The sequence below is a fragment of the Antechinus flavipes genome, chromosome 4 (genome assembly GCF_016432865.1).
Source record: "Antechinus flavipes isolate AdamAnt ecotype Samford, QLD, Australia chromosome 4, AdamAnt_v2, whole genome shotgun sequence".
In the NCBI taxonomy this organism is placed as follows: domain Eukaryota; kingdom Metazoa; phylum Chordata; class Mammalia; order Dasyuromorphia; family Dasyuridae; genus Antechinus; species Antechinus flavipes.
In genome coordinates, this window is record NC_067401.1 from 442,257,220 (window position 1) to 442,329,308 (window position 72,089).

The 72,089-nt window shown below is 34.5% G+C and overlaps 1 long non-coding RNA gene across 1 annotated transcript; it reads left to right on the forward strand.

Moving 5' to 3' along the window:
- The first annotated feature begins 17,769 nt into the window (after window positions 1–17,769).
- LOC127560385 (uncharacterized) lies at window positions 17,770–33,154 on the forward strand. The gene is made up of 2 exons (XR_007953322.1): window positions 17,770–17,875; window positions 32,988–33,154. It is a non-coding gene; the product is annotated as an uncharacterized LOC127560385 (long non-coding RNA).
- Window positions 33,155–72,089: the final 38,935 nt, after the last annotated feature.

Consider the following 72,089-nt stretch of genomic DNA (forward strand, 5'->3'; position numbering starts at 1 on the left):
TTGTGGTTATCAACAGAATTTAAATACTATCATCTTAAACACAAAAAAGAAACGAAACAAAACAACAATGCTACATTTATTATGTATAAAGAAGAGGGGGAGAAAAGAGAGAAAAGAAATGTTTTGGAAAATTCCAGTCTTTAGTTGTCTTTCTGGAGTGGGTCTAAAATTTGAGTTCTAGCCATTTTCAAAGAATGTTATCATGAGGATTTACTATGACAACATGTGCATAGCATTTCATTCTTACAGAGAACATCTTTTCTAAAGAAGCATGTTTCTTGTGGTCTTTTAACATAGATTTTTGGACCACATGAAAGCAAATCAAAAGAGGAAGCAATGCTTGAAAAAACTCAAACACAAGCAATTCTAATATGAAAAACATCTTGCAGTTAATGAGTTATTGTAGTAACCAGAATCCACAGAATAAAATCCATCTTTAGCTATTTATTTCTGCAGCCAGATATTAACAAGCCATTAACCTCAAGGGCTTCAACCTGGAAAATCTGAAAATATCATGTAACAAGAACTATCTTGGTGACACAGCAGTGAATATGGCATGGAAAAGAGCCCAAAACATTTATCAACTCATGATTCTTTAGAAAACCAGATATGCCTATCACAAAACAATTACACAAATAGTATTCAATCAAGAGAATCACCATCATAACAACAATAAAAGGTGAACAAGAGTATGACATAGAAAATATTAATATATTTCTTCAAAAAAGAAGTTCAAAATTACACAATGAGACAACTACAAAATGGACATAAAACATTTTGTTTAGATTACTACATCCATGTATGGTGGTATGTGGCTATAATCCAGGTTACTGGGAGAGGCTCGAGCATGCTTCAGTGAACTGCTTGAGTCTGAGAGTTTTAAATTGTTGTAGGAATAAAGTTGATCTAAGCCACACTAAATCTGGGACCAATATAGTGACCTAGTGGAGTGATGGAGCACTACACTGCCTAGGGATAGGAGAACCAATCCATGTAGGAAACCAGATCAAAGATCAAAACTTCTGGGATAGTCAGCAGTGGGATCTTCCTGTAAGTGATTGCTGCACTTCTGGCATGTGAGATAGGGAGATTCAGCCTCAAAAACAAACAAATAAATAAAATTAATGTGAATCAAAATTTTAATAATTAAAATCAATAAATCCTTGTACCACTTTTGTTGGGGAAACATAACTGTATTGCAGAAGGAATTATAAAGTTATAAAATCTTTATGTATTTTAATCTGCAAAGTTATGATAAGAATTATATATACAAATATAAACCTATTCTGCTACTTACCTAATAATTTCACTGTGGCAAACAAAACCCAAAATTATTTATCAAAACCTTAAAAGAAACAATCTAGTCAAGAATATGTATTTTTAGAAGAATTATCCATAATGGGGGTGGGAAAAGATGAATTAGATATCAAATAAATATTCTCTAAAAGGGAAAACAGTTAAATACATGGCAGTACATTAATTCAATGGAATATTATAATTTAATTAAGATCCATAAGCATAAAGAAATTAATGAAATATGGAATGAACTTTATGAAATAATGCAAAACAAAAGCATAACTGAAGGATATCTAAGAAGCATGACAATTTAAAAGGAAAAATGAATAGGAAGGAATGCAAAAACAATTATAATGAGTCAATCAATAAGCATTTATTCAGCCCAAACTATAAGCCAGGCATTAGATTTACAAAGACTAAAGTGAGCCAGTACCTGCCATCAAGAAGCTTATATTTTAAGTGGGAAAACATGCATATATTTAAATAGGACTCTGTGTGTGTGTGTGTGTGTGTGTGTGTGTGTGTGTGTGCGTGTGTGTGTCTGTACATCAGAGAGAGGAGAAAGCCTGGGAAAATACCCAGTAGATATAAGATGTGTGATTGTATATTTGGAAAATAGTGTGTGGAGGGACTTGCATGTAAGAAGATTGGAAATGTAGGAGGCCAGATTATAAAGAATTTTAAATAGCAAGCAGTAGATTTTATGTCTGTTCCTAGATATTATAGGGAGCCACAGAAATTTGTTGAGTAGAATGTGTTTGTGTGACATGATTAGGCCTGTGCTATAGAAAAATCACCTTGGTAGTGAGGTGGTGAACATATTGGAATGGAAAGGTTAGAGACTTGTTTGATCATTTCAGTCACGTCCAATTCTTCATGACATCATTTGGGGTTTTCTTGATAAAGATACTGGCATGGGTTCCCTTTTTTTTCTCTAAGTCAGTTTTTAATGATGAGAAATTAAGACTTGATCAGAGCCATACATGTATTAATATCTATCTGGAGCCAGATTTGAACTCATATAGATGAATCTTTCTGATTCCAAGCCCAGGGCTTCATCTGCTATACCACCTAGGTACCCTGAGGTTAGATGTCAAGATACTCAATAAGGAAGCATCAAAACAGACTAAGTGAGATGGTGATGAATGCCTAGATTATGGGGGTGGCTGAGGGGTGGTGAGAAGGACACATATGCTAGAGATGATTTGGAGAGAGAAAAAAATTCTCAACTATTGGATACAATGGCTGAACCTGGGTGTCTAAAAGAAGTGTCTTCTATAGATAAAGAAAAGATCAGAAAAAGGGTACATTTGGGAGGGGAATATGAGTTTTGTCTTGGATGTGTTGAATCTGAGAAACTGATAGGACATTCAGTGCATTTTTTAATGTTGGACTGAAGCTGAATCAAGTGCTTATGGCTGGATATAAATATCGAGCAATCATGTGATCATTACTGCTGTGGTCAAGGTTCTTGGTCCTAAGACATGGAAATCCCAAACAAATTTCAGACCTCCATATTCCTGGACCAGCAGACATTTAAAAGGTGCTGATATCTTTGATTAAATTTAAAGTTTTATATGTGAATTTGAGATGGTTTGGCTATTTTAACTAATCTCAAGGTGGCACAGGCAGGTGTTTGCCTATTTTCCACAAAAACCTGATAAAAATGGGACCTCAAGATTCTGGCCCGAGGGCCTTCTTTCAACTCCATTGGATTCATGCTACCAAGTCATAGTCAAGTGGATGATTTCTCTACTTCTTTTTGCTATCATTCCCCATGCTGCTTTCTTCATTTCACTATTCCATCCTTTGTCCCTTGCCATCTGCCTCTATAAGCCTACCTAGATTTTATCACTTGTCTAAGTATTTTCTGTGCTATTTTCCCTCACACGCTTTGCAGTTCTTAAAATATGATTACCATCCTATTTCCTACTGCCAATTGTAATCTTTCTTAGAGAGTACCAAAAGAACTGGGCACGTCTACCCCAATTTCATAATTTCAAAATTAATTATCAATTTAAGGGCAGAGCCTTGAAGAACATCCATAGGCAATGGACATGACACAGATGGTGAATGTTCAGAAGAGATTGAGGAAACATCAGAGAAGTAGGAAGAGTACCAGAACAGAGCAGTGTCAAGGAAAACTTAGAACAGAGAAAGAATCCATGAGAAGATGGTGGTCAACAAAGCATAATGGAGAGAATTCTGGATCAAGAACTGCAGGAGTTGAAATTAATTCCATATCTGTGACTTAGTTTCCTCATCTATAAAATGAGGCCATTTTACTAGGTGATCCTGAGGAGTTTTCACCTATCAGCCTTGAACCTCAACTACAATGCAATGCAATGAAAAGTGCTACAAAATCACTGGTGCTTCTGCATGAATGTTTTACATTAAACTTATAATAAATTAAATTATAATATATTTATAATAAGTTTATATGAATTAAGTTTATAATCAAATAATAACATGAAAAACAAATGAAAAAAACTTTAATTTCTTTTTTCTTATTTCTGCCTCCTTGGACATTTTTCAAAGCATTGGCAACACATAGATCATTTTCCCAGATAGGCTTTTTAAATAGAGAACAGCAACCAGTCTCCTCCTCACCCTTCTGCCTCATACCCTCACTATCCTTCTTCATTTTAACATCATCTTAATTCGAACATAATTAATATTTGAGAATTGAATAGCACTCCAATGCCAATGGCTTCCTTTCCTTGGGAATATGTTTATTGTACAAAAGAAAGGGAAAAAAAGAAAATTTTCCTGAGTGCAAGCACTTTTTTTAATAAATGTTTTTGAAATACTGAAGGTCCCATACATGCCACTAAGTGAAACAAGGCTGGAGCCAAGGTTTTAGGAGAACCAAAGCTCTTTCAGTTGTGTAGCCTTGACAAGTCATTGCTGAGCCACATCACTTTTTATTGGGTTGTCGCTTTGCATCCTTTGGCTTTTCTCCTAACATGCTGCAGCCTCTCACTTCACTTTCTGGGTCTCATTACAAGATCTCCTTAAATTCTGAGTCCAAATAATCATTGAAAGAAAATGAATGTTTTTATATTTGTTTGGCTTGGTTTTGGTTGGATTTATTTTTTTCTGAAACTCAGGCATACCATGATTTGGTAAACTTAAAACTGAATTTTGGTTATAGGTTTCTAGAAATGAATTGAATCAGAAATGGCTCAGGCCTCCCAAGTTACTGAACTGCTCAGATCATACATTAGTTTCCAAAAGGAGCTTTACATCCCAGATTTTGTAATATAAGCTCTACTTCACATATGAAAACAACAACAACAACAAAAATGAAGGCAGTGAATAGGAGGACAAGGTTAAAAAGGCATGTGAAAAGTCTCTGAATATTTTATTTTCCTTCCACTGACATTTGCATTAAATGGAAACATCCAGGTGAGGTTTATAATGTTACCTACCAGCTTTTGAGGGAAAGCACAGAGTTCAGTGTGAAGTGTTCCAAATGGGGCAAGATAATTGGTTCATTGTTGTAACAAATCTAGAGCTGAAGAGCCTTGGACACTACAATCCAAACTTTGTGATACAGTTAAGAAAGCTGGGGCCCTGGAAGTAAAGTCACTTGGCCAAGGTCACATGGTTTATATGACTGTTAATTGTTTTACAGATAGTAACCTCTGCCAATACTGTCCCTGCCACTGTTCTAAACTGGTACCTCATATTGTATGTCTATACCAGTTTCATAGCTTCTTAACAAATCAATTCACTGGAAATCATGTCAATAAGAATTTCTTAAGAAAACTTCTAATATGTACTGAACTCTGTGCTAGGTCTTATCTTCACATCCTTCCTCTTCCAAACCATAAATTCATCTTCCCTATGTGTGACTCTGATCATTCTATTTCTCTTTTCAAAAATTCTTTCCTGGTTCCCAGTGATCACCAAGTAAGTTCATAGTTTTGTGGCATTCAATTATTGCTACATGAATTTGCTACCTGATTGGCTTTTTCAATTTTATCTCATACTGCACTTGCCAAGGATTCTTCATCCTTGTCATAATGAGTTACTGTCTGAACTGTGGGCCTTTCATTCCCTCTTTCCTGCTTTTTATTATGGTATTGCTTATACTGAGAATGACTTTCTACTCTACTCCCTCTATTTCATTACTGCTTCTTCTTCTTCTTCTTCTTCTTCTTCTTCTTCTTCTTCTTCTTCTTCTTCTTCTTCTTCTTCTTCTTCTTCTTCTTCTTCTTCTCTTCCACCAACACTACCATTTTATTTTATACCTATTTTAATTTTAAAAAGCACTTTACAAATATCATCCCATTTTATCCTTACAATAATCTTGGGAGGGGAGGGGAGAAGGAACAATCATTTATTAACTATCTATTATGTTTCGAGCACAATAGTGCTTAGCATTATTCTTTCTATTACATTTGATTATCATAAAAATTCTTAGATTAAATAATGATGATTGTGATAATTATAATAATAATAACTAGCATTTACATAGCATACTAAGGTATACAAAATGTTCTACAAATATGACCTCATTTTATCCTTACAACAAACCTGTATAACAGGTACTAGCATCATCATCATTCCCATTTTCTAGTTGAGGAAACTGAGGCAGATTAAATGACTTATCCAATGCCATGTTGACAGATAATTATAATAATACTTAAAATGTATTAATTATATAAAAGAGAGGCAACCTGGCAGAGGAACATAGATCTAGAGTTTAAAGGAAGCACATTAATTAAGCATCTACTTCATACCAGGAATTATGCTAAGAGTTTTACAAATATTATCACATTTAGTATTCACAATACTCTTGTGAGATGGATACTATAACTTGTCCTTATTATAAAATTGAGACAAAGAAAATTAAATGGCTTGCCCATGGTCATACAGCAAGTAAGTTTCTGTCTTTTCTAGTCCCAATGTCCTATCCACTGTGCCACCCAGCTGCCTTGATAGGCAGAGGATTTAAATTCACTTAATATAGCCCTTTGTTTTATAGATGAGGTCACTGAGTCTCAGGGAAGTAAAACAATTTTCTTAATGTGAATTAGTCAGTCAGTCAGTCAGTGGACAATCATTTAAGTATTCACCATTTGCCAGAGACATGATAAGATTATTGTAGGACTTGAAAACCCTCAGGAATCATTGGATTCTCTGAGACATAAGATTGTTGTAGGACTTAAAAACCCCCAGGAATCATTGGATTCTCTAAGACATCAGACTTGAAAGCCCTCAGGAATCATTGGATTTTCAGAGAAATGATAAGACTGTCATAGGACTTCAAAATCTGCTGGAATCATTGGATTCCCTAACACATAAAAAAGACTTTTGCAGGACTTCAAAAACTTGGGGGGATCATTGGATTCTCTGATATGTGAAGCAATGGATAATAGATTGGTTTTGGACTATCTCTTAGCTGCTGAAGAAGGCGTATGTGTGATTGCTGTTTACATACTCTCCTTCTAGGACTTCTGGCAATCTTTTACAATACCATGTTGATTTATATTGTTTGTTATACAACTACTTGTGTGTACAATTCATGTTTTTTACACCGCATCAAGCCTGCACTGACTGTGGGGAGAGTCATCACTAATAGCCTCTCCGTTATTGCTGTGTGCTTGCGTAATACCTCCCATGCTGATGGGTTTGTGCATAATAAGACCCTTCAGACCAGAGACCCGCTAGCAACCCCCACTTCCCTTTGGTGCTTTTCATCTCCCTTCCTGAGATGTCAGGGGGGTCATGATCACCTCCCCTTGGGGGCTCTGACCTCCCTGAGGAGTCAGGGATGGCATGACCACCTGTGTTCTAAAATAAAAGAAAGCGGGAGATGTAATGGGCTGAGGCTCAGGTTGATGCATTGAGGTCCCAAGCACGTGAGGCTAAATAGTAATTGGACCATACTCTATTAATATATAAACTTGGAGAAAGAATGGCCCCCACCCACTCTTTGTGCAAGTCCTGATGTGTTGTATAGTAAATGATGATTTTGGTGGGTGGAGGCAAGGAAGTGGAAAGGGAAGCGGAAAGAGAGACTGCTGGCTGGCGTCGTGTCACAGCTGTTCGCATTGCTATCACGACCGCCCTTGACCTCTGATCCCCCTCTGCTAGCTGGCTTCCTGTCACAGCTGCCCATATTGCTATCACAATCCTTCTTCACTACCCATATTGCTATCACAATCCTTCTTCACCTCTACTGAGAATAAAGATTGAAGATTTTTCTCTTAACCTGAATTCCTGACTCTGGCTGATTTTAAATATGCGGTCATCACACAAAACAATACCCTTGTCCTAAAGTAAGTAATATTTTAAGGAGGGAGACGACATTCAAACTATCATATACAAAAGAGTATATGAATCATAGGCAGGGTAGAGTGCATAGAGAGCTAGTCCCAGAATCCCAAAAGAAGAACTTCACCCCTTGGATATATATTGATTGTATGAGTATAAGGAGAAGTAGCCAGGTGGAACAGGGGCCAAGTAGAGTGCCAGGTCTGCAATCAGAATGACTTGAGTTCAAGTCATATCTAGAACACTTAATTAGATATGTAACCCTGAGCAAGTAACCTACATCTATTTTCCTCAGTTTGTTCATCTACAAAATGAATTGGAAAAGAAAATGGTAAACTACTCTGACATCTTTACCAAGAAAATCCCAATGGGGCCATGAAGAATTGCACATAATGCACATGACTGAAACAATGGAAGAAAAAAAAAAGCTATGAGGAATATATCTAGCTTCTATCCAAGGAAACCTTCACAACTATAAATTCCAAAATTACTTCTAATTGGCATCAAGATCAGGAGAATCTTCCTTACTCACCAGGAATTTTTCATACTGATAAAATCCCAAAGGCAAAACAAAAGTCAAAATAATAGCACTATTCCTTGCACTTTTTTAGGGGGAGAAGGATAAGGGAAGAAATATGGACATGTAATTTCATAGTGCAGAGAACTCCTGATAAGGAAATCCCTCCCTGTCATTGAAGATGGCCAACTGTTCTTCAGTTTATAGACTACCTCCAGGAACTACTTATTCTGAGCTACTAAGAAGTTTATTGTTTTACCCATGATCATTTAGCTTGTATAGATTAGAGGAAAGATTTGATCCCAACCTAGGCAACTGGATCTCCATGATGCTGTTAGAACCTATTAAGATATTTTTGAAATGAATCCCTTCATGTAATACAGTAATTATCCTGATAGGTTTCTAACAATTGAATGTTTTATAAGGGTTCCCCTTTATTCAAGTCACTGACATGTGTCAGCACAGGGTCATCAATAAAATATTCCATTGTATACTTGCAAAATGGATATGGAATCATTAATAACTATTCTTTAATTATATCCAGTCAATTGGTCAATTAACAATTATTTAGCTGGTTCTAAATTCATTTTTTTAATAATTTTCATGGAGGAAACATATCAACATGTTATGGAAATGAGGTTCATTCAGTATAATTAGCTTCTGATGAAGTCATGTTGAATTTCAGTATATGTGCATGTGTGTGTGTTTGCATGTGTGTGTGAAACAGAGAGAGAGATCTATATCTTTTTCTAATTGTCTATTAATCTTTTGAATAATAGTGTCTAACATTTAATCAGGAATGGAAAATCAAGCTCATATTTTGCAAATAGTGTTCTGTTAGTTAAAGACAATCAATTAATTAGCCCTTTCCTAATACTATAATGGCTAACCAATTTACCACTATCTGTCCTATTCCATGAAAGGCTATTAGCAGTCATGTTTGTTCTTTTTTTTTCTTGTTTTGTTTTCTTTCAATATTCAAAGATGTTGTTCATCTGAATCAGATAATGAATTCCTCAAGTTCATATCATTACTCTATTCCTTATTTCGTTGTTCAGTCATTTCAATCTCGTTCAACTCTTTGTTATCTCATTGAGGTTTTCTTGACAAAGATATTGGAGTGGTTTTCTATTTCCCCCTCCAGCTCATTTTAAAGATGGGGAAACTGAAGCAAACAGGGTTAAGTGACTTGTCCAAAGTCACACAGCTAATAACAATTTGAAGTCAGATTTTTAAAATAACTTTTTATTGACAGAACATATGCATGGGTAATTTTTTACAACATATCCCTTGCACTCACTTCTGTTCTGACTTTTCCCTTCCCTCCTCCTCCCCTTCCTTAGATGGCAGGCAATCTTATACATGTAAATATGTTATAGCATATCCTAGATACAATATACGTGTGCGGAACCATACAGTTCCCTTGTTGCACAAGAAGAATTGGATTCAGAAGGTAAAAATAACCTGGGAAGAAAAACCTGGGAAGTAGTCCATTTTCCAGTGTTCCTTCTCTAGGTGTAGCTGACTCTGTCTATCATTGATCAATTAAAACTGAATTAGATTGAAGTCAGATTTAAACTCAGGAGAATGAGTCTTACTGACTCTGGGCACTCTATCTTTTTTGTCATCTTACTGCCCCATTCCTCATTTACCATAGGTATGAACTCATTAGCCATTATTCTTTTATTTTTTCTTACTCCAAAAGTTATTGACACTTAAAAGACTAGAAAAAATATTGGGTTATTCTACCTTCTGTAATTTTTGAAATATCACTGTTCCCATCACCTCTAAGTTGTAATTGTGTTCCTTCTTTGGTCTTCCTCTTTTCCCAAGGATTTTGCAAAATCTGTACTCATACACATGTACATATGCATGTACACATGCATCCAAAAACTTTTTTTTCCCTATCCTTAGCTTTACTCATCAGCCTCCACTCTTTCTGAGTTCTTGAACTGAGATGATTCTTAAAAGAAGGACCAGCTTTTCTGTACAGTATAACCTTGGTAGCTGTGTTGTTTAAGGAAAAGGAACACAGGAAATTGAAATTAGTACGACCTGAATGAATATTTTAATGTTAAGTCTTTCAGGTTTGTGACCATTTACTGCATAATATATAATTTATTTCTACCTGAATAGACCCTTTTGTTCAGTATATTAAATTAGGTAATTGTCCTCTACAATATTTTGTACCTGTTTAATTAGCTGAGAAAACAAGATGGGGCAAAGGGACTACACAAAAAATTTTATTGCAAAGCCTTCAGTTGCTAATACTTAATAGGAATTGAGTGGGGTTTATTTCCCCCTGCTCAGATTGCTATATAAACTAAATACTTCTCTGAATTCAATGCACAATTAATTCACATCGATTAAAAAGAATGTAGTAAGGCTCCTACTATGTGCAGAAATGGATATGAGACATTCAGTAAGAAACTCAGATCAAGGTCTGGATTAGAGCTTGCCTCCTATACTGACTCCTTGTTGTGACCATGGCAAAGCACTTAACCAGCTTTTAGTTTCCTCCTCTTTAAAATGAAAAAAATTGAATGAATAACCAGCCTCTCTGGTTCCTTCAAAAGCTAAATGCATAATCTTTTGAACTTACCTCTTTCTCACAATAACTGTGTGACTTCAGGCAAGTTATTTCAATTCCCCACTACTCCAGGGGAGAACATTCCTCCTTTACAATTGAAGATATTGTATTTAATGACCGTGAGTTCTCTTCCCCATCAAGATCTGTTGTTCTATGATTTTTTAGGTTAGATTAAATTCATTAAATGCTTAACTTAACTCTGATAGAATGCAGAGTTCTAAATCAAGTGTCCACCAGAAGCAAAAGCTATAGGAGGATGGCACAATGGGTGGGAAAGGGCCTACACATCAGATTCTATGAGAGAACTGAATCAAACTATTGTGCATTTATATTATTTATTTTTTAAAATATGAAAAAATGATCCTTAGACTCATGGAATCTTTGGATTGGTAGGGACCTCAGAGTCCATCCAAATCATAGCTGAAAAATAGTTTCTTCTGACACTTTCTTCACAAGTAGTTCTACAATCTTTGCTTAAAGACCTATTGATCAGAAGGTCATCACCTCTTTGAAACAGTCGGTTTTGCATATCTCTCATTATCTGGAACTGTTTCATTTCACCAATCCTATATTTTTTCATTGCCAGATTTGCATAGCAGCATAACTCAATTTCTTCAAATAACATTCTCATTTTGCCCAACTCATCTGAACATATGGTTTAAAGTTCTTGGTTTGAAGAATCCTGAAGTAGAGAGACTGATGCAAAACAATAGTTTTTCATTATTTTGATGATAGAGTTTCTCCAAGTTTAGGAAAATACAATCTTATTTTTATGATTCACTGTTCTGTGCCCTAATAGTACATTTTGCAGCAGCAATAAATTACATTTAGCATACTATGTGATTTATGTGCATGCAACTGGACCCTTGGGCTAAGATGGCACAGAGAGATTATACATTAAATTCATTTAGTTTAGACAATGATCCAGATTTTAACTGAACCCAGTGAAGTAATTCAGGTCAAGATGAGATACAGCTCCACCGAACTAGCTCTAGTAATTAGTTACTTCATTTTAATCCATTAAGAGTTTAGTTTAGCTCTGATGGAATACAAAGTTCTAAATCAAATGTTAAGCAGAAAGCAAAGGCATAGAAAGAAAGCAGTCTTGATGAATAAGGACTTAGGGATCATATCATATGAAAGAATTGCTTCAAAATATTGGGATTGCTTATCCTGGAGAAGAGAATATTCAAGGACCCATTATTTTCAAATAGTTGAAGTATGATTATATGGAGGATGGATTTGAATTCTCCTTGCCATATAAGAGGAGTGATGAATATAGACAGAGGACTCAGGTTCCAATACTGCTTCTGCTGCTAACTGTATAATCTTGAGCAAATCAATTACCTTATTTAAGATTGTAGATATAGACATGCCAGGAATCTTGGAATATATCTATTTGAACCTCCTAAATTGTCTTGGACAATTTGTTATATTCTTCTAAGGTTATATATATATATATATATATATATATATATATATATATATATATATGCTTCAGATGTGGGATTTGAACTCAGGTACTGATTGAGTTTGTACTGTTTTGACATTACATTATGTTTTCTTGGTCTCAACTTCCTAATCCATAAAATAAAGTAAACATTCTGGATAACTTTGAAGATACCTTCTACCTCTAAACTCTTATATTGTAACCCTAAAATTTAACTAGGACAATACAACAATTTAGCAAGTTGCTAAGTTGCAATCCTTGGCTGTACTAAGAGATGTATGACTTGCTGGAAGAAGGTGGTCTTGGTCCATCATGTTCTGAACTGGCCCAACTATAAACAGGAACTCTGTTTAGTTCTGGGAACCACATTTTAGAAAGGCCATTGATGATCTGAAGATTTTCCTATAGAAGACTGTCCTCTAAAAGTTCTCTCCATTTGCTTTTGTTATGTTTTCAATAGACCACCCAACAAGCCCAGCCCCACCTCACTTCACCCTCATACTTCCCTCTACTCAGATTCAGTGGATTAGTCAGTCAATTAGGTTTTATTAAATAGCTATTAATGATTCTTTTTATCTTCTGTGCTAGAAATTGTATACAAGGAAAAGGCAGGAGGGAGTACCTGCTCTTAAGAAGCTCAAAATCTATGAAAACAAATACCTATCCATTAGATTGACTGGATAAATTGGATAAAATTGACTGAAAAAGAGCCTAGAATTGAGGAAGACTGGAAAATTTCATAGAAAGTAGAATATTAGATGGAATTTGAAGGAAGCTAGTAAAATTAGGAGAGTGAGATAGAGAAAAAAAGAATTCCAGATATGGAGGACAACTAGAGAAAATGGCCAGAGTTTAGAGATGGAGTATCTTGTTTTTTGGGAAATCGGAGACACAATATTACTGCATCATAGGGTACATGTAAGGGAGGAAGGTAACAGAAGAATGTTAAGGTAAGTGGGAGTTGAGTTATAAAGAGTTTCGAATGGCAAACAGAGGATTTTATAATTGATGCTAGAGATAATAAGGAGACAGTAGGATTTATTGGATAGAGTACAAAGGAGTGGTGATATAGTTAGGACAGCGTCTTTGTAATTTCAATAGGACAACTGAGTAGGAAATAGATTGGGCTAAAGAGAGGGACTTGAAACAAGAAGACCAAACAGAAGGCTAGTGCAATAGTGCAGTTTAAGGTGATAAGAGTGATAAATGAGAGGAAGCAAGCTGTCTTATTCCACACTTGTTGCATATGTCCATTCTTACGTGTTATTTATTTTAGATGAGAATATCATGGGACTATACTATAAGGTTTCAGAGAGATAGGAAGCTAGGGAAAACCTATCAGCAAAGGAGAAATTAACCCCCTTCTTAGCTCCCTGGCAGTAATGATTCTGATGGAGTTAAAGCCTTGGGCACCCCTTATATTGTAACACAACATTAACTTCCTTTTTAAAAGAATCTTGACAAATAAGAAAGTGTGTTTTGTTCTTGCTTCATTAGAGGCAGCAGTAGTTAATGTTTATAGAATATCAATAATGCACTTTGTAGTTCTGCATAATTAAAGGCACCCCTATGTTAATAAAATAACTTAAAAAGAGACTGCATGGTACAAAGCATAAATATGGTGATGCATTTGCCCTTACTTCAGACAAGCTTAATTACCAAGATGTGGCTGTATGGGCCCCCTATAAAAATATTTTTCTGACACTTAAAACTATCAAGCCTCACGCCTATTTATGATATTAACAAGAAAGACTGAGTGCCAACTTGAATCTCTCATTATTGAATAGTCATAGTTGCAATTGTCTAGACTGTATCTGCAAATAGGCACTCAAAGACTAATCTGCAATTTGAAATGTGTAAATAGACCAAGTTTTTCCTAAATCATATGTTTCCATAAAATGATAAAAGTTAGTATTAAAATCTAGTATAAAATTGCAGAGGGCAAAAAATCTAGAAGAAAATTCACCTCTAGCTGTACCTTATTATAACTAGGTGGCATAGTGGGCAGATCACTGGATCTGGAAGCAGAAAAACCTGGACTAGAATACCAATTCAGGTACTGATTAGCTGTATGTTCCTGAACATATCACTTATGTTATCTCATACTCCTGTTTCCTTATTTCACTCAGTCGTTGTGGAGATGAAATGAGACAATACATGTAAAGTTATTTGCAGAATTTAAAATGCTCTGAAAATTTGAGGTATTATTTTTATTATGAGCTCTCTGTCTTTATACATATGTGACAATATTAAGGATGTGTGTTTCAATTGGGAAAATATACATAAATAATTTGTAAAGTATATTGTTCTATAAACGTCAACTCTCATTATTTTTATTATTGCCATTGATAATAGTAGTATTGATAGTAGTATTATTGAGATGCTCAAGCAAATCTTTAAAATATAAAGTCTGAAGAAGGTGCTACTCTATAAGGGGAGAGAATATTCCTCCACGGAAAATCACTGTGTGGATTTAATCATACATCTTGTAAAGGACAAAGGAAAGAAGAAAAGATGTCTGTGTTAACATTTTATGAGCTCATTTTCTTTATTTCATATGGAGAACATGTGATACAATTAATTGTGCTCTGTCCTTTCCATCAAGAAGTCTTGAGTTCAAATTCTGGTCTCAAGACACTTATCTATGTGATCTGGGCAAGTCATTTGGTTTGCCAGGTCATAAGTCGCATGATAGCTTCAGTGTCCTCTACTGTATGATGATAATATTCCATTTTCTTAACGATGTTATGAGGATATTGATAAAAAATCTTTTCCAGTCTCAAAGCATTGTACAGATGCTTTGTATTCAATGGTCAACTGGCTATAATATCAGCCATCCTAAGGTCTTAAGTTCAGGTCTGGAAGAACTTTAGTGGACATGGAGTTCAACCCACTATTTTCACAGATGAAGAAACTGAAAAATGGAGATTTTAATTAACTTGTCCAAGGTCACAACTAGTAAATTTCTGAGGCAAAAATTGAACCTAGATGTTTCTGATTCCAAATCTAGCACCCCATCCTCTGCATCATACTGTCTCTATAGTCCTATCTGCCACAATAATTATGAGGATTACATGTGAGGATTAAATGATAGCCCTCATTATTTCATTATTAGTCACAGCTTCACATAGTATCTGGAATGCTAGATTTCAAACTGAGAAGACAAGGGTTGAAATCCTGATCTTCATCAAGTCACAAAATTTCTCAATCATGTTTTTCACAACTCTGAAATGGCAACAAATCACTCAATGGATTTCTTGCAAAAATCAAATCAGATCTCATATATGAAGTGCTTTGCAAACTTTAAGGTGGCATTTAAATTTGAAATGATAAATTATGAAATTATTAAAATTAATGAGCTTATTGTATATTGAAATATGGTAACTCTGAAATGGCTATATGCAAAGGGAATAAAAAGACTTTTCCTGCATAGCCAGTTGTTTAGGAACTGACAGAGTTCAAAATGGCCTTGGGAGTGCTAGATCATCCCAAAATTACAAGAATGGTCAAACCTATGCACACATGCATACACAAGAATACACAAATACATGCATGCATATACTTATATCTATATATTATGTCATGCATGTCATCATATAATTATGTTATTTTATATGATTATTTTATATCATACTCTATTATTATATTATGTTCTATCATATTCTATCACATTACATCATTTATCACATTATATCATAAATTTCACTCTTTCCAGAATCTCTTGCCACCTCCTCTGACACTTTGCTGTTCTCCACACCTAGACCAGCACTTCTGAATGACCTATTGAAACAATGTTCCAGTCCTGGAAAAATTAATACAATCAGCTTTGGAATATTCCTCCAAGGGTTGAGCTGACATGATTAGTTGGTGATTTTCTACTCATCTGGTCTATCGTATCTAGCTGATTTTACATAGAACTAAACTATCCACCTGGGTCATTGTGACATCTACCCTAACCTGCATTCCCCTTCTTCCCATCTGCCTTCCCTTCTTCACCCAAACTCAGAGCATGAGTCCGACCTCCAATAAATCATTCTGTAGCTCTTTACCATCACAGGGATACTCTATAGCAAAACTTACTTCCCTCATCACAACTCATTTGTATAAGAGTGTTCTCCTCTTATAGTAATGTAAGTTCCATAAGCATAAGAACTGCCCCAGTTTTGTATTTGTATTCCTTGTGCCAGTATATGTTTGCAAGAGAAGAAGACACTTAATAAATGCCCTTCCATTTATTCTAGTTCTGATATTTGCAATAATGTTTTTTTTTCTCTTCTTCCCTGTACTCAAACTCTTAGGGATAGCTTTCAGCAGATTTTCTAATGTCAAAAGACACCTAAGTCAATTTGAAAATGAATTGTTTTTCAGCTTATACTATGGATTTTTAGAGTCCCTCTTTCAGCTACTTCAATTTTGGGATTATTAGATTTCTTATGTAAAGTTGAAATTTGTTTTTCACTGTCACTTACCTGGATTACTGAGGTCTGAAAACATACACTGACTTCAATTAACCATTTTTTAGGCTATGTATATTATTCAGATAATTTATGCATAGTTACACAAACTGTGATCCCCAGTCACTAGAATTCTCTTTATAACAATAGATTTCTTTAAGGCAACAATTTTCAGAAGAGAGGAAAAGGAATTACATTGGTTTATCTATGTCTGAAGCAACATAATGCCTCATTCAATTGTATGGAGACATTACTAAGTGTTTCTTTTCTTTTTTTTTTTTTTAACAGAACAGTTTGGTTCTATTGATTCATTTTACAAAAGAGATTGCTATCAAATATATTATAATTTGAAAAATCTCTATAATGACTACTTTAAATATTTTTCCCAAATAAGTATTTACATGATGATTTTCCCTTGAAGCTGTTAGTGTCTACTAATTAGCACCTGTCTAAATAGTGTATGATAAGCAGCTCTGTGCCTAGTGCTAAGTATTATGAAAATAGGACATATGTTCTGTGTCTTGGAATTCTTGATATCTTCTCCTCCTTTTAGTACTGTTCTGATTGTGATCTTTCTTAAGATATAGCATCATTTCCTAAAGAATATATATTCATATATATGCACACAGAACAAAAAATGCCACTAGGTATTAGTATGAAAAAACATGCATTAATGCCAGCCTCTCTCTCTTTGTCTCTCTCTCTCTCCCCATCTCTCTTTCTCTTTTCCTTTCTTCTCCCTCCCTCCGCTTTCTCTCTTTTTCTGTCTTTCTATCTATCTCCATATCTCTATCTCTCATATATTCATATATATATACATATACATAAAACTATATATACATAGATATATAGGTATATGTGTGTGTGTTGATGATATGTATATAGACATATATAGATAGATAAGCTGATACTCTAATTATAGGGCATGCATATTTTTATCAAGAAATAGTGAGCCAAAAAATGAAATAAAAATAGCTCAAGTCTCAAAAATGGTTTATCAATTACCAGAAACACCAACAGGCAATTGAGTTTAACATATTTTTTTAAATTTTTATTTAATAATTACTTTATATTGACAGAATCCATGCCAGGGTAATTTTTTTTACAACATTATCCCTTGCACTCATTTCTGTTCTGATTTTTCCCCTTCCTCCCTCCACCCTCTCCCCTAGATGGCAAGCAGTCCTATATATGTTGGATATGTTGCAGTATATCCTAGATACAATATATGTTTGCAGAACCGAACAGTTCTCTTGTTGCATAGGGAGAATTGGATTCGGAAGGTATAAATAACCCGGGAAGAAAAACAAAAATGCAGATAGTTCACATTTGTTTCCCAGTGTTCTTTCTTTGGGTGTAGCTGCTTCTGTCCATCATTTATCAATTGAAACTCAGGTCTCTTTGTCAAAGAAATCCACTTCCATCAAAATATGTCCTCATACAATATCGTTGTTGAAGTGTATAATGATCTCCTAGTTCTGCTCATTTTACTTAGCATCAGTTCATAACATATTTTTTTTATGGCACTGTTGTTCTGATTGGACTGTTTGTTTCTTTCATGTGTCCTTATGTTCTTTTCCCTTGCTTTTCTAGTTTTGAACAGCCAGCAAGGAATGTCAGCAAAGGGGCCATTTAAAGATGATGGATATCATTTTATTAAATAAGACTATCCTATCTGTCTATCTCTGTCTGTCTGTCACTCTCTCTTGCTCTCTTTTTTTCTTTCTCTCCTTTCTTGTAAAAGAGAATCTCTATCAGAACTGAGTAAAAAAGCCTATCAGTTCCCATGTATCTTGCTGGGATTTGTTCTTTCTTCCCCATTAAGAGTTATGTGCTTTTTAGTCACCAATAGTACAATGTCTGGAAATCTCTCTTCATATTTATCCAGTACACAATCTTTTTCATGCCATAAACAAGAGTCTGGGACATGGAACCACACGTTCCATCATTGTTGCTATGGCATTGGTGACCTCTGTCCAGAATACTGACAACCAGGGAAGCACTGAATCAAGTGCAGTAGAGCTATATCATTTACTTCCCGCCCCCCCCCCTCGACAGAAAAGTGTTTCTTTCTAAACAACAGATTTCAGAAGATGTTTGATGTATTCCATGCAGCACTAATTTCACATGCTTTGCATCAGATTGTCTACCTGAACCCCCATTTCTTCATTCGACACAATTTTCAACTCATTTGCCCATTTACTTTTTAATTTAGTTAATGGAACTCACATTTCCCTATTTAGAGCTGCAGATGGAGTGGACGATGATTTATTTACGCCGAGATAATTTTGCACGGCAGTCGACACTGAGGAGGTTCCCTGAAGGCATAACAAGATGGACTCCATTTGCAGACTTTCATTCTTTATTCACTTACATGGAAAAACATTTGACTTCTCTTAAATCCTTTCATCTGGGGTACAGTTTTTTTTTTTTCCTGTGCCTTTATAACTAACATAGCATATGAGCACAGGAATATTGAGGGTCAAACATTAGCAATTTATATGCATTGAATGGCCAGTCTTTGCATACACATTTTAATCCCAGGAAAATGTCTATATTTCTTAGCACTTATAAAATTACAGATATCAAAATGCTCATGGAAAATATTTCTATTGCTTAGATTTATTAAAAAACAAAAGAATAGTTATTTTTTCAGGTTTGCAGTGACCATTTCAAATATCTACAGTAAAGGAATTTCACATATTACAGAGCAGCAGAGTCTTAGAATTGGCAAGGTCTTCAAAAGATATCTAATCCAGGCTGTTGTTAGGATATCTGAGATATAGTCATCCAGGCTATGCTCTAAGACATCCAAGGTGGGAAAACCTCTGCCTCTCAAGGCAGTCCATTCTGATTGAAGATAGAACTAGTTGTTAGAAAGTTTAGGCTTTGATACTAAAGTTGCATTTTTTCAACTTCTAGTCATTTCTCTTATTTCTATTTCCTGGGGCCTAGCAGAACAAGTCTAATCCCATTTCCCCATGTCAGTCTTGTAGATAGCTATTATTCCCAGTGATGAAGAGAAGTTGGCAATTGGGTGATGAAATCAATAGAGTATTGAACTCAGAATGAGGAAGACCTGAGTGCAAATCCAATCCTATTGGACCCTAAGCAAGTTTATCATTTATAAAATAGGAAAATTAATAGTTCTTCTTTCATGGGGTAGTTATGAGGATCAAGTGTGATGCTGTGAAATGTGCTTTGTAAACATTAAGGGACAAATCAATGTTAGTTATTGTTGGTGGTGGTTATTTGGTGAAGGGCTCTCCAAGTTCCCCTAAATTCATTTTGTGAAGGTAGCTGCTACTGTACAACACATTTTATTTAAAAAAAAAACTATCTTAGTGACAACAGAGGCACAGACACTAATGTCAAAAGAGTTGTAACAGTGTGTTATACAGCAGACATGCTCATGCTCATAAAACACCATGTGTACATCCTTGATATTTCTTCAAGGATAATGTGGTAAAGTGAATTGAGTGCTGGTATTTAAACCAGAAGACTGAGGTTCAAATCTTAGTATTTCTATTTAATATCAAAGTGACTTTACTTGAGTTCTTTCAACTTATTGAAGTAAGGGGGATAGATTTAATGAACATCACTATTCTTCCAAACTCTAAATCAATATCTCTCCATGATCACCACAATGGTTTTCCTTCCAGCAAAATAGAACACTAAGCTTTTAAAATAGTGACAGTTATCGAGAGACATCTTGCCATCCCCATACCCCAATCATCTCATAGTTCATCACCCTCATGATGATACTCTCTGAAGTTATCAAGACTTGTTTATGGACAATAGCTATTTGATCTATTGAGGACAGGGAACAAAGCCTTTTTGCACCTTATGAGAACCTTTCAACTCTTGTGTCTCAATGCTTTTCAGATTCCAGAGTGACCTTTAGATGAGGAGATATTGGAGACTTCTCTGAAAGATGCACAGATTGACTTTTTTTTTTTATAAATTGATTCCTCATTCAAATATCCTAGAGAAATTAATTATTCAAAAACAACAACAACAATGAAATGAATGACTATCTAAAGCAAAGAACTCTTCTATAAAATCAATAATGTATTTTTTTTTTCATCAGAAAGACCTAAGTTTTAGGCTTGTTCTTCATTTAACTTCTGAACAAGTAAACTTTCCTTTCTGGACTTCAGATTTCTAATTCTAAAAGGAGGCACTGTGTTATAGTGAAAGGAATATAAGGCTGGAGATTGATAAAAGGTATTTAAATGCCCTCTGCCTTTTACTGGAACCATAACCTTGAAAAACGTATTTAACTTTCCTGGGCCTCGATGTCCTCATATGCACATTTAGAGGGGTTTATTAATGATCTAGCTATCTGATAGATAATATTTCTCTATAGGATCTAAATATTTGACTGTATGACAAAGTGATTTATAAGATGTGGGCATCCAGGCTATGTTCCTAGACTTCCATTGCAGAAGAAGGCATTAATTCTCATTCTACTTTCAGATAGTGCTTATTCTTTATTTTCTTGCTTGGAGCCTAAAGTTCTCTTTTGCATCTTCACCCCACTGTTGTTACTTTTACCCTCTGAGACCCAGATCCCCCTTTTCTACCAGTGACTCTTCTTAATTTAAACTCCTAGAAATATACTACAGGATGAGCTAATCACTTGAAGTCTCATCACTATGAAAATTGATCCAGATTTTGACATTCAATACCTTCTCATTTCCCTCAGTTGTCTCCTCCCATTAATTAAAGTTTAGGAGGATAGAGCAATAAACATCTTCTAAAGCTTTTCTTTGTAAAGAACTCCTAAGTCTCTATGTGTATCATATGTACATCCTTGACATTTCTTCAAGGATAATGTGGTATAGTCAGAGGATTGAGGTTCAAATCGTAGTGCTTCTATTTAGTATCAAAGTGACTTTTTCCACCAGCAATTCGGTTTGGTTTCAACTCCATAAAATATCATGGCCCAAATCTAAGTACAACATCCCAATACTCTCCTTTTTAGTTTCCTTTTTTTGTATTATCTGTTTTTTTTTTTTGTTGTTTTTTTTTTGTATTTTGTATTATATTAGAGGGAAGGATCTGACTTTCTTTTTTCTTTTTTTTTTTCCTTTTTCTTTTGTAACCAAAGAATTCAGTGAAGTTCCTGACTCCTTCTGGGTTCTTAATAAATGCTTATTGAATTAAATTGAAGATAGATTTCTTTGTACTCTATCATTCTGATTCCATAATTGTATATTACTTTCTAAACATGAAAAATCCAAATATTTAAATGTTCAGATAGAAAGTCAATTAGGCTATCTATTAGTTTTAGAAAAAAATAAGTGTAATGTCTATAAGGACTATAATCATGGATATCAACTAAATAAAATAAAATTTTATTAAGGTTTTGATCCCTTTTGTGAAGTGGCCAACTATCCTAGGAAAATATTAGATGAGTGTTGTTCTGGGTCATAAGATACAAGTACAAGTATTGCCACAAACTAACTGTGAACTACTGCATTAGTGATTGTGAAATAGTAGTTGTAAAGTTCTCTGAAGAGAATGATTTGTCAATTGCTCTATATAAACTAAATTCAAGAGAGAGCTAGTGAACTCATTCATAGTAATTTGTAATATTATAGTAAGGGCTGTGTAGATGTAGTGAAGTTTCCTTTGAATTCTATTTTCCAGGAACTGATTTCATTGGATGCTTATAATATAGCTTTAGGGACCACATCATGGGATTAGCCAGCTGGGCTGGCATGTACCTGTGAGAAGGCATAGTGATAACTAAAACCATGGCTAAGAAAAAATAATATAAGGAAGAAAGCAATAAGAAAAAATGGTATGATCTGCTTTATTTTACTCGAAGTGGAAAGTCTCTGATTTTTTTTTTAATTTAATATCATTGCTAGTTGTATGTGGGCTCCAGAGTCTGCAGTACAGATGCCTGAATTGAAACTTCATGCAGGCCATCCTCTTCAAGCCTCCCTATTCCACAAGAGTAACTTTGATGTGAAGAATGGTAGCTTCTGATTCTTGAAGACATGAATTGCTGTATTAACATTCTGTCTCCTTTGGATTGATCCCAAGGCTGGAGCTTGACAGAACTTAAAACTTTCCATATTTTTTCCTTGATACTACAATGCTTTCTACTTTAAAAAATTATTTTTACTTTGAGAGAAGAGCATTGCTAATTTTAGTTACTCTGATACATTCATTGGGTGGAATCTCATTCAATGATAGGGATACATAGATTAAAATGAAATAGTTAAGCTCTTGAGCGTTAGTAAGATAGAGATGAAGGTATGAAACAACATTTATAAAGACATATAAAAACATATAAACACACTAACATATATACACATATATTTATATATGTATACATAAGAATATAATGTATAAGTGAATATATAAAATATGTCTATGTGGAATAACAATAGTAATATCAATAATAATTAACATTGAATGTACTATGTATCAGGTACAGTAATGAGCATTACAAATATCACATTTGTTCATAAATATATAATTATTATATTACATATTATAACATATACTTTATATATAAATGCACATTTATATGTATCTTTTGTGTGTATTTCTATATTTCTATTGTTTATTTATATTATTTCCATAGCCACATACATACACATACATATATATATATATATATATATATATATATATAATATATATATATTTATTTATTTATTTTTAAAATAGAATTTAAATTTATTTGAAAATTGAAATGCATTTAAATTTAATTCACATTTGAAATGAATATTAGCTATTATGGTGTGTCAAGACATAAACATTGAAGGGAGCTAGGAATTCCAAAAAGTATCTGTTAAGGAGGGAAAGAGCAAATCATGCTACAAATACATGACAGCTTTGGCAAACATATGCAGGAGATGGAATTAAATCTATAGGGAACAAAAAGTAGACTATCCTTACTAGAAAGTAAATGCATATGATGAGAATTAATCGGAAATCAGTCTGGCTTGTACCCTTTGTTCTCACCTCCCACATTATCCCATTTTTGGCTGGACATAAATATGGACATTTAAAACAGTATATTACTAGATTCACTCCTTCCACAAATCCATCTCCTACATTGAATAATATGCAAATTCATCTGGGAGTTTAGTAGTCCTCTAAGAAAAAAAAAAAAAATTAACTCTCATTGGCCACAACACAAATATTTTCTCAAAGAAAAGGGAGGGAAAGATGCATTCTTGATATAAAAAAATCTTGCATCTAATCCATTACAGCAAAATTGAAAAACACTTCTCTCATGCCTTAAGATTTCACAGTAATGCTTCAAAAGTCATTGAAATTATACATTTTTCTTCATGTGACACTTTTAAGGTTGTATATGGTAAGTCCATATGTTTGTAGGTACCTCTCCCCTTTTCACTTAAAAATGTTATATCCATCAATCTGTTACTTCCTTTTTCATTTCATTTCCTCAAATATTTGCCATTTTCCTTTATGCTTTGATTTTTTTTTTTTTGCAAGCAGTTCTGATCCAAGTCCCATCTCAAACCAGTAAGCTCTGATAAAGGAAGAAATTCCAATAGATTACTTGACATATTTTCTCTGGGTTGCATATGAAATCCATTGTGCAAGTCTTTAGGGGAACTGACATGAAAACCACACTTGTGTTTAGGAATTGAGCTCCCAAACATATGCTGATAAGAAGTATAAAATATGAATTGGTAGAAGAAAAAAGAGCTTTTAAGCTCCTTGCATCAAAAAAAAAAAAAATTCAAACTTTAAATCACTTGTTTTATGCCATTTGGAAATGCATACAAATGTTCCCATAGGGCACAAAGGAACTTGATGGAGACTGTGAATATGTAGTTCCCTTTCCTCTGCTACTCCCAATATGTAAGACTATTCAGTACAATAATTCAATAACAGCTTGGAAACTCAAGGCTCAAGGGAAACTTTATTCCAAATGTTCCAAGTCCCTCATGACATGGCCTTGGATGCATTTAGAAATCATCTGTGCCTCAGTTTCCTTACATATAAACTGTAGATGAGTATTTGATTCTTTTGTTTATTTAAGGAGGTGGTTGAGATGGAAAGGGAAAAGGATTATAAACATGAAAATTGAGATATAAATGCTAAGTATTATTAACCAATAATTTATATAAAATTAAATGTAACTCATGATTGAATCAAAGGCTAGAAATTATCATATGTACTGAAATCTTCCAAATAAAAGATAGTTAGAAAGTATTATTTTTAGTCCCTAGGAAAAAAAAAATTCAACAAAATGTGATAAGACAAATGTAAAGCCAGACAGGAAAGACAGCAAGAGAAGGGATGAAGAGCTGAATCTGGTGAATTGAGCTTGGAGGTTTCAAGTTGTAGGGATATCTCTAGGACGTTGGAGAGAGTATAGCCAGTGTCCCTCTGGGATAGTGAGGCCAGTTATTCTTACTTTAGGAGACATTCAAATGTGCATTGTTCTTTTCAAAAATGTGTTGCAAGTCAGATGTTGTTTAAATCCAAGTCATTTACAATCAGTGGGCAAATATTTAGTGTAATATGTCAATGTTTTCTTACTGAGCAACAATATTACAAACATCTACTTTATGAATATTGAGTTAAGGAGGTTCTGGGAGATTGGGAAAGGAGACAAAGTAGAGTTGTCTATAGATTACGCATAGTCCCTTTAGGGATGTAACTATCGGAGTGCCCAGCAAAAACACAACATATTACTAGAGCATCCAATGATCAAAAACCTCCAAAACTCAAGCCCAGTTAGCTATACAGCCAACTCCACTTTCTGGATATCTAAATAGATTTTCCTATACAGCCTGCAAAGATCAGCATTTAATCTAAACCTGTGGTTAAGGATTTCTCTTCTTCCCATGTCTTACACCATAAGAGAAATAAGGAATTCTTAGGATTAATATTGCCTCTTGGCTCAGGCAACCACCAAGACTCAAGGGAGAAGGTCAGGAAGGAGGGTAGAGCACCAGATTCCAACATTTATCCTAGTTTTCTGCAGACAGCATTTTTCCACAGTCTTCACAATGATTTAAAACTTATTGGTTTAATAATTTAAAAATTGCTCAGTATTTCTCAGGGTGTGGGTTTTGACTCCCTATGTTAATTCATAGGGAATTAAGAGAGCAAAACAGCTGTTAGGTAGCAGCAAGATCAGACAGACAGAAGAGACAGAGAGAGACAGAGAGACAGAGACAGACAGACAGAGAGAAAGACAGAGACAGTGACAGAGATAGAAAGACAGTAAGAGACAAAGACAGAGGGAGAGAAGAGAAATGGCCTTCCCAGGTCTTGCTGCCTTGCCCTTTCCTTTGACAATAGCAATTACATTTTGATTGTAAAGAAGCTAGTGACTCCTGTTTTTCAGGCTTCCTAATCTAACTTTCTCTACTAATCCCTCCTCTCAAGAGGTTAATCTTATTATTATTGTTATTGTTAATCACAATGTATGCCTTCTGTATCATATGGTAATCATAAGTATAACCACTTATTTTATAGAAAAGTAAATAGTAGTACTAGTAGTGGTAGCAGTAATAGTACTGAATAACAGTATCATTAATAATAACAGTAATAATAGTATTAGTACTGTCAGTACTTTGGGAGAGGAGGAGAAGGAGTTATGATAGTGGTGGTGGTAATGATGGTAGTAATATAGGAATTGCAATAATAGTAATAGTAGTAGTAATAGTAAAGTAACACTATCACTAGTAGTAGCAGCAATAATAGTATCAGTAGTAATTGGGAGAGGAGGAGGAGTTATGATGGTAGTAATGGTGGCAGTGGTAGTCATGGTAGTAATATAGTCATTGCAATAATAATAGTAGTAGTTGTAATAATGGTAGCAGTAATAGTACTGAATAACACTATCACCACTAATAGTAGCAATAATAGTAATAGTGGTATCAGTAGTAATCGGGAGAAGAGGAGGATGAGTTATGATGGTGGTGGTAATTGTGGTAGTGGTGGTCATGGTAGTAATATAGTAATTGCAATAATAGTAGTAGTGGTAGTGGAGGTGGTACTAATGAATGGAGTAGTGGGAATAATAGTAACAGTAGCAGTAGTAGTATTGAATAACACTACTAGTAGTAGTAGTAGTAATAATAGTAATAGTAGTAGCAGGAGTAGTAATAGTAATGGTGGTGGTAGTGATGTTGTGCACTTTATTGAATAGTCTTTATGAACTTTTTTCCCCCTTCTTTGTCTTATGCATAGGGCATGCCTTACTTCAGACACTCTTATCTTCTGATTCTTAAGTATTTTCAGCAGCTATTCCTTATGACTAGAATGGTTCTCCTCTGTTATATATCTTCATTTCCTGGCATCCCTGGCTTTCTTCTAATCTCAGATAAAATTCCACCTTCTTTAAGAAGTTTTGTTTTTTTGTTTTTTTTTTCCAAGCATCTTCCTTCTATTTCCAGCTTGCTCTTCATATATGTATCAGGTACAAAGTTAAATGTGTATTGATTAATCAATTAAAAGAGCTCAGGGGAGAAAGAGAGAAAGTTCCTGGAATATTTATTATTTTTAAAGAAATAGGCCATTATTTTATTTTATACGAATATAAGAAAAGGGAACAAACATTTATATATCACATATTATCTGGCAGGCACTATGATAAGTGCTTACAATTATTATTTCATTTGATATTCACAGCAACTCTTTGAGGTAGATACTACTATTATCCTCATTTTACAGTGGAGTAAACTGAATCACACAGAGATTAAATGATTTGCCCACAGTCACATGACGGAAATCTGGGGCCAATTTTGAACACAGGACTTTCTCACCTCAGGCCCAACATACAATTAACTGTACTTCCAACTGTCTTCAAATATATATTCTTAATAGTTTTTGTTTGTTGGCTGGTTTGTCTGGTTTTTTTTTTTTTTTTTTTTTTTGCTGAGGCAATTAGGATTAAGCAATTTGCCCAGGGTCACACAGCCAAGAAGTGTTAAGTGTCTGAGATCAAATTTCAACACAGCTCCTCCTGATTTCAGGGCTGGTGTTCTATCCACTATACCAACTAACTGCCCTTTTGATGGCTTTTTAATTCTAGAATATACTATCCTCATCCCTATCTCTCCTCCACTGGAGAAATGTGAGGTTATGACAAAGATAGTTGTCACTTATATAAGGCTTTTATATATGCAAAAATCTTTCTAAACATGTCTTTCATAATTATCTGTGAGGCATGTTTTATAAGAAGATATATTTTATAGATGAGAAAACTAGATTATCAAGATTCAGTGATTTGCCCAGTGCTGCACAGCATTTGCATTTGGGGGGCAAGATTCAGAACTATGTTGTCTAGACTCCAAATCCAATGTTCTTTCCATTGTGACTATATTGTGACTTGTCTAGGATAACACAGAAACCCAGGTCTTCCTGACTACTGCCTTGATCCAACACTGCCTGGGATTATCTTGCTGACACTGAAAATTTTGATTTCTTGCATGGACCAAAAAAGATGTGTGGTTTATCCAGAAACTCAGTAAATCACTCAAGGAAATTGGATATAGGGTGTGGTGGTATATGTCTAGTTTCAGCTGAGAAGGAGGTTGAAATTCATGGATCACTGAGCTTATATGTTCAAAATTGTAGGGCTCGAGGTCATTTAGGTGTCTGCATTATGACTGGTGAGCCATTAGGAAAAAGGAGTCACTAAGAAGCCTAATGTGAAGGGATTTGCTGGCCCACATCAAATACAAAATTTGTAAGGGTTTCTATGCAAATTAAAATCAGAATTGACATGTGAGTATTATACTTTTTATCTGGAAAAGATAGAGTGACCTAGTTACCCCCCCCAAAAAAAAAATTCAACAAAATCTGTCCTACTTTTTTGTGAACCCTGAGCCTAGAAACTAGTCAACAATAATAATAAACATAATAATAAAATAATCCATCACTTTAAACATATCAGACATGTATGTTAACTTCTGTTGAATTCAAATAGAAAAGGGGAATGATGGGGAGTTCTGGTGATTTATTGCAAGTCTCTCTTAAGATCTTTGGAGCATGGCACTGCCATCAACCCTATTTCTCACCCAGCAATTCCCTCAAATAAATGAAGAAGTTAAGTAATTTTATTGGTTTGGGATTCCCAAGAAATTCCTAAATATTTTTGCCAAAGTTGCTAATATAAAGAGGAAAAAAAAAAGAAAGAAGGAGGAATATGGGGAGAAGAAGACAGGTGAAAAGGGGAGAGATTAAAAATAGAATCATCATCACTCTAAGTAACATTCACTTCTTTAGACATACAAGATAATGGGACCAAAATGTTCCCTAAAGGGGAAAAATGCTAGTTATTTTGCATTGCTCCCAGGAGAAAGGTTTTGACATGTTGACACTACTGCTTAATAACATTCTCCTTCCTTCCAGAGATTAATGCAATGAGGATGTGCTGGTGAAAGCCCATAGGGGATCCTGGAAGTGTAGTAACATTTTAAAAATAATCTATTGTTTATGAAGACAACATTTGTTAAATATTAATTTACATTTGTTTTCCTTGGAAAGTTTTAGTTGTGGTTGTAGCAAACTCTGAAATATAAGGAATAACAACTGATTTATCTTGTATGATGACACATGGTGTATTGATCTTCCAAGTCCCCTAGCCCTGAATCCCAAAAATTTTACAGCTGGGGCCATTGAACCACCCCTGCATAGTATAGCCCTGTCCCAGGATGTGGTATATATCTGAACTAACAAAATAAGTGCCTTGTAATTGATTCTAATCTGATACTTCCTGATAGCTGGGTCTTATCATACTTCTTCCATAATGCAACCCAAAGCAGCAACTTTACTTTTCTTCAGGAACTTAATTTTCTAAGCCCTAAATTCAGCCTATCACTGTGCAAGTTTCAATGCCTACATTTTTCCTTCCCAATGTCAATCACCATATTGAAAGTCAATAAATTACCAGATCTTTCTTTATTATTCAAGACACCTGACACTTGAAACTAGATTTAATTATTTTTAATGCTTCTTTTATCTCCTGTTCATTTCCCAAAAAAAGATAGGCACCCTCATATTTGTCCTACATTAAGATTTTTTTTTAAATTCCTATCTTTCCTTTAACTTAATTCCATATTTCTTCTCATGTTTTTGCAGTAAAATTCAACACAGTTATTAGGTAAGTACTTATTGTTAAGTGATCATTATTATACGTTGTTGGTTAAAAAAGACAAAATAAAAACAAATTCTTATACTCAAGGAACTAACAATTAACTTGTGATATACGAAATTGGCATAAAAATCAACTAACAGGATCAGAATCAAGATGGCGGAACCAAGAGAGGGACTTGTTGAAGCTTTCCCAAATATCTCTCCTAAAATTTTAAAAATAACGTCCCGAAGTAATTTCTAACATAGTAGAATCCATAGAAGAGTGAGTGAAATAATTTTCCAGGCCAAGAGAATTTAGAAATTTGGCAGGAAAGGTCCTTCACACCTGGGTGAAAGTAGCATAGCTCAGTGCCCTGAAAAGACAGCAGCAAGCCTTGGGAGTTACTGAATTGGCAAGAGTGGCTCCCAGAGCTCTCAGGTCACAGATGGTAAGAGGGTTGAACAACTGGTCAGAAAGAGATTACAAGAGTCCCTTTTCTGGCAATGGGTACAGGACTCTGTTTCATTACCCATAAAAGAATCTGGGTTGCCCTTGTGGGCAACAAAATAAAGAGGAGTACTAGCACTCTAGAACTCATGATCATAGGGAAGCAACAACCCCGTTACATTCCCAGGCTGAAAAAGAGTGCATATAGCTACTCATGAATCAGAGCACAGGCCAGGAAAGCAGTGAGCACACCTCTTTTTAGATGACACCATGTTAAAAGAATTGAAAACTAAAAGCTATCCATCACACCAAGCTCTGAAAACAACACTGAAACTTAAGACAGGGTCCCCTTCACCCCAGGAATAGAGCACGATTTTAACATATAGTTAAAAGTCAACAAATGGTCTGAAAAATTGAGCAAACAATGAAAAATAACCTGGCAATAAAAAGTAACTATGGTGACAGAGAAGATCAAAATACAAATTAAAAAGAGAGAGAGAGAGAGTAAAAGAGAGAGGGGGGAGAGAGTGAGAGAGAAAGAGAGAGAGAGAGTAAAAGAGAGAGGGGGGAGAAAATGAGAGAGAGAGAGAGAAAGAAAGAGAGAGAGAGAGAGAGAGAGAGAGAGAGAGAGAGAGAGAGAACAAAGTCAAACTTCTACATCCAAAGGATGAAAAGAAAAATGTGAAATGGTCTCAGAATGAAAAAAGAGACTAGGAAGCACTCAAAAACAATTTGTAAAATCAAATAAAAGAAATAGATGAGCAAATAAGAAGAAAAATAGAGTGATACAAGAAACTCATGAAAAGGAAAGTCAATAGCTTGTTAAAAGAGGCAGAAAACATTGAGGCAAATAAGGCCCTTAAAAACAGAATTGGCCAAATGGCAAAAGAGGCACAAAAATTCATTGAAGAATTATTGAAGTAGAAAAGGAAGTACAAACATCCACTAAAGAAAGTTACAAAAGAAAACAAATCTTTCCTATAATATCAATTTGAATTACTAGAAGAAATAAAACAAAAATTTCCCTTTGAAGGCTGAATTATAAATAAAATGAAACAGATGAAGAAAATAATTTGAAAAGAAATGGCAATTGAAGAGGAGAAACAGAAAGTGAATTAACAGCTTAGTAGTTTAAGAGTATCAAAACTTCATCCAAATAACAGACTCCCTAACAATTAAAATTGTCAAAATTAGTTAATTCATTCTATGGAGATTGGGGAAAAAAAAGAAATACTAGAACAGAATTAAAAGTCTCAGTAACTGGATGATAATGTAAAGTATCTCATAAAAAAAACCATTGTCCCAGAAAACAGATCAAGGGGAACTATTTTAAGACTTACTTATTGGACTACCTGAAATTCATGACCAAAAAAAGAGCCAGGATAGAATATTTCCTGTAATATACTCTAACGTTGTTACGGGGTTCAAATGTGATAATGTAAAGGGTTTTATCAATTGTCCAACACATAAGTGGCAGTATAAATGTCTGCCCCTTTCAGACTTTGGAAAATTTTGCAAGATTTAAGGGACAAACAACAGAAACAATGAGATGAAAGGAGAAATTTCATTCAGATTACTTTTGTACCAAATAAAGTGTGAGACTTTTATATTTCAATGGATCATTTTGCATCTTATAAAGGATATGAGTAACTCATTTGCATACAAAAAGGTCAGGGAGACAGCTGCTCAATCAACAGGAATAAAATAATTTTCTCTGGAGCACAGATTTCTTCTTATCTTTTCTTTGCCTAATTGGTTAGAGCAATAGGGGCAATTTTGATTCAAAAACAAAATAACACTATGATCTCTAACTCCAATATTATTTGTGATTGCTCAATACTGATGAGCATATGAGTTTATTGTATGTTTGTGGGCTACTTTGGTGCAGAGATGATGATTTGTGAAATATGATAGATCATCATCATAAGTTAGGTAAATCTCTCATCAGAGATCTATCCAAATATCTGGAAAAAATTGTCAAAAAGATGAAATGTACTATTGACTATAGAAATACAATTTTTATAATGATAACAATAATTTATTTTTATTATTATTTACAAATGATTGTTCTTTATATATATATATATATATATATATATATATATATAAAATCTTTTTATTGACAGAACCCATGCCAGGGTAATTTTTTACAACATTATCCCCTGTACTCACTTCTGTTCCAATTTTTCCTCTCCCTCCCTTCACCCCCTCCCCTAGATGGCAAGCAGTCCTATATATGTTAAATATGTTGCAGTATATCCTAGATAAAATACATGTGTGCAGAACCAAACAGTTCTCTTGTTGCATAGGGAGAATTGGATCCAGAAGGTAAAAATAACCCGAGAAGAAAAACAAAAATGCAAATAGTTTACATTCATTTCCCAGTGTTCTTTCTTTGGGTGTAGCTGCTTCTGTTCATCATTGATCAGTTGAAACTGAGTTAGGGCTCTTTGTCAAAGAAATCCACTACCATCAGAATACATCTTCATACAGTATCATTGTTGAAGTATATAATGATATCCTGGTTCTGCTCATTTCACTTAGCATCAATTCATGTAAGTCTCTCCAAGCTTCTTTGTATTCATCCTGCTGGTCATTTCTTTTTTTTTCTTTTTTTTTAATTTTTATTTAATAATTACTTTATATTGATAGAATCCATGCCAGGGTAATTTTTTTACAACATTATCCCTTGCACTCATTTCTGTTCCGATTTTTCCCCTCCCTCCCTCCACCCCCTCCCCTAGATGGCAAGCAGTCCTATATATGTTGAATATGTTGCAGTATATCCTAGATACAATATATGTTTGCAGAACTGAACAGTTCTCTTGTTGCACAGGGAGAATTGGATTCAGAAGGTATAAATAACCCGGGAAGAAAAACAAAAATGCAGATAGTTCACATTCGTTTCCCAGTGTTCTTTCTTTGGGTGTAGCTGCTTCTGTCCGTCATTTATCAATTGAAACTCAGTTAGGTCTCTTTGTCAAAGAAATCCACTTCCATCAGAATACATCCTCATACAATATCGTTGTCGAAGTGTATAATGATCTCCTGGTTCTGCTGATTTCACTTAGCATCAGTTCATGTAAGTCTCACCAGTCCTCTCTGTATTTATCCTGCTGGTCATTTCTTACAGAACAATAATATTCCATAACATTCATATACCACAATTTACCCAGCCATTCTCCAAATGATGGGCATCCATTCATTTTCCAGTTTCTAGCCACTACAAACAGGGCTGCTACAAACATTTTGGCACATACAGGTCCTTTCCCTTCTTTAGTATATCTTTGGGATATAAGCCCAGAAGTAACACTGCTGGATCAAAGGGTATGCACTGTTTGATAACTTTTTCAGCATAGTTCCAAACTGCTCTCCAGAATGGTTGGATTCGTTCACAACTCCATCAACAATGCATCAGTGTCCCAGTTTTCCCGCATCCACTCCAACATTCATCATTATTTTTTTCTGTCATCTTAGCCAATCTGACAGGTGTGTAGTGGTATCTCAGAGTTGTCTTAATTTGCATTTCTCTGATCAATAGTGATTTGGAACACTCTTTCATATGAGTAGAAATAGTTTCAATTTCATCATCTGAAAATTGTTTGTTCATATCCTTTGACCATTTATCAATTGGAGAATGGCTTGATTTCTTATAAATTAGAGTTAATTCTCTATATATTTTGGAAATGAGGCCTTTATCAGAACCTTTAACTATGAAGATGTTTTCCCAGTTTGTTGCTTCCCTTCTAATCTTGTTTGCATTAGTTTTGTTTGTACTAAGGCTTTTTAATTTGATATAATCAAAATTTTCTATTTTGTGGTCAGTAATGGTCTCTAGTTCATCTTTGGTCACAAATTCCTTTCTCCTCCACAAGTCTAAGAGATCCTATGTTCCTCTAACTTATTTATAATCTCGTTCTTTATGCCTAAATCATAGACCCATTTTTGATTTTATCTTGGCATATGGTGTTAAATGTGTGTCCATGCTTAATTTCTGCCATATTAATTTCCAGTTATCCTAGCAGTTTTTAGCAAATAATGAATACTTATTCCAAAAGTTAGGATCTTTGGGTTTGTCAAACACTAGATTGCTATAGTTGACTATTCTATCTTGTGAACCTAACCTATTTCCACTGATCAACTAATCTATTTCTTAGTCAATATCAAATGGTTTTGGTGACTGCTGCTTTATAATATAGTTTTAGATCAGATACAGCTAGGCCAACTTCATTTGATTTTTTTTTTCATTAATTCCCTTGAGATTCTCAACCTTTTATTTTTCCATATGAATTTTGTTGTTATTTTTTTCTAGGTCATTAAAATGTTTCCTTGAAAGTCTGATTGGGGGAACTTCCGGTTAAGATAGCGGAGAGGAGGCTCACTGCTGCATAAGCTCCACGCTTTCTCTCACTATCCACTTCATTACAAGCCTCTGAATTAATGCTTGACTGAAAAAAAACCACATATAGTTACCAAGAGAAGCCATCCTTGAGATCCGCCAAGAAAGGTCTGTCTTTACTGGAGGGCTGGGACGGTTTTAGATCGGGCGCAGACTGAGGGCAGCGGCAGTGAGAGCACAGGAGGAGACTGGAGAGGAGGTGGGGAGTGATCGCAGCCGTCTCTGTGGGGAGAGCTTCGCTACAGGTTTGGATACTTTGCTCCGGCAGCAAGTCAACAGCCCAGCAGAGAAGCTAAAAACACCGGGGCTGAAGAATACAACCCCAAACAGCTGGAGTCTCTTGGGACCTGTCCGCCCCTCCCTTTCCCCCCCACAGTGACTCAGCACGCTCTGGGATCTCAGAGCGCACGTGCAACACAGTCCTGCTAGTGCCTCACTGCTGCCTCCTGCAGTCTGTAGAGGAAGCTCGATAACACACCCAGCCCCCCCCCCCCCCCCAAAAGAAAGACTCCAGTTTTTTCTGTTTTTCTTTGGTAGTTTGTCTTTGATTATTAGACAGAATGAGCAAGAAGCTGAAGAGGACTTTAACCCTTGACAGCTTCTATACAGATAGAGAGCAGACTCTAAATCCTGAGGAGACTAAAAGCAGACAGTCCCCAGGTGAATCCCCAAAGGAGGAGATCATCTGTTCCTCAGCACAGATGAACCTCATAGAAGTGATTAAAAAGGCTCTCACAAGGGAGCTAGAAGAAAAATGGGGAAAGCAGAGTGAGGCTTGGGAAAAAGAGAGGGAGGCTTGGCAAAAGAGCCTGGAGAAAGTTAAAGAGAGAGTGGATAAAGAAGTAAAATCCTTGAAAAATAGGATTAGTGAACTGGAAACAGAAAACAGCTCTCTAAAAAACAAAATTGGCGAAATGGAAAAAAATTCCACAGAACAAAAGAACTCAATTGGACAATTAGAAAAAGATTTTTAAAAAGTGAGTGAAGAAAATACTTCACTGAAAATCAGAATTGAGCAAGTGGAATTGAATGACTTGAGGAGACAAGAAGAATCAGTCAAGCAAATCCAAAAAAATCAAACAATGGAGAAAAATGTGAAATACCTTCTGGGGAAGACAACAGACCTGGAAAACAGATCCAGGAGAGACAATCTGAGAATCATTGGACTTCCAGAAAAACATGATGAAAAAAAGAGCCTGGACACTATTTTCCAGGAAATTATCAAAGAGAACTGCCCAGAAGTCATAGGAACAGAGGAAAAAATAAACATTGAAAGGATTCATTGATCACCCACTGAAAGGGATCCTAAAATCAAAACGCCAAGGAATATAGTGGCCAAATGCCAGAACCCTCAGATGAAGGAAAAAATATTGCAAGCGGCTAGAAAAACCCAATTCAAGTATCAAGGAGCCACAATAAGGATCACCCAGGATCTGGCAGCATCCACATTAAAAGATCGAAGGGCCTGGAATATGATATTCCAAAAGGCTAAGGAACTTGGTATGCAACCAAAAATAACTTACCCAGCGAGAATGAGCATCTTTTTCCAGGGAAGAAGATGGACATTCAACGAAGTAAGCGAATTTCATCTATTTCTGATGAAAAAACCAGAACTTAACAAAAAGTTTGATCTACAAATATAGAACTCAAGAGAAATCTAAAAAGGTAAAGATTAATCTTGGGAACTATATTTTGACTATATAGATGTATAAAGAATACATGTATACCTTGTTCTAGAAATTGATGTGGAAAGGACATTGTACCAGAAAAAGGGTAAAGTGGGGGTAGTACATCTCATGAAGAGGCATAGGAAACCTATTATATTTGAGAGAAAGAATGGAGGGGGATGAATATAGTGGGTATCTTACTGCCTTCAGAATTGGCTTTAAGTGAAAAATCTTAAGACATATTCAATCTATGGTGAAACTTCTCCCACCTCATTGAAAAGTGAAAAGGGAAAAGTGAAAAGGGAAGGAATAAGCTAAGCGGAAGGGAATACGGGAACTGGGAGGGAAAGGGGTAAGATAGGGGGAGGAACTCTAAGGCGGGGGGAGGGATACTAAAAAGGGAGGGCTGTGAGAAGCAAGTGGTGCTCACAAGCTTAATACTGGGAAGGGGGGGAAAGGGGAAAGAAGGGAGAAAAGCATAAACCGGGGTTAACAAGATGGCAAGTAATACAGAATTGGTCATTCTAACCATAAACGTGAACGGGGTAAACTCCCCCATAAAGAGGAAGCGGTTAGCAGAATGGATTAAAAGCCAGAATCCTACAATATGTTGTTTACAGGAAACACACCTGAAGTGGGGAGATACATGCAGGTTAAAGGTAAAAGGTTGGAGCAAAATCTACTATGCTTCAGGTGAAGTCAAAAAAGCAGGGGTAGCCATCCTGATCTCAGATCAAGCTAAAGCAAAAATTGATCTAATTAAAAGAGATAAGAAGGGCACTATATCTTGCTAAAGGGTAGCATGGATAATGAAGCACTATCTATATTAAACATATATGCACCAAGTGGGGTAGCATCTAAATTCTTAAAAGAGAAACTAAGAGAGCTGCAAGAAGAAATAGACAGTAAAACTATAATAGTGGGAGATCTTAACCTTGCACTCTCAGAATTAGATAAATCAAACCACAAAATAAATAAGAAAGAAGTCAAAGAGGTAAATAGAATACTAGAAAAGTTAGATATGATAGATCTCTGGAGAAAATGTAATGGAGACAGACAGGAATACACTTTCTTTTCAGCAGTTCATGGAACCTATACAAAAATTGACCATATATTAGGACATAAAAACCTCAAACTCAAATGCAGTAAGGCAGAAATAGTAAATGCATCCTTTTCAGACCATGATGCAATGAAAATTACATTCAACAAAAAACCAGGGGGAAGTAGACCAAAAAATAATTGGAAACTAAATAATCTCATACTAAAGAATGATTGGGTGAAACAGCAAATCATAGACATAATTAATAACTTCACCCAAGAAAACGATAATAATGAGACATCATACCAAAATGTATGGGATGCAGCCAAAGCGGTAATAAGGGGAAATTTCATATCTCTAGAGGCCTATTTGTATAAAATAGAGAAAGAGAAGGTCAATGAATTGGGTTTGCAACTAAAAATGCTAGAAAAGGAACAAATTAAAAACCCCCAGTCAAACACTAAACTTGAAATTCTAAAAATAAAAGGTGAGATCAATAAAATTGAAAGTAAAAAAACTATTGAATTGATTAATAAAACTAAGAGTTGGTTCTATGAAAAAACCAACAAAATAGACAAACTCTTAGTAAATCTGATTAAAAAAAGGAGAGAGGAAAATCAAATTGTTAGTCTTAAAAATGAAAAGGGAGAACTCACCACTAACGAAGAGGAAATTAGAGCAATAATTAGGAGTTACTTTGCCCAACTTTATGCCAATAAATTCGACAACTTAAATGAAATAGAAAAATACCTCCAAAAATATAGCTTGCCCAAACTAACAGAGGAAGAAGTAAATATCCTAAACAGTCCCATCTCAGAAAAAGAAATAGAACAAACTATCAATCAACTCCCTAAGAAAAAATCCCCAGGACCAGATGGATTTACATGTGAATTCTACCAAACATTTAAAGAACAATTAATTCCAATGTTATATAAACTATTTGAAAAAATAGGGATAGAAGGAGTCCTACCAAACTCCTTTTATGACACAGACATGGTACTGATACCTAAACCAGGTAGGCTGAAAACAGAGAAAGAAAATTATAGACCAATCTCCCTAATGAATATTGATGCTAAAATCTTAAATAAAATATTAGCAAAAAGATTACAGAAAATCGTCACCAGGATAATACACTATGACCAAGTAAGATTTATACCAGGAATGCAGGGCTGGTTCAATATTAGGAAAACTATTAGCATAATTGACTATATCAATAACCAAACAAACAAAAACCATATGATCATCTCAATAGATGCAGAAAAAGCATTTGATAAAATCCAACATCCATTCCTAATAAAAACACTTGAGAGCATAGGAATAAATGGACTTTCCCTTAAAATAGTCAGGAGCATATATTTAAAACCATCAGTAAGCATCATATGCAATGGGGAAAAACTGGAACCTTTCCCAGTAAGATCTGGAGTGAAGCAAGGTTGCCCACTATCACCATTATTATTTAATATCGTATTAGAAACACTAGCTTCGGCAATAAGAGTCGAGAAAGATATTAAAGGAATTAGAGTAGGCAATGAGGAAACCAAACTATCACTCTTTGCAGATGATATGATGGTATACCTAGAGAACCCCAGAGATTCTACTAAAAAGCTATTGGAAATAATTCATAATTTTAGCAAAGTAGCTGGCTACAAAATAAATGCCCATAAATCCTCAGCATTTTTATACATCACCAACAAAACCCAACAGCAAGAGATACAAAGAGAAATTCCATTCAGAATAACTGTTGATACCATAAAATATTTGGGAATCTATCTACCAAAGGAAAGTCAGGAATTATATGAGCAAAATTATAAAAAAGTCTCCACACAAATAAAGTCAGACTTAAATAATTGGAAAAATATTAAGTGCTCTTGGATCGGCCGAGCGAACATAATAAAGATGACAATACTCCCTAAACTAATCTATTTATTTAGTGCTATACCAATCAGACTTCCAAGAAAATATTTTATTGATCTAGAAAAAATAACAACAAAATTCATATGGAACAATAAAAAGTCGAGTATCTCAAGGGAATTAATGAAAAAAAAATCAAATGGAGGTGGTCTAGCTGTACCTGATCTAAAATTATATTATAAAGCAGCAATCACCAAAACCATTTGGTATTGGCTAAGAAATAGATTAGTGGATCAGTGGAAAAGGCTCGGCTCACAAGACAGAATAGTCAACTATAGCAATCTAGTGTTTGACAAACCCAAAGCCCCTAACTTCTGGGAAAAGAATTCATTATTTGATAAAAACTGCTGGGATAATTGGAAATTAGTATGGCAGAAATTAGGCATGGACCCACACTTAACACCATATACCAAGATAAGATCTATGACCTAGGCATAAAGAACGAGATTATAAATTAATTAGAGGAACATAGAATAGTTTATCTCTCAGACTTGTGGAGGAGAAAGAAATTTGTGACCAAAGATGAACTAGAGACCATTACTGATCACAAAATAGAAAATTTTGATTACATCAAATTAAAAAGCCTTTGTACAAATAAAACTAATGCAAACAAGATTAGAAGGGAAGCAACAAACTGGGAAAACATCTTCACAGTTAAAGGTTCTGATAAAGGCCTCATTTCCAAAATATATAGAGAACTGACTCAAATTTATAAGAAATCAAGCCATTCTCCAATTGATAAATGGTCAAAGGATATGAACAGACAATTTTCAGAGGATGAAATTGAAACTATTACCACTCATATGAAAGAGTGTTCCAAATCATTATTGATCAGAGAAATGCAAATTAAGACAACTCTGAGATACCACTACACACCTGTCAGATTGGCTAAGATGACAGAAAAAAATAATGATGAATGTTGGAGGGGATGCGGGAAAACTGGGACACTAATGCATTGTTGGTGGAGTTGTGAACGAATCCAACCATTCTGGAGAGCAATCTGGAATTATGCCCAAAAAATTATCAAACTGTGCATACCCTTTGATCCAGCAGTGTTTCTATTGGGCTTATATCCCAAAGAAATACTAAAGAAGGGAAAGGGACCTGTATGTGCCAAAATGTTTGTAGCAGCCCTGTTTGTAGTGGCTAGAAACTGGAAAATGAATGGATGGCCATCAATTGGAGAATGGCTGGGTAAATTGTGGTATATGAATGTTATGGAATATTATTGTTCTGTAAGAAATTACCAGCAGGATGAATACAGAGAGGATTGGCGAGACTTACATGAACTGATGCTAAGTGAAATGAGCAGAACCAGGAGATCATTATACACTTCAACAACGATATTGTATGAGGACATATTTTGATGGAAGAGGATTTCTTTGACAAAGAGACCTGAGTTTCAATTGATAAATGACGGACAGAAGCAGCTACACCCAAAGAAAGAACACTGGGAAACGAATGTGAACTATCTGCATTTTTGTTTTTCTTCCCGGGTTATTTATACCTTCTGAATCCAATTCTCCCTATGCAACAAGAGAACTGTTCAGTTCTGCAAACATATATTGTATCTAGGATATACTGCAACATATCCAACATATAAAGGACTGCTTGCCATCTAGGGGAGGGGGCGGAGGGAGGGAGGGAGGGAAAAAAATTGGAACAGAAACGAGTGTCAATATAAAGTAATTATTAAATAAAAATTAAATTAAAAAAAAGAAAAAAAAAAGAAAGTCTGATTGGTATAGCACTAAATAATTAGATTAGTTTAGGGAGTATTGTCATCTTAATTATATTCGCTTGGCCTATCCAAGAGCACTTAATATTTTTCCAATTATTTAAGTCTGACTTTATTTGTGTGGAAAGTTGTTTTTTTTTTTTTTGTTGTTGTTTTTTTGTTTTTGTTTTTTTTTTTGGTAATGTTGCTCATATAATTCTTGACTTTTCTTTGGTAGATAGATTCCCAAATATTTTATGCTGTCGAGAGTTATTTTGAATGGAATTTCTCTTTGTATCTCTTGCTGTTGGATTTTGTTGGTGATGTATAAAAATGCTGAGTATTTATAGGGATTTATTTTGTATCCTGCTACTTTGCTAAAGTTATGAAATATTTCTAATAGCTTTTTAGTAGAATCTCTTGGGTTCTCTAGGTATACCATCATATCATTTGCAAAGAGTGATAGTTTAGTTTTCTCATTGCCTACTCTAATTCCTTTAATCTCTTTCTCGACTCTTATTGCAGAGGCTAGTGTTTCTAATACGATATTGAATAATAATAGTGATAGTAGACAACCTTGCTTCACTCCAGATCTTACTGGGAAAGGTTCCAGTTTTTCCCATTGCATATGATGCTTACTGATGGTTTTAAATATATGCTCCTGACTATTTTAAGGAAAAGTCCATTTATTTCTATATTTAGAGAAATGCAAATTAAAGTAACTCTGAAATACTGCCTCATTTCCACCAGATTGATTAACATGACAAAAATGATAATGATAATTTTGAAGGGAAAACTGGAACACTCATGTACTATTAGTGAAGTTGTGAACTGATGCAACCATTCTGAAAAGTTGCAACTATATCCAAAGCACAATATAAAATTGTGCATACCCTATGATTCAGCAGTATCACTTCTATGTCAATATTCCAAACAAGTGAAAAATGGAAAAAGAACCTATTTATTTGTATAGAAATATTTATAGCAGGTCTTTTATGTGGAGGGTAAGAAACAAAAATCAGAACATGTATATCAGGTGAGAAAAAAATGAAAGGAAAAAAGAAAGGAAGGAAGAAATAAAATTATCCAAGACAATCCCAAAGATCTCATGATGAAGCATGCTATCAGCCTCAAAAAAAAAAAAAAAAAAAAAAAAAAAAAAAAAAAAAGAATGAATGTTTTCTGAATACAGGCTGAATAATACTATTTTCTTTCTTTCTTTTTTCTTTTTTTTTTTTGCCTTCCTTCCTTCTTCCCTCACCCTTCCCTTCCCTTCCCTTTCCTTTTTCCTTTCCTCTTTTCTTCCTTCCTTCCTTCTTTCCTTTTTTCTTTCTTTCTTTTTTCCTTTTTTCTTTCTTTCTTGAAACCTTCTCACACAAAATGACTAATTTGGAAGTATGTTACATTATTACATAAGCATAATCTATATCAGATTGCTTACCATCTCAGGAAGGGAGGAATGAAAGAAGAGGAGGATAAAATTTAGAATTCAAAACTCTAAAAAATATATATTTTACATGTATTTGAGAAGAATAAATCAAAGCACTTAGATGAAGCACTTGTTGGGGGGAGAAGTGATATGCCTAAAAGGCATTAGTTTCCTGGGAGGGTTTTCCTCTTCTACCTCCCACATGGAAGGTGAATGTCTCCAGAGGTGAAAGAATAAATTGGACAAATTTATAATTCTACTAGATTCACAATATCTACTCTTTCTGAAAGAACCTAGCAGCACTTCATTTGAAGGTTGCATCTGAGCCTAATATTGGAAGTAATGGAGACTATCCAGCAAGGAACAAGACAGAATTCCAGTGGACCAGTCCATCCAGTCTCTCAGGCATAGCTTCAGGAGTTAAGTCCATTCTAATAACAACTTGTTTAGAAACAATCACTTCAGCTCAGATGCTATACTTACCCAGCAAGAATAAAGATGAAAATAAAAAGACCTGAAAGTGTTTCAGTGACAGAGGCATGGATTTCCTTGGCCACACATGTGTTTCCTAAATGATTGTTTTACTACCTTTTTAAGCCTACTCTAAGCTTGTGTCTACTCTTCTCATGGACACCAGAAATTTTTGTCATAATTTCATAGCTACTATTATTATTCTGCCATTTTAGTTGTAGTTTTGAGCTAATTGTTTCTGTTGGCTGAAAATTTGTGAAAAACACATCAATGGGGACTTGTAAAATATAGTTTTAGAAATAAGGACCAAACGAGTAACATTAGAACCTGGAAGTCACTGATGTGCCCTAGAGAAGTATCCCAAAAGTGTGTTATATAAGTTATAATTATTAGATGTTTTTAAATATTCATTAAATATTTGTTAAATTAAAATAACAATTTTACCCCTTTGATCAAAATTAACTATAAATTTTTACATTGCATAGAACTTTGTTTTATCCTGCTTTAATGTGAAGAAGTGCCAGTTTTGAAATATCATCTGTATCTCCAATAGATAAAACAAAGTTTCCATATGTTAAAAGAATGATCCTGCCTGGGGAAGTTATACCAGCCCACTAGTGGATCCAGCCAGGGATTGCCCTCACTTCAAAATGGTTACTACAAGGGGAACAATCTGTCTGTTTCAATTAACCTGAAAAAGAACCAGTAATAACAGAGATATGTCTTCCTCTCTTTCTCTAGACTAGGCATAGGGATACTCAGTGAGAAAATACAATTTTCATTCCTACAGGCAGCATGTCATGCTTAGGGCCCATTCCCACTACTGTGCACTTACATTCTATTACAATTGATTGAATATTATACATCAAAAACGAGAAGAGAAAATGTTTAAGATTTTATGAATGCAAGTGGAATGATTAGAGCTCACAAAAGCTTTGAATTTTGAAGCTTGCCTTCTATCTTGTCCTGACACAAGAATCTTTGATCTTCCCTTCACCCAGCTTTTTATATGGCTTTTATGTTGTCTTATAATTGTTTTATTATTTTAGGGGAATTACTTAGATAGGTTTGATATTTCCTTTTTTTCCCTTCTCTTTTTTATGGCAATGAAATTTTCAATCCCATTAGGAGGCCTCCCTTAGCATCGGAATATTAAAAAGTAACTCACTATCTTGAGTAGTGGGCTGGAAGACTGGACTTGGGTCTGAGTATTAACTCTACAGCCTTAGGCAAACCATTCAGCTTCTCTGAGACCTAGTATCCACAAAAGTGAAATGAAAGGGTTGGTCCTGGGAGCTTCTAAGGTCTCTTCTCAATCTAATTCTATGATTCTGTGAATCAAATTGAATTAACACATGCTTCTTAAGTAACCAAAAATACAGTTTTTTAAATGGAAAGAAGAAAAGGAAAAAAAAAAAGAAGAAGAAAATCTCAGATTTTGTTTTAATGACCTTATTGACTTTTTAAAAAAAGTTTAATTTTTATAACTTTTACATGTTACAGTCATTTCCCCTTATATATAAATAACCACACAAAATTTTGTTATACAGACACATGCATCCTATTTCTCTCTCTCTCTCTCTCTCTCTCTCTCTCTCTCTCTCTGTCTCTCTCTCTCTCTCTCTCACACACACACACACACACACACACACACACACACACACACACAACTCTTCCTTGTTACAAAACCAATTGAAATAAAATAAAATAAAACCCCACATATTCATGGTTAAGTAAAAAGCTATAATCAGCTTGGGTAGTATTCCCTAGGAAGTAAACATGAGGATACACGTTTTGCACCTGCCATCATACAGGTGGTGGAAAGCTTAGGAGAAGAGAAATTAATGCTTTACCTCTTAAACAACTAACCTTGAAAGTACTGGGGCTCACCAAAGAAAGGGAGGATGTTCTTCATCTTTAGCCTGCAGCATGAAATGGTTGAAAAAGTACTGAATTTTGAATAAGGAAATCCTGTGATCAAATCTAACACTTACATGATGCTAGGAAAAGTCCCTAAATTTCTCTGTGCCTCAGCTTCTTCATCTGCAAAATAAGATTTAAATTCATAGTCTCTCAGGACTTTTCCAGAAGTCATACATTTATAGTCATATTTACATATGACTTCATGATATCTTTTCCAAAATGTTGTTTATATTTGTCCCTTCTCCAAAATTCTACCTTTCTCATTGACGTTATTTTGCCAGATCAGACTGACTGCCTTCTTAAAATCTGGTCACAGTAATCACCCTCCTGATCTTCTTCCAACCAAGATCAACAGTGAGAGTGAGCTAATCTAGGGAATCCCCAAGTCTTTATCTCCCTTTCACTTTTGAAATGTGCCTTCAGGTTTTGAAATTCTGTATTATGCTTCTAGACAAACAAAACTGACTAAAAAGCAAATAGGTCTGATCACATGTGCTATATTGGGTACTGTAATGTCTCATTCATTATTTCTATGGATAGGAAGGAAGTATGATTTCCCACTTGGTCTTGGGAGTTATCATTGATCATTTTTGTTGAATTTCCATTTCAAACATTACTGATTACTGTATTTGTATATCTCTATCTTTTTAAAAAAATTGCTTATGTCTAAATACATACTTATAGAATGTTTTCAGACCAAGAGCAGAAAAGACATAAAATTATTGGATGCTATAATTGTGAATAGTAGTATTCAGGAGCTGCCTCAGATTGACTCAAAGCACCCAGTGATTACATTTTTGGTGGGAGCATTTATATAACAGAAATAGACAATTACAACCAATCAGAGTTTGATTTATTACTTTATTGATTGTCTAGACTTAAGAAAATGATGACCAAGATGTTAATAATGCTGATTCAAAAAATTTAAGTGTGTCTTTGTTTTCTTCTTGGCAATCTGATTGTCAGATATTTCCTTGCATATCCCTTATTCATTCTCTTGATGGTTGTACTTGTCTATATCATCATTGTATGAAATGGTTGTTTTTCCCCTTCTAAAATAAAATTGTAAGCTCCTCCTTTACTTTGAATTATAATTTTACCATTGTAGCAATTTCTAGAGAGGAAACTTTGATAATAATAATAATAATAATATTCATTATATAGTTCTTTAAGTTTTTCAAAATGACATATATGACAATTTCTCTCTAATTTAGAGTCTTAAAGAGTCACCTGAAACAGTGAGAGGTGAAGTGATGTGTATTGAGGATCAGACTTGAATCCATTCTCCTGTTTCAAGGGCTGCCTCTTTATCTACTAAATCACATTTGCTTAATTAAAAACATCTTATGTGATAGTAAATGATTCTGAATACAGAATACCATTATTTAATAAGACAAAAATTGCAAGGAATCAAAGGTGCAATAGGAATTTAACAGGCAGGAAAGAATATTGACTTTGGAAATGACTTTGGGAAGTCTTTTGTCATTCTAGCTCAAATTAAAGTCAACAAATATCTTTTGAATATATTCTATACCAGGCATGAGGCTGAGTTTCATGGATACAAAGATAAAATGAAAATGATCCTACCTCCAAAGAACTTACCCTTTCATTTTACATTCTGCTCTCCTGCGAAAAGTAGCTTCCACTTACTACTTAAGATGAAGAAGAATGAAGAGATATCATAAAACATATATGTGATGAGTAATGGAACTGACCTGGTAGTTCGTGTGGTGAGAACAAGGATCACAGTTCATAGATTTTGATTAAGATTTGTTATGTTTATGTCAAAATTATTTCTTTGAAAGTGAAGAAAGTGGCAGATGAAATTTCACATTCACACAACAACCAAGTGTTGGACATCAGATTTCCTGATACCACAATGAAATTTCTACTTCATGGTGCTTCCAGTTAAGTGAAAATATTAAAATAATCAATGAATGCTGTCATCACACTGAAAAGATAGAATTCCATGATAAAAAGAAATGGGCAAAAGTTGTAGCATTGAAAATTCTCATTGTGACTCTTTTTTTTTTTTTTTTTTTTACAAAAATGATTTAATAAGTGTCTTGTAAATACTTGCTATATGTCAGAAACTAGATAAGTCTAGGGATACAAAGAAGAAAAAAAATATAGTCCTTGCTCTCCATGACTTGACATTCTAAGAGGGGAAGACAACATATATCAAGGAATCTTAGTCAAAGAAGATTAATTCCATAGGGTATGAATGAAAACTTTTTTATTATTTTTTTAATCATAGCTATTTATTTAAAAGCTATATGCATGGGTAATTTTATAGCATTGACAATTGCCAGACCTTTTGTTCCAATTTTTCCCCTCCTTCCCCCCATCCCCCCCACAGATGGCAGGTTGACCAGTACATGTTAAATGTTAAAGTATAAATTAGATATAAGTATTCATGTCCAAACAGTTATTTTGCTGTACAAAAAGAATCGGACTTTGTAATAGTGTACTATTAGCTTTGAAGGAAATCAAAAATGCAGGTGGACAAAAATATAGGGATTGGTATTTCTATGTAATGGTTCATAGTCATCTCCCAGAGTTCTTTCATTGGGTGTAGTCGGTTCAATTCATTACTGCTCTATTGGAGCTGATTTGGTTCATCTCATTGTTGGAGATGGCCACAACCATCAAATTGATCATCATATAGTATTGTTGTTGAAGTACATAATGATCTCCTGGTCCTGCTCATTTCACTCAGCATCAGTTCATTTAAGTCTCTCCAGGCCTTTCTGAAATCATCCTGCTGGTCATTTCTTACTGAACAATAATATTCCATAATATTCATATATCACAATTTATTCAGCCATTCTCCAATTGATGGGCATCTGCTCAGTCACAACAAAGAGGGCTGCCACAAACATTCTTGCACATACAGATCCCTTTCCCTTCTTTAACATTTCTTTGGGATGTAAGCCCAGTAGTAACACTGCTGGATCAAAGGGTATGCACAGTTTGATAATTTTTTGAGCATAGTTCCAAATTGTTCTCCAGAATAGTTGAATGTATTTATAATTCCACCAACAATGTATTAGTTTCCCTATTTTCCCACATCCAATCCAACATTCTGCATTAGCTTTCCCTGTCATTCTAGCCAATCTGACAGGTGTGTAGTAGTATCTCAGAGTTGTCTTAATTTGCATTTCTCTGATTAATAATGACTTGGAGTATCTTTTCATATGGCTAGAAATAGTTTCCATTTCTTTGTCTGAGAATTGTCTGTTCATATCCTTTGACCATCTTTCAATTGGAGAATGGCTTGATTTCTTATAAATTTGAGTCATTTATCTATATGTTTTGGGAATTAGGCCTTTATCAGAATCTTTGACTGTAAAAAATGTTTTCCCAGTTTATTGCTTCCCTTCTGATCTTGTCTGCATTAGTTTTGTTTGTACAAAAACTTTTCAATTTGATATAATCAAAGTTTGCTATTTTGTGATCAATCATGATCTCTAGTTCTTCTTTGATCATAAATTCCTTCCTCTTCCACAGTCGCATATTTTTTAAAACCACCAGCAAGCATCATATGTCATGGGGATAAATTATAACCATTTCCAGTAAAATCAGGAGGAAAATAAGGTTGCCCACTATTACCATTACTATTTAATATTGAATTAGAGATGTTTTCTTTGGCAGTAAGGTGTTGGAATCCTTACTAACTGCTAACTAATTAGAGTTGATCTAATCTTACAAGAAGATTTTGGCCAGAACCTGAAACAAGGTACTAAGTAGAACTAATTAATACAAGGCTTGTGTTCACACCTTTACTCATTGGAGTTCACAAGTATGCCAGCTTCACAAAGTAAACTTTCTAACTCCAAGGGAGTTCACACCTCCCTTAAAGCTCTTTGGGCCAGAGAGCACTATGGGAGAAAACCCATAATCCCATTCTCTCAGAAGATTCCCATATAAGGAGAGAGAGAGCTATTCGAGAATACATTTTCCTCTTGGCTGGCTGGTCGCAGAAGAGAGTTCAGCTGGACTCGAGAGGAGCGACTCTGGTGCAGAGAACACTTTGACGGATTTCAGTGGAGTTACGCCAGAAGACCTCTCTCCGCGGCAAGGCAAGACAGAACACATTTTTTCCACTTGGCTGGCTGGTGGCAGACAAAGAGCTTTCAGAGGATAAAGCTACGAGTGGAGAGTTCAGTGGACAACCAGATTCATCTTCATCTCACACCACTGTAGTTGGTGGCTGGGCTCCCCAGAAGGAGACAAGAGAAACATTCCATCTCTGTGTTGGTTGGAGGCTGAAGAAAGCAGAGGCAGAGGCTGAAGGACAGAACCTTTGGATTTGGAGATATTCGGAGGGCCCTAAGCTAAACCGACTGTGTTTTGAGAAGAACAAGAACTCCAAAATTTGAACTCCTAACAGTAAGGAAAGAAAAAGAGATTAAAGGAATTAGAGTAGGTAATGAAGAAACCAAATTATGACTCTTTGCAGTTGATATGATGTATATTTAGTGAATCCTAGAGAATCAACCCAAAAAACTATTAGAAACAATTCACAACTTTAGCAAAGCTGCAGGATACAAAATAAATCCACATAAATCATTAGCATTTTTATATATTACCAACAAAGGACAGCAGCAAGAGATACAAAAGACATTCCATTCAAAATAAGTGTTGATAGTATAAAATATTTGGGAATCTATCTGCCAAGAGAAAGTGATGAACTATATGAACACAACTACAAAATACTTTCCACACAAAGTCAGATCTAATCAGTTGGAAAAATATCAAGTGCTCTTGGGTAGGTCGAGCAAATATAATAAAAATTACAATACTACCTAATTAATCTACTTATTTAGTGCCATACCAATTAAACTCCAAAGAAATTATTTTACAGACCTAGAAAAATAATAACAAATTTCATCTCAAAGAACTAAAGGTCAAGAATTTCAAGAGGAATTATTTTTTTTTCAAATGCCAATGAAGGTGGCCTAGTTGTACCAGACCTAAAACTAAATTATTATAAAGTAGCAGTCATCGAAACCATTTGATACTGGCTAAGAAATAAATAGTCGATCAGTGGAATAGATTAAGGTCACAGGATAACATATTAAATAATTATAGCTATCTAGTGTTTGACAAACCCAAATACCCCAGCTTTTACAATAAGAACTTACTATTTGAGGAAAACTGCTGGGAAAATTGGAAACTAGCATGGAAGCAATTAGGCATTGGCCTACATCTATCACCATATATCAAGATAAGGTCAAAACAGGTTCATGATTTAGACAGAAAGAGTGATATCAGCAAATTAGAAAATGCAGGATAGTTTATTTCTCAGATCTGCGAAAAAGGAAGGAATTTGTGTCCAATGAAGAAGTGGAACTCATAATTGAACAGCAGATAGGTAATTTTGATTATATTAAGTTAAATTTTTTTTGTACAAACAAAACTAATGCAGAGAAGATCAGAAGGGATGCATTAAATTGAGAAAACATGTTTTTCCATTCAAAGGTTCTGATAGAGACCTCATTTCTAAAATATATAGAGAATTGACTCAAATTTATAAGAATTCAAGCCATTCTCCAATTGATAAATAGTCAAAGGATATGAACAGACAATTTCAAGATGAAGAAATTAAAACCATTTCTAGTCATATGAAAAGGTGTTCTAAATAACTATTTATCAGAGAAAAGCAAATTAAGACAACTCTGAGACACCACTACATATCTCTCAGATTGGCTAAGAAGCCAGGAAAAGATAATGATGCATGTTGGAGGGTATGTGGGAAAACTGGGGTACTAATTCATTGTTGATGGAAATGTGAACAGATCTAGACATTCTAGAGAGCAATTTGGAACTATGCTCAAAAAGTTATCAAATTGTGCATACCCTTTGATCCAGCAGTGTTTCTATTGGGCCAATATCCCAAAGAGATCTTAGAAGAAGGAAAGGCCCATATTTGCAAACATGTTTCTAACAGTCCTTTACATATTGGCAAGAAACTGGAAAATGAGTGGATGCCCCTCAGTTGGAGAATGGCTGAATAAGTTATGATACATGAATGGTATGGAATATTATTGTTCCAGAAGAAATGATCAGTAGAATGATTTTAGAGAGGCTTACACGAATTGATGCTAAGTGAAATAAGCAAAACCAGGAGATCATTATACATGTCATCAACAACATTATATGATGATCTGATGGACGTGGCCCTTTTCAACTAGGAGATGATTCAAGCCATTTTAAATGATCTTGTGATGAAAAGAACCATCTACACCCAGCTAGTGAATTATGGGAACTGAGTGTGGATCACAACATAGTATTTTTACTCTTTTTGTTGTTGTTTGCTTGTATTTTCTTTTCTTTTTTTCCTTTTTTTCCCCCTTTTTGGTCTTATTTTTCTTGTACAGCAAGATAATTGTATAAATTTGTATGCATATATTAGATTTAACATATATTTACTATGTTTAACATATATTGGATTACAGCTTAAACAGAATTAGTGTGTGCTTGACTTAAGCAGCCCAGAGTTAACTTTTAAAGCTTTTGGGAACTTTGTAACTTTCTCCTTTTGTTTGTTATTGTAAAACCATCCGTTTCTCAATTGTAAGCAGCAGCCAAAAAACAAAATCCTTAGAAAAATCTAAACAATGACTCTGAGCTTTTTTCAAGGATGGACAGCAAAGAGATTAGGAGAGAATGCAGAAGTCTATTCTCTTTCCTTAGTGTGTTTAGGCACATTAGGAACTAGGTGAAATAAAGGGTTGTATCAGGGATCTCTAAGAAGTGGTGAACAAGATCTTGGAATTGGGAGGCCATAGGAATGGCTACAGTTTAAGAAGAAAATTAGTCTCTAAGGGCTTTCAGATTTGTACTTGCAGATAGGAGTAGGCTGTACAATGTTGCATATATAGTGGTAGATGAGCAAATAGAAGAGACTTGTATGCAGATCCTATGTGTATGATTTTCTCTGAACTTCACTTCTCATCCTTATAATGGAGATAATTTCTATCTCAGAAGATAATTTGAGGCTCAAATAAAATTATTCATGCAAAAGTGCTTTGCATACTTGAAAAGAGTTACCATCATGATAAAAGTCTCCATGTTGTTAACTTTTGTGTTTTTCATGAACTCCTTTGGAATTCTGGAGAAACCTATATTTCCTATGCCAAAATTATATTTTTAAATGCATAAAGTACATCTAAAGTATAGACATTAATAGGGTACTATCCAGTCAAAGCAAGGTCTTTGGTTGAATGCCTGAGGGGTTTCCATTGGTTTTGTGTTTTTAACTTCCTTTTTTAATGATTAGGATCAAAGCTCGGGATGATATCATAATTGACCTTGTAGAACACACTAAGTAGAGATAGGTTTTTAATGCTATGTGAATGAATCAGAATTCAAAAAGATCTCAACAGGCTAGAGCATGACCTGGAAATCATTTTTTAAGCTGGAAATGACTTTTTTTTCCTAAGAAGTCTAGGAACTGGTTTAGAGAAGGGATATTAAGATAATGTAGAATTTTACCTCTGAGTTGGGCACTTGGGTGGCAAACAGATGGCATGGTAGGGGAGTGGAAAACAGGCTAAGCTCTGCTATTGCTGTTATTTTCCACTTTCCACATTCAATTAAAATTAAAATCCCATCTATCAACTTCTAATGGAAATTTTGCAGAAAATTTTGAATGCAGGATGAAAGCAGGAATCGCAGAAATAAGTCAAGTTAGGAAAAAGAAGGCAAGGAAAAAATGACTAAGAGGGGAAAATATATTTTTCTATTGTGTGAATTTTTGCTTTTCATAAGAATTATAAGGGTGGAAATGTGAAGAAATGAGAAGATATACATGTAAATAGTAACTATGAGCAGATATCAAAGTTTTCACTTCCCAAAAATATTTTACATTTACTACACCTATATTTTGCATTTACCTATTTGTATAGATGTTTCTGATCCATGCTATAATATGAATAAGTGAATGAGAAAAATTCTTAAGCACTCATTATCTGTCAAGAACTAAAATGAATTCTGGAAGGAGAAAAAAGCCCTAGTCTATCATGAAGGAGAATGAATTCTTTGGTCCCACTCCTGGTTCTCCAGATATTTTTCTCTATCTTCTATCAACTTTCTCCCTCTGGAAGTTGTCTTCATCACCCAACAGTCTTTTCATTCTGGAATATTCCTCTATGCTTGTAGTCTTTTCATACTGGAAGATCTCTTTGACTTTGAAGTCTTTTCCTCCTGAAATTTTCAATTTAATGAAGCTAACATAAAACCAGCCATGCTGACTCAATTCTTCTCAGGTTTTCTGTTCTTGATTTTCCTAGTTTCTTTTACCATTAGATCCTATCAGTGACATCTTTCCCCTTTCCATTTCCTTTTCAGCTTCCTTTTAGGCACTGTCTTCACTTATTAGATTGGAAGCTTCCTGAAGACTGGATTCCCTTTCTGATATTACTTATAGCCCCAAGCATGGCTCAAGGTCTGGAACATAGGAAATCCTTCAGAAAAGCTTGGGAAGACAAAATTAATGAAATTAAGGGAACAATGTTTTGAATAGAGAAATTTAGGAATGGTGAAGACATAGATTTTTCCATTTTTGTTTTTCTTTCTCTACGTACCTAACACAGTGGTTATTTATTTCAAAGGACAGAGCATCTCTTGTACCATTATACTTTCCTTCAATGTCTAATAGAATTAATTGCACACAGTAGGAGCTTTATTACTATTATTTGAAGAAAGCTTGTAACAGTGAAGTTGTTGAGATCATTCTCTTCATGTCAATAGGCTAGTTGCAAATGAAGAAAAGAGACAGTTCTTATTCAGTTTATCGATTCATTTGAGATGAATTCAAAGAAATTATCTGTTTGGATTTTTTTGTCTAATGGGAAAAGGTTTTGATGTCAGATACAACTCTCAGTTGTTAGCCCTATCTCTCTTTATCCCCTCCCAATAAGCAGTTTGCACTTACTTTGTACATATTTATACCAAAATATAATATAAATATATATGCAGAGGTAAATATAATATAAATGCACAAGATTTAGTGTGGCATAGTGGATATATAAACAGCTTTTCAGTGCTGGAAACCTAGATTCACGTTCTATATCTGATATATGACCAATGTGAATGATCCTAATGGCCTAGAAAAATTTCTAACTCTGAAAAGTTGCAGATGAGCTGTTGATCTTTATTAGAGGAAGGAGTTTGTTTACAAAGAATCCCATATATTAATGAACTAATAGGTCAGGACCCAAGTTTTGTTCCTGTTTTCTCTCTTTCTCCTAATCCTCAGTATAATGTATGTTCCCTGAAGGGAGAAGTGGATTCACTTTTAATCAAAAGATAATAGATTTAGAATTTAAAAGATCCTTGGAGGCCATCAAGTCCAACCCTCTGATTTTTTGAGAAAAGTGAAGTACAACAAAGATGAAGTGACTTGTCAAGGGTCATACCATTGGTAAATATATAGAATAAGATTTAGAATCAGATCTTCACCAATCTGTTCCCACACTTTATCCATTGTAGTACTAAACTTAGTTGTTTGAACTCTAGCTCTAAGGACAGAATCTGGAACATAGTGGACATTTAGCAAATGTCCCTTGACTTTAGTGGAATTTAATTATAATTTAAATTTAAAGACAATTTAAATATATATTTTATCAGAAGAAAATGGTCAAATAAGACTGACATGAAAATTTGTTCATGTTCAGTGAAAAAGCCAGGGATATAGATTATTGATCTTCTTTCAGAATGAAGCAATACACACAGGGGATGTGAATTATTTACAACAACAATTATCCAAAAACAGTAACAATGAACAATTATAGGAAAGTTGCTATGTGCCAGGAACTGTGCTAATAAGTACTTCACCATTATTTCCTCATTTAGTTTTTACAACAACCCCGGGAGCTAAGTGTTATTTTACAGATGAGAAAAGGAGGTAAAGAAAGATTAACTAATTCACCTTAACTTAAACACTCAAAACTATTTGATGCTGAATTGAACTCAGGTCTTTCTAATTTAGGTCCAGCACTTTATCCATTGTGTTAAGTATCTGTCCATATATTAAGAGCCATAATAAAAGTGATCCTGTGGGGTTTGTGCTGTAGAATACAAACATTAAAAAGAACTATGTCAGAAGGAAAATAATATGAAGCATCTTGTAAGGCCTTACAATAAGGGCAAAGAAAGCTGTAATTGGTAGAGGAGACATGTGGCTAAAGATGCTATCAATATATCATATTATAATCTGAAAATTATATATAGTAAAGAGAAATGTTTCAAGTATGGAAAATAAGGAAATGCCATTGCTTTATTTTTTTAAAAAGAAAGTATTAAGGAACTAATCTATTCAAATTACCTAAATATATATTTTGGTTGTTGTTTGTCCCTTTGTTTTCTAAGAACAAAAATGACATCATGGAGTAATGTCTTGTCATGTATGTGAATTGGATTTAAGTGAAGCAAAGTTGTGCAAAATGTCAGCCTCACTCTTTCTTCCAGATTCATTGAAGTATGGTGGCAAGAAAAAAGTCAAGAAGACTTTCAATGACTTAGTAATGCAATGGATGACTTTAGCATCTCTGACATATGACCAAGCTCTAAGCATTCCATAGCTCCTGCTTCTCTCACCTTCATGACCATTTCAACAAATTGAATTCATTCATATATCCAATCAGGGGAAATGTCCATATGTCTAGGTAGACATCCCTCGAACTCACCAATATCAACTTGGTTTATCTCATCTCCCAAGACAATTTTATAGATCTGGCTGGTCTTCATGCTATAGATTCTTAGAGACACAGGTGAGATTTGGGGGACAGGTGGATACCAAAGGTGAATGGACATCTCTGAAAAGGACTTAAAAGCCTTCACAATAGAGATTCTAGTTCTTCTTGTATACCCCATACATAGTAAGTGCATATATTAATGAATAGCTTTATTGAGCCAGTACTAAGGTCTCTGACTAAACAAAGAAGCAATTAAAGTCATAATATCTAAGAGATAGGGAACACAGTAATTAACTAATCTAGAGAAGTTAAAGAATGTGCTTGTGGTCATAGAACTAGTTACTTTAAGATTTTGAACCAGTATACAAACCCCTATTGGATAATATCTGCTTGAATAAATATAAATACACGACCTGAAAGTATAAGATAAAATGGAAAGTATTAAGTAACAGCTACTCACTGAAGTAAAGGGATTATTTTTTAAAATCGCAGTTAGGGTTTTATTTATTTTGAATTTGTTATTTTCTCTATCATATGGGATATAGTAGGTTTTTCATTATATTTCATTAAAGCTATTTATTTTTTAAAACATATGCACAGATAATGTTCAACATTCATCTTTACAAACCCTTGTGTTCCAATTTCTTTTTTCTTCCATTCCCTCCACGCCTTCCCCTAGATGACAAGTAATCCAATATGTTAAATGTGTGCAATTATTCTGTACAAGTATCATGCTGCACAAGAAAAATCAAATCAGACAGGAAAAAAAATGAGAGAGAAAACAAAATGCAAGAAAACAGAAAAAAGAGTGAAAATACTATGTTTTAATCCATATTCATTCCCCATGGTCCTCTTTCTGGGTGCAGAAGGCTCTCTTCATCACAAGATCATTGGAACTGGCCTGAGTCATTTCATTGTTGAAAAGAGCCACATTCATCAGAATTGATCATCACATAATCTTGCTGTTATTGAGTACAATGATCTTCTGGTTCTGTTCATTTCACTTAACATCAGTTCATGTAAGTCTCTCCAGGATTCTCTGAAATCATCCTGCTAATCATTTCTTGTAGAACAATAATAAGTAATTTTTAAAAATGGATATTTGTAGAAATGGTGAATGAATAACAGAAATTCTTTAAGGTAGAAAGAAAGATACAGCAAAAAAGAGGAGTGTCTAAACAGTTCTTCATGAAGAAAGGATGCAGGGAAGGCTGTTCTCAGGAGAGAGAAATCTGAAGTTCTCACAAGAAAAGAGGAAATAAGAATAATAATTACATCCAGAGAAATTAATTTAGGAGAAGACCAAAGGAATAAAGAATAATAATCCAATTGCACATGGGACTAAGATTCCTCCAAAAAAAGGAAGAATTTAGACAGAGGAACTACTCTAAAGTAGGGGGATAAAGGGAAAATGCAAAACAAGGGACCATAGAGGGAGAAAATCAAATATTTCATAAGGAGCTTGCAGGATGAACAAAAATGACACTAATAAAGGTGAGACAATCTCAATGAAGGAAAATATATACACAATAAATCTGAATAATAGAAGGTTAGATTTTCTTCTTATTCAGTCCTGAGAAAATGTGATTTGTATAAGAAACAATGTCAAATTCTAAGATAATAAGTTCAATCCTTCTCGGGCTAGAAGAGACTCTCAATGCTATCTGTCCTAACTTTTTTTTTTTTTATTTTACAGATAAATAAATAAAAACCTAGAGATGTTAAGTGATTTAGCAACAGTCATATCAGCTATAAGTAGCAAGACTAGTATTTGAAGTCAGGTCTTCTAATCCCAGCATATCATGCTTAAAGAAGTTATTTGTTTGCCCTAGGTTTGAATGATTAAGGAATACAGGGCTTTTAAAGAGAAGAAGCATAATTAAACATATAATATGAATGTTTGATAAATAAATGATATTTGGGAAAAGTTGTATGATTAGATATATGAACTGGGAAAATCTAAGAAATGTCCTCTCTCAAGAGCAACAATAAGTTGGTAAAGACATGCAAATTTCATGCATGGCAATTACAATACCTGTTCAAAGTACCTGGAAGAAACCAAGCCCTAAATAACTATGACCCTGATCTCAAAAACACTAGTAGCTGACTGGGTGATATATAATACAAGAAAGATGGTTTTGAGACAGGATTTTTCTTGTTTTGGCTGTTCTTTCCATATTAATGAGTGTCTTTAAAATTATATTTTCTCAAAAATAGATTATTACAACATAGAACAAAGTGAGCTAGACTTAGGAGAATTTACAAATATTAACCATATAACTACTTTAGGCCAGGAAAATGTATTACCCAAGTAAGTGCAAGATCTGGAAAGATTGTATTATCAGTAAAATAAGTTTTATTAAAGGAATTTTTTTTTTTTACTAAATATAAACTCTCAGCAAAGAAAGCCATTGACACATGCACTTCTTCAGTTCTCTGGTCTATAGGGCTGTCAACAAGCAAAGGTGCTCTGATAAATGATCAGCAACCATCTCTCTGACATATATATATATATATATATTTACACAGGACACACTTTGAAGCATATCTACATCATCAAGATGCTTCCCATCCCTTTTCCCCCATTTATATAGTGTTTTATTTTCCCTAGTTACATGTAAAACCAATTTTCTACATTCATTTTAAAAACTCTGAACTTCAGATTCTCTCCCTTCTTTTCCCCACAAACCCTTATTGAAAAGACAAGTAATTCAATACAGATTAAACATGTGCAGTCATGCAAAACATATCCATAATAGTCATGTTATGAAAGAAAACATAGACCAAAAACAAAAAAAGCTCTCAAGAAAAATAAAGTTTAAGAAGTATTCTTCAATCTGTATTGAGGCATCATCAATTCCCCTTCTGAGTATAAACAGCATTCTTCAGAGCTGCCTTGGATCAATGCATGGCTGAGAATAGACAAGTCATTCACAGATGATCATCCTACAATACTACTTTCATTTTGTTCACAGTATATTTCACTTTGCACAAGTTGATGGAAGTCTTTCCAGGTTTAACTGGTTTATCTTGCTTATCATTTCTTTTTAAATTTTATAATAGATTTTTATTTTTCAAAATACATGGCAATATAGTTTTCAACATTCACCCTTGCAAAACCTGTTGTTCCAAATTTTTCTCCCTTTATTCTCATCCCCAATATAGGTTAAACATGTGCAGTCCTTCTAAACATATTTCTACATTTATCATGCTGTGCAAGAAAAAAAATCAAAAGGATAAAAATGAGAAAGAAAGAAAAACAAAAACAAAAACAAGTAAACAATACAATAATAAAGGTGAAAATACCATGCATGCTGTGATTCACACTCAAGTCTCCGCAGTCCTCTCTCTAGATGGGAATGGCTCTTTCCATTACAAGTTTATTGGAATTGTCTTGAATCATTTCAATGTTGAAAAGTTACTCAGCATTTCTTATACCACAATAGAATTCCATAATAATTATGTACCACAATTTATTCAATCATTCCCCAATTGGTGGTCATCTTTTGCCCCTAGAAAAGAGCTACTCTAAATATTTGTGTACATATAGACCCTTCTCCTTTTTTTAAAAAAATCTTTCTTGGGATACAAACCTAGTAGTAGTATTGTTAAGTGTCCCCTCCCTACTGCTCTCATTAATTTCCTTTCCTTCTTTCCTGTTGAGCAAGAGAAACTTCTCTATCTAATTAAGTATATATGTTATTCTCTCCCTTTCCCCCTCCTCTGTAAAAGTTTTTCTTGTTTCTTTTATGTGATATAATTTATCCCATTCTACCTTTCTATTTCCCGTTTTCCTAATAAGTTGCTCCCTCCCTCACCTGCTATTTTTATTTTTTTAGATATCAATCATTCACATTCAACTAAATCTTTGTCCTCTGTCTATATGTATTACTTCTAACTGTAGTAATGAAAAAGTTGTTCTGAGTTGCAAGTATCAGCTTTTGATGTAAGAATTTAAACAGTTCAACTTTAGGATGTCCCTTATGATTTCCCTTTCCTGTTTCCCTTTTATGCTTCTCTGGAGTCTTGTATTTGAAAGTCAAAATTTCTATTAAGCTCTAATGTTTTCATCAAGAATTCTTGAAAATTCTCTATTTCATTGAATATCCATTTCCCTCTGAAGGATTATACTAAGGTTTACTGAGTAGGTGATTCTTGATTGTGAACCTAGCTTCTTTTCCCTCCAGAATGTCTTGTTCAAAACCCTCTGATTCTTTAATGTAGAAGTTATTTTCATATTACTTTGACTGTGGCTCCCTAATATCTGAATTGTTTCTTACTGCTTGCAATATTTTCTCCTTATCTAGGATCTCTGGAATTTGGCTATAATTTTCATTTGGGGATCTCTTTCAGTAAGTGATTGGTGGATTCTTCCAATTTCTATTTTATCTTCTATTTCTAGAATATCAGAATGATTGTATTGATAATTTCTTAAATTCTAATAGTTTTTAAATTATGTCTTCTGGATCTTTTCTCATATCAGTTATATTTCACATTGTCTTTTTTTTCCATTTTTAATTATTTCTTTATTTCTCATAATGTCACTTATAGTGTACTTTCTAGAGCCCCCAGATTGGGGTGCCAAAATATGCTATGCTTTCTAGAACCCCCAGGCTGGGGTGCTAAAATATAACATCCAAATTAGCTCTCTGGAGGATCTCAGGACCAGCCCAAGTCCTTGGTCTTAGTAGATGAATGTAGAAGACAGGAGGCTATAATGCCCGGGCTAACTTGCTGGAGGGCCTCAGGACCAGTCAGAGTCAGGATCAGTCAAAGTCCTTGGCCTTTAAGAGGAGAAGTGAAGGAGGCAGGCAACTGCCACATGGCTCATCAAAGTTGAATCCTGGACTCTGATGTCTGGAGCCTGAAGTCTTCCCTGCTGAGCTCACTGTGGCAGAGAGACTCTGACTTTCTCCCTTAGCCCTCCAGTCCTTCCCTATGATTACCTTGCCACACCACATTCAGCAGGTACCAATACTGAGGAGAGCCATCACATTACCATATCATCTAAATATATGTTTATAGAACTATTATATCACATTGAGTAGGTGGTTAGCTTTAAGTATTCTACTGTTCTGATTCAAGTAAACCTTTTCAGAGTCCCAGCCATCTACAGGAGACCCAGGAGGATGGTTACAGATGGAGTCCATTTATTTTAAGTCCTCTCAACTCCTAAGTACCTTAGTACAATTACATCACTACAACACACTGAGCATGTGCCAACTATAGAACCATTATATCACCACATCACCACAGCACACCGGGCATGTGTTAACTATAAGCATCTTGCTATTGATATGTAAATGCCTCTCTTCTAGGAAGGTATATAAATAACAGTTACACATATACCTCCTTCAGCAGCCAAGAGGTAGTCCAAAATCCAATCTATTGACCATCACTTTACCTGTCAGGGAATCCAATGATTCCTGCAGGTTTTGAAGTCCTGCAACTGTCTCATTAACAATTTTTGATGTTCATGAGTCAATTGCCATACACATAGGGTTTACTGCCATGCTCTTTCAGTGGCACACATTGTCAGAGATGGAACCACCCTATGTTTCCTAAGTCTTCTCCTTCATTTCTTGGGTCTTCTCTTTTTCCATCTCTCTCTGAAGGACAAGGCGAATATGGTTCATTGGCACCAACTGATTCCTTCTCAATCTATAGAGATACAAGCAAGCTTGTCCAAGCAGTTAATCTATCTGGTCCCTTCCATTCAACATTCTCTGGATCTCTCCACATTACTCAGGGATTATCTAAAGATAGTGGAGCTGCTCACACTGGACACTGCCCTTCTGTTGGGTTATAAAACCTGTCTGCAGGAGTCAGTGCATCTCCATCAAAAATGAAAAAAAAATAGTATAAAGGGCTAAGTTTAGAAGTTCTTTAGGGTTACCTGTGGCTCCCCCTTTCTTTTGTTTTTGGAGGAGCATCTTGATGTCTCTGTTTCTTTTCTCTGCTATTGCCTGTCCTTGAGGATTAAAAGGTATGCCAGAAGTACGTAAAATCTAATACTGTACACAAAGGTGTGCAAAATATTTAAAAGTTTATGCAAGTCTATTATCTGTTTTACTGCTTGTGGCTCACCTATAATTGCAAAAGCTTGCATAAGGAATTCAGTAACCACTGGGGCTGTCTCTTTTGCTGCTGGTATTGCAAAAGTAAATCCTAAAAAGGTATTTATTACAACATGGATAAAAGAGAGATGACCAAAAGATTTATAATGGGTCACATCCATTTGCCAAATTTCACTGGGTCTCAAACCATGGGGATTCTTCCCTGGAGGGAGTGTAGGAGCATGGAAAGGAAGACAAGCTGTACAGGCTTTTACTATACTCCTAGCTTCCTCTTTTGTTATCTCAAACTGCAAATGTAAAGCTCGAGCAGCCTGATAATATTTAGAATGAGATTCTTGAGCTGCTTTAAATAAAGGAGTATTGGCTAACATGGTTGAAAGGTGATCTGCCTTTGAATTTCCATAAAAAATAGGACCTGGAAGTCCATTGTGTGAGTGGACATGCAAGATATAAATCTTACCTGGATGCTTTCTTACTTGCTCTTGAAGTTCCTTAAAAAACTGATGTGTATTAAAAGCTACAAATTTTATTTGGGTTGTGGCAATTCTTTGTATCACACCTACTGAATAGGGTCAATCAGATATTATATTTACATCTCCTGGATAATAAGTAAGATCTATTATGATTGCATACAATTCATTCTGCTGAGTGGACTGAAAAGGAATTCTGACTAGTTTCTTTATAGTTAAATCAGAGAGTGTACAGCACAAATGTTATGTTTGGATGCCTCTGTAAAGATAGTTGGTCCTTTAAGAGGAACTTTAGAAACCTTTCTTCAAGAATCCATTGCCAACTATGTAATAATTGGGTTATCTTTAATGGAGATCCATGAGTAAAATTTGGAGCTGTGGCCAATAAAATTTGCCAAAAAAAAAAAAAATGAAGTCTGAGATGTTTTCATAGGATGTATTAATTTGCGCATAGGTATAAAAGGTATATATCTTGTCTGGTTTTATCCCAGATAATTGTATTACTCCTTTAATGGCCTTTAATAAGATTCCAGCTACAAGCACTGGGTAAGGAATAAGGATTTGGTGTGGTTGTACTTGGAGGGTCACCCACTTGCTCACACTATCTCCTTGATGAAGGACTGCTATGGGTGCCTTTTTTGAAGCAAAAACTGATATTTCCAAGGATTTCTGAATGACTCTTTCAACCACATTGGATAAATTGAGTTCAACTTCTCTCAAAGCCTCTAGAGCTTCTTTTGTAAGCTGGCAAGGTGAGTTTAAAGCATTGTCTCCCCTTAAAATATCATATGAATGTTGTAATTTGTAGGTAGTTAAGTCTAACACTGGATGCATCCATTGGATATTTACTATCAATTTCTGAAAGTCATTTAAGGTATTCAACTTCTCTGTTCTTAAAGAAAGTTTTTGTATTGTAAGCATCTTACGATATACTTCATATCCTAAATATTGAAAAGAAACATGTCTTTGAATTTTTTCTGGACCTATATACAATTGATAGTTTTTTAATGTTTCTGTGTTCTTTTGTAAACATGTTCTAACATTTGCTTCTCAGGTGCACATCCTAAGATATCAACCATGTAATATAACAATATAACTTTTGGACATGCTTTTGTTAACTGAAGTATGTTTTTGGCCTAGGGTCCTGGAGCTAAGCCCTGCCTCTTGTAATGAGTACATAGGGGATGGGCAAAAGTGCTTCATGGGTGGTGCTGATGGTGTCACTGCCCCTCCCTTTCCTCCTCCTTCTGCCTAGGAAGGTGGAGTTGAGGGAGAAGGGTCAGGAGATGGGGAATACCTTAAGGGCACATGCTCAGGTGTAGGCATAATTGAAGCAGAGCTTTGAAAGTAAAAAGTAAGTTCATCAGCAAAGTACTTAAGGTACTTAATTCCTTTTCTGCCCAACTGGCTATGCCCTGCAAATCTCCTAGAGCAGTAACTAATGTTCTGGTTAGTTTTCTGTAGGTCTTTGGACTAGTCTTCATTTCAGCAGAGTAATCTCCATGAGAATAGCCATGGATAAACTCCAAATTCTTTATTGTCTCCTTCATAATCTGTCTCCTTGCCTGGGGCCTGGGCTAGCTTTCTGGAGGCCCTTCAGATGGGCCTTGGTCTCAATGGAGAAATGAAGGAGGTTAGACACCAGGGTGCTAGGAGATGGAGTGAATGTCTCTATTCCAGTCCTTGTTGGTTCTTATATACTTTATTATAATTGCATCATTGTAGGTGTGAATCTTGTAGAATAGGTGTCAATCTTGTAGAATTATATTAAGTACTAAGTGCATGCACTGAACTAGAGAACTATTAATGACCATGCTAAACTACATAATCATTGTATTATCAATTCCACTGAGTTAATACCTTGTTGTAAGAATTTCTCCAGAATTCTGGCCCATTACAAGTAACAAGCTAAATAAATAAAACAAGCAACAAGCTAAAGCTAAATAAATAAATAAATTTAGTAAAATACTAAAAAAGGCTTCCTTAACTATGTTCCACATGCTATACCCTCCCTCTGTGCTTCCTTCTTTCCTTTCTTCCTTCCTCTCTCCCTCCTTTCTTTCTTCCCTCCCTCCTTCCAACTCTCCATCCTTTCCTTCTTTCCTTCCTCCCTCCTTCTCTTGCTTCCTCCTTCCTTCCCTTCCTCCCTCCCTCCTTCTCTCCCTCCCTCCCTTCCTTCCTTCCTTCCTTCCTTCCTTCAATCCTTCCTCCCATCCTTCTTCCTTTTCCTTCCTTCCTTCCTTCCTCCTTTCCTTCCTTTCTTCCTTCCTTCCTTCCTTCTTGTTTCCTTCCCTCCCTTCCTTCTTTCTTCTTTCCTTTTGTTTTCCCTTCCTTCCTCCCTCCCTCCCTGCCTCTCTTCCTTCCCTCCTTCATTGCTTCATTCCTTCCTTCTTTCTTCCCTCCTTCTTTCCCTTCTTCTCTCCCCTTCCTCCTTCCCTCCTTTTCTCTTCCCTCCTTCATTCCCTGTGTCCATAAAGAGTATTATACACTTAACTAGATATGCTCTTAAAAGAATTATTTGTTTCTCGCCTCTGAACTCTCTCAAGATATTTTGGGATTTACTTACTGAATTTCTTTCCTAAAAACCAGGCCTAAAACCAAAACCAATCTGATTCTAATTGGCCACCAACAGATCCTAGGCCAAGTCCCATTTAGCCATTGTTTGGGTCTAGATTGATTCAGATTAAATGTAAATAGCAGTCATTTCTGCTTTGGCCAGAAACTCTGAGGGTCTTCCCCAACCAGATTCATTAATTAATTTATTCATTTAGGTTTGTTTGTTTGTTTGTTCTTTTGACTAGGTAGAAGAGATTTTTTGCCTTAATTGCTACCTAGCACAATCACTAGATGGTTGTGGCCTCAGTCAAAGTAAGTCCTGTTGAAGATCTTAGTTTTAAAAAGGCCATCCCTTTTCATCCTGAACCATCTATAATCATTTTGTTCTACATCTTGCCACTGGACCCAGATGGCTCTGTAGGTGAAATTAAGGCAAGTGAGCTAGCACAGTCCTCCCTCACTAAAATCCAATTCACTTGCATATCATGGCATCATTTTCCTGATATCATGGTTCTCTTCAAGAAAAAAGAACAAATAATTTTCATCTACAAATGCTTCCCTAGATTAGCTGGAATTCACTCCTATCCTTCTACAAACAATTTTCTTTTCAGATGTTTTTACTTGTCTTATTGCATGTTATTGCTTACAATGTTCCACCATTTCTCTCTTTCATGTTTTTAAACAAACATTCACTCTGAACTTGTGTTGCACTTGATTACCATATATTTCCACAAGGTATGGGGTTTGCATAAGAGCTTGCAGGGACTTCAGAAACAATTTGCTCCACCCACACTTGACAAAATCCCTTTCACAGAATCCTCAACAAGTGGTCATCTAGCCTCCCCTAGAAACTCTCAACTGTCCAAAAAGCCACTATCTCCCAAAATTGAGAAGTTCACATTATGACAGTTTTAAGTGTTAGGATTTTTCTGCCCATACAAGTTAAAATCTGCTTCTCTGAAACTTTTACTCATAGCTTATATTTCTCCTTTCAAGTAAAACAGAACATCTAATATCAACTAAATTCAACAGAAATTTATGAAACATATGTTTAAAAACTTGGTGCTTCCATTCGATAGCCTTTTTTGATTGAATGCAATCATTATACATCCTTTGTTTTCTGTTCTCCAGGATAAACATTCCCAGTACCTTCAACTAAACAATATGAATCCTAGTCTCCTCACCATCTCAATTGCTCTTTTCTGGAAGTATACTAGCTTGTTACTATCGTCCCTAAAATGAGGCATCAAGAACTAAACTATTAGATGAATGGAGCAAAATTAAATAGGACTAAGCCCTCTTGTGGGCATCAAGCTGGTATAAAATGTATGTTAAGGCTACACTTTAAAAATATCATGTCATCAGATTGATTCATGTTGATAAAATGCAAATAAAAGATTCTAAAATGCTTAAAGCATTATATTTTGTGTATCATTATAAGTTTATCATGATAATCATCCTTACCCTCATCTCTATCATTACTCCACTAAACCCTAAGTTTACATTTGAATAAGTGTCTTCATTTCATGTGTACGTTTATTATTTGAACCCACAGAGTCCTCATTTCATATGTGTATATTTATTGTCTAAACCCAAATACAGGACTTGATATTTGTTTGTATTAAATTTCATGTCATTAAATCTTATCTATCAGTTTAATCTTTTTATTAAACTCAGTTTTCTTGTTATCTAAACTCTACAATCTAATATAGTAACTATGCCTGCTTAATTAATATTATCAGTATGATTAATATTTTTTCATTATCCAAGGTTTTGAAGAAAGTTTTGAATATTCAAAATATTATTTAATGTTCTTTGTGTTCTAAAATATTACTCCATTCTAAGAGACAGAATTCCTGTTATTCTAGAGAAAGATTTTTAAAGTACTCTTCAATCCTTTCATTTCTTTCATTACTTAATTTTTATTCATATTTTATAATAATATTTTGCCATCCTTTGTACTAAAATAATCACAGAAAATCAAATTTCATACCTCTAGAGGCCAGCTAGTCCAACTTATATCTGAACAAAATTATTCTTGCCATCATATTGAGTAAGTGACATCTAGTGAGGGGAAACCAACAAATTCTTCTAGATGTAACAAATTTAATGTTTTAATTAATCTAATTATTAGAACCTTGTTTTCCTTTCTGTTTATCAACTTCTCCTAGTTCTTATAGGAAGAGCAATGAATGTGGAGTCAGGAAGACCTAAGATGGTCAGACATATGGATTTCAGACATTTATTAGCAGTGTAACTCTGAGAAAGTCACTTACATCTGTCTGCCACAGTATCCTTATGGCAAAATGGAAATAATGTCATATTCCCCAGAATTATGAAAATAAGATAAGGTAATATTTCCAGATGGTTTACAAACCTTGAAGTACTATATGTAGGCTATTTACTAGTTACTAATATTGTAATGATGATGAAAAAGAAGATGATGATGATGTATTTTAAGGACAAGCAAAAAAAGCTCAATCCTATTTCCAAGCGAGAAGTTTTCATATAAATGAAATTATATCTCATTCTCAAGCTTCCTTTCATCTTCTCTTCCATTAAATTTTCTTTCCTCCAAGCCAAACATTCCCTATTCCTTCAATCAACTATAATATCTAGAACCTTAAACAGGAGACTATGCAGAATTTCCAGGATTCTTCCACAAATCTGACCATGGAAGCTAGACACACTGCTTGAAATATAGTCAGAGAAGTTCAGAGTACAATAGAATTTCCCCTTTCCTCATCACAATTCTGCAATTTAGCCTGAGGGTTTAATGATTTTTATAGTTATGCTTTGCTAATTGCATCTTCAACTGGCTTCCACAAGGTTTTTGTTACTGCTCAGTTCTCTTGGATATTGAAGAATAAATAACATATTGTTCCTTACAGTTTGTATTTAGAATATTTTCTATCTTTGCCCCCAACCATATCCCTTTAGCCTAGGGAAAACAAATTCTTTACACTGCATGGAACAATGTCTGGTTAGGATTATTGTTTCATGAAAGGATACATTTTTTGTGGCTATGCTTTTATCCATGGTAGAGTTTAGCAAGGCCATAATCGCCTGCATAACTCTACTAACACTAAGCAATGGAGCATAAACAGATCATGTATTCTCTGAACGCCATTGTCTGAAGTCTATCCTTTACTGGCAGTTGGTTTGTCTAGCTGCCTGCCACATTAAATGTCTACTGCTTGATACTGACTTTCTTCCAAGGGCTCCTAATGAGGTAATAGCTAGAAATCCAACGCTTTCCTTTACTTGTAGACATTGAGACATTAGATGACTGTTTGCCTTTGGGAACTTTTCTGTGCCCCTTAAATCATGTCATAAAATGATTGCCTTTTAGTCATGGTGTTTTGTCATCCTATAGGAAGGCCACCAGTCACAAGATAGACAATTGATCCATGAAGCATGGAAGTGAAGTATTTATGCATAAAATTAAATTTGTATCCTGAAAGACTCAAAATAAGACAAGTTCAGAAAAGAAAAAAATAACATTACTTCATGGTAATATATCTTTGTGTGTGTGTGTGTGTATATATATATAGATGTGTTTGTGTTTTATATATGTGTATGTATATATATATATATATATATATATATATATATATATATAGATGTGTTTGTGTTTTATATATGTGTATATATATATATATATATTTTTTTTTCCTTCTCTAATTAGATTGTCCTTAAGAGCAGGGACTATGTTTACTTTTCCTTTGTATCACTAGTGACAAATATAGTGTCTAGAATATAGCAGGTATTTAATAAATATGTATTTATTAATTAATCATTTGATCATAGAACTGTAACACTGTGTTACAACAAGAACAGAAGGCATGGTAATATAATGGTCTCTAAGTTTCACTTGATACAGAACTATTGAATTTCATTGATAATCTCTCTTCTCTGCTACAATTCAAACCTTCTTTTCCTCCTAAAACATATGCTGGAAATGCCATGCAGTATCCATCCATTCTAATCCATACTATCACAACCTCTCCCTACAGTTCTAAGATAGCATCTTCATTTTATGCAAATTGACTTGACCCTGTGTGTAGGCCTAGTCACATTTCATTCAAATATGTTGATTTAATTAAAATATATTCTTATTATTTTTTCCATTTATATCATATTTTATTTTTCAAGTTATATGCAAAATAATTTTAACATTTAATTTTAAGATTTTGAGTTCTGGATTCTATCCATTCCTCTCTCCCCATCCCAACCCCATTGAGAAGGCACATGTGAAGCTATATAAAACATTTTCATAAAAGTCATGTTGTGGAAAAATATAGATTTTTCCGTCAAAAAAAAAAAAAAAAAAAACAACCCTGAAGAAAAATAAAGTGTAGGGGAAAAGTAGACTTCAATCTGTATTGAGACACAATCGTCTCTTTCTCTGGGTATGGGTTAGATTTTTCATCATATAGTTCAAATACTTCAAAATAGTTGTGGATGATTGTTCTATTGGAAATAGCAAAGTCATTTACAATTGGTCTTCCTATAACCTTGCTATTACTTTGTACGCAGTACATTTCATTTTGCATAAGCTCATGGAGGACTTCCCAGGTTTTTATGCGAGCATCTTGCTCATCATTTCCCACAGAACAATAGTATTCCATCATTTCATCAGACATCACAATTTATTCATCCATTTGCTGATTGATGAGGATCCCCTAAATCTCCAACTCTTTGCCTTGGGAAAAAAATATGCTATAAATATTTTTGTACACGTAAGTCCTTTCCCTTAAAAAAAAAATCTCTTTTGGGATAAAGAACTACTAGTTAATTGTTAGTTCAAAAGGCATGCATAATTTGATTTGGGCATTGTTCCAAACTGCTCTAAAGAATGGTTGAATCAGTTTATGATTCTATGAGAATATATTAATTGCTCATTTTCCCTGAATTCCCTCCCCCATTTGCCATTTCCCACTCTAGCCCTTTAATCAATAGGTATGAGATAATACCTCAGAATTATTTTAATTTGCATTGATCAAATAAAGAGTAAATTAGAATATTTCACTATATTCTATAATATAGCTCTATATATAGAATATATATAGCTATATATATTCTATTATATATATAAATAGCTTTTATATATAAATATAAATAGCTTGATTAGTTTATCTAAAAACTTCATATTTTTGATCACTTATCAATTGGGGAATGGCTTTTACTTTTTTATAAATATAGCTCAGTTTGCTTTATATTTGAGAAATGGGGCCTTCAGAGAAATTTGTTTAAAATTATTTTCACAGTTACTATTCTCTATTTATTCTTGTCTCTCTTCTTTTACCTTGTCCCTCCTCAAAAGTGTTTTACTTCTGACCACTCTTCCCCTATATACCCACACTTCTCCTTTCTCTTATTTCCTTTTTCTCCTAATTTTCTGCAAAAAAAGATAGATTTCTTTACTCATATTGAGTGTGTATGTGATTTATTCTTTGAGCCAATTCTGATGAAAGTAAGGTTCAGTCACTCCCTTTCCCCTCCCTTCTCACCCATTAATTTTATTTTTTTAGATATAATCCCTTCATATTCAACTCACACATATGTCTTCTCTCTATATATGATTTTTGTAACTGCTCTAATAATGAGAAAGTTCTTATAAGTTACATATCATCTTCTCATATAGGAATATAAATGGATTAAATTTATAAAGTCCTTTATGATATCATTTTCCTGATTGCCCCCTGATGCTTCTCCTCAGACCTGTATTTGAAAGTCAAATTTTCTATTCAACTCTGGTCTTTTAATCTCAAATCCTTGAAAGTCTCCTATTTGACTAAAATATTCCTGGGAGTTTTCACCCTAGATCTTTTTTAGGAAGTGATTCATGAATTCTTTCAATTTCTATTTTACCCTCTGATTCTAAAATATCACTTCTTTCTTTTTTTGCTGAAGCAATTGGGATTAAACAACTTGCCAGTGTCACACAACTAGGAAGTGTTATGTGTCTGAAGTCAGATTTGAACTCAGGTCCTCCTGATTTCAGGATTGGTGCTCTATCCACTGCACCATCTAGCTGACCCTCCCTGATAATTTCTTGAAAGATGATGTCTAGTATCTCTCTCTCTCTTTTTTTTTTCCAATCATGGCTTTCATGTGGACTAATAATTTAAAAATTATCTCTCCTGCATCTGTTTTCCAGGTGAGTTGTTTGGTTTTTGTTGTTGTTGTTGTTGTTGTTGTTGTTGTTGTTGTTGTTGTTTTCCAGTAAGACATTTCATATTGCTTTTTATTTTGTCATTCTTTTAGTTTTGATTGTTTCTTGATTTATCATAAAGGTATTAGCTTACATTTGCTTAAATCTAATTTTTAAGAAAATATTCTTCTCAATGAGCTTTTATGTCTCCTTTTCCTTTGGCCAGTTTCCCTTTTTATAGCATGCTTCTCCTCATTAACTTGTCATACTTATTTTTTCATTGCTTCCATTTCTCTTCAAAGTTTTTCTTTTACTCTCTTATTTGATTTTCAAAATCCCCTTTTTAGCTTTTCCATAGCCTAAGACCAATTCTTATTTTTTAGAGACTTTGTTTGTAAGAGCTTTGACTTTGTTATCTTCTTTTATGTTTTGCTCTTCTTTGCCACCATTGTAGCTTTCTATGGTCAGAATTTTTTTTCCTTTATTTGCTCATTTTCTAATCTATTACTTTAGCAATTTATTAAAGTAGGCATATGTTTCCAGGGTAAAGGGTGCAATGTCCCAATTTCAGCTGTTTTGTGCAGCTGCTTTTAAATATCTTTCTAGTTTTTCTGAAGTAATGTTGTGTACTGTGTGTTTCCAAAGTGTACTGTGGCCTTCAGTAGCTAGCTTTCAATCAATTCAAGACTTTGCCATAATGTTTGATATAAATAGATCTCACAAATCAGCTTCACTTTATATTGGGATGTGTATCATTTCCTGGGAGCAGAATGTTAGGTTTTTCATAAGCTCTATGCATTAGTGCTTTCCTCCAGAAACCTTGTATTTATTTTGCATACTTTCAAATCCATTTTATTATGAATTTAAGCATCACGAATCACAAATAATTTAATATATACAGAAGAATCATAGTATTGTTACAGTTTGTTATTTTGTATACATTTTGTATTATTTTTCAGCACTGTTTCCCCAAGGAGATGGTAAGTCCTTTAAGGACAGGAACTGTTTTATTTTAGCTACTGTCTCACTAAGCATTGAGCATAGTGCCTAGAGCATGTAAGTATCGCGCCTAATAAATGTTTATGGAATTGAATTGAATTGTATATCACACTGAATTGGGATGCATCATATTTAAGAGATTTATTATCAAATTTTGGCTTCAAAAATATTTTTCAAAACAGAGAACTTCTGCTATGCTAAGCATATTAACCACATATATTTGTAAATTCTGTATCTTAAAATTATTTTATTTGGATTGTTGGCATAGACAGTATTATTTTATGTGTACTGCAAGTAATATTTCATCTTATACTACTATTTTAGTATATTAGGATATAGTAAATTAATGTTCCAGTAAAAAAGTATGTGACAGTAATCATAATTCTTATTAACAACCCATTCTAATGTTCTCCTCTAAACATCTACATAGAATTGCTAC